The sequence below is a fragment of the Pteronotus mesoamericanus genome, unplaced genomic scaffold (genome assembly GCF_021234165.1).
Source record: "Pteronotus mesoamericanus isolate MK-2021 breed Mesoamerican mustached bat unplaced genomic scaffold, CSHL_Meso_final scaffold_83, whole genome shotgun sequence".
NCBI classification, from domain to species: Eukaryota; Metazoa; Chordata; class Mammalia; order Chiroptera; family Mormoopidae; genus Pteronotus; species Pteronotus mesoamericanus.
In genome coordinates this window covers 1,808,814-1,869,529 of record NW_026555328.1, presented here as the reverse complement: position 1 = coordinate 1,869,529, position 60,716 = coordinate 1,808,814, and the positions used below count along the sequence as shown (strand labels likewise).

General features: G+C 47.1%; 2 protein-coding genes across 2 annotated transcripts; both read left to right on the top strand.

The window, feature by feature from the left end:
- The first annotated feature begins 2,522 nt into the window (after window positions 1-2,522).
- Window positions 2,523-6,652, top strand: LOC129062682 (serine protease FAM111B-like). The gene is given in 3 exon segments (XM_054563708.1): window positions 2,523-2,603; window positions 4,515-6,570; window positions 6,573-6,652. Coding segments are annotated over 3 exon segments (2,217 nt in total).
- A 24,164-nt stretch (window positions 6,653-30,816) lies between these two features.
- DTX4 (deltex E3 ubiquitin ligase 4) lies at window positions 30,817-57,356 on the top strand. The gene is made up of 9 exons (XM_054563745.1): window positions 30,817-31,027; window positions 39,030-39,753; window positions 45,897-45,958; window positions 46,307-46,468; window positions 48,341-48,402; window positions 49,298-49,450; window positions 51,701-51,862; window positions 55,680-55,769; window positions 56,959-57,356. Exons 1-9 carry the CDS (start codon window positions 30,817-30,819, stop codon window positions 57,190-57,192), a joined length of 1,860 nt encoding a protein of 619 aa, XP_054419720.1. The 3' UTR covers window positions 57,193-57,356.
- Window positions 57,357-60,716: the final 3,360 nt, after the last annotated feature.

Genomic DNA, 60,716 nt, shown 5'->3' with positions numbered 1-60,716 from the left:
GAAGCTCATGAAGCCAGGGCTCCTGCTGCGTAGCAGAGGGTGAAGAAGGCAAGCATCGTCTCCACTGATTTATTTTTGCCTCACAATTTTACAATGGTATTTATTAGCATAGTTAATAAATAGCTAAGCTAGAGGCTAGTTATTCATGCTTTTTAGGTTTCTTTAATTAACTTGTTACTTTCAACATCATTTTGTATTATTTTCATGTGTACAGCATAGTGGATAAACAACCATATACTTTACAAAGTGATCCTCCAATAAGTCTAGCACTCACCTGGCACCATACATAGTTATTACCATGTTACTGGCTATATTCCCTAGTCTTTACCTTATATCACCGTAACTCTTGTGTAACTGCACCTCTTAATCCCTTCACCTTTTCACCCAGCACCACTCCCAGCCTGGCAACCGTCAGTCAGTTGGTTCTCTGTACCTATGATTCTGTTTCTGTTTTGTTCATTCATTTATTTTGTTCTTTAGATTCCACACATAAGTGAAACCCTATGGTATTTGTCTTTCTCTGACGTTCTTATTTCACTTAGCATAATGCCATGTAGGTCCATCCATATTGTCACAAGTGGTAAGATTTCATTCTTTTTGTGGCTGAGAAATAGCTCATTGTATGTATGTACCAAATCTTCTTTAAAACACAGTCTTTAGATAAGTTTTACTTGACAAAAACTACAGGGACTAAGCATAAATTAAGCAACAACATGAAGCAGCCGACCAGGAGATGAACTTTCCGCCAACAACTTTTCTGTTCTTTTCAACTAATCAATTCGTGTCCTAGAATAAAAAAACTTAAGAGACATGATAATTAAAGACACCTTATGGACTCAACGGTAAACGACCAGGGACTTCTGTTTTAGTTTTACACCTACTTCAAATAAAGCCACAACCTTTGCACACTAAAAAAAGAGAGAGAGAGAGAGAGAGAGAGAGAGAGAGAGATCTGCAAGCCAGGAAGAGAGAGGCCTTTCCAGAAACCAAATTTTAACCTTCTGAGAAAACACATTTCTATTTTTAACTCACCCAGTGTTTCTTTTTGAGGAAATAAGCAAATAGTTATTTTTTCTTACAAAAAATAGCACACTACGAGGTCTGTTGGTGGGGGCGGGGGGAGTCCAGCCATTGTTAACATAACAAGAATGGTTTGCATGACATTGATGTAACCTGGCTGTCAAAGAGAGTGAACTGGGATGCTCATGCATGAACAATGATGACTTTGCTAAAAATAAAATAAAATAAAATAAAGACAACTTATGTACCTCAATTGGATCTTGGTCTGAATAAATTCATATTGTGATTACGTAAGAAAAAGTCCTAAATTTTTAGAGCTGGGAAGTGATAATTAGGGTTAAAATGTCATGATATCTCTAACTGTAAAATAAAAATATGATGCCAATTTACCAAAAAAAAAATGGGCAATTATTGGTCCTATGTGATATATGTAGGCTCATTATATTAGTCTCTCTTCTTTCATACTAAAAAGTGATTCAAAGTATACTCTCTGGGCTTTGTGACCTTGAGTAAATAGCTTAATGTCTCAGGGTGTTCAAGTTCTTTACCAGTAAAATGTAACTAATCATACCTACCTCACAGGGTTGTAAGAATTAAACAATGCAGTTTATGAAAAGCACATGGGATAGGGCATAGTGTAACATGTGCATACTCCATTCATTCATTGAATGTGTCTTTATAAATGTATCTTTATTGAGATCTTGCCACGTGACAGGCATTGTACTAGATGTTGAGATTCCGAAGACAGCCTCTTGCTGCCCCTCCATGGCTTCCATTCTAGTGTATTTATCACTATTGAAGACTCCACCCTTTTGTTTCATTGTTCATGCTCCTCTGGGGAGACATCAGAGGAAATACGGAGCAGGAAAATACCTCTTTAAACCAAACAAAACAAAAAATCCCAAGCAGCAACTAACATTCTTATCTTCCCAGTCAAACTCTCATAAGTTTATTTTGTCTTTATGGTTTTTTCCCTGTTCATTTTCTTGTAATAATACCAACTCCATGCCACCTCCAACTTAAGTAGAAGCCAGATTTATCATTAATGTAACTAGAACACACTTCTGAATTATCGAGCTGCAAACCCTCCTGAAGGGTATTTATACCTGCCTTTGAATTCCATCTCTGCCATGAAGCCCTGGCTCTGGGGAGTTCACCTACTTTCTCTGAGTTACACTTTCTCCATCTGCAAATGCAGATATACCTATTCTGCATGGTATCTGTGGGCATTGGCAATTAGAGATAATTTTTGTAAAGTATCTGGGATAGTTCTCTAACAAGGGGAGCTTTTATTATTGGGGTGATTATACTTTGTGGATAAACTGTCTACCTGCTAAGTTAATGTCTCGGAGAAGGGCAAGGCTGGAGCTGAAGGGAAAGGTGTGACAAGGGGTCCCCATTAATCTTGTCCTCTGTACAGTTAATGGTACCTATAAAAATACTGCTCTAACTTGAACCTTTTTAGTGTTTCAGCTGAACTGCCTATTCATCTTCAAGCCACCATGGGCCCTAAGAAACACAGGTCACAGAATGGCTCTTTTGATGCAAAGAGAAATATGAAAATTGAAGACTATTTTTCTCAGGTACAATATATTCGTAAGTATTCCTTACAGAATGCTTCAATGTTAGACTTAGTGATCCTTGACACTGGGCCTCATAGTCTTCCTGCCCAGAAATTATCCCATTGAATGTAGGGAATGTTAAATAAATTATAATCTTTCTTATTCATTTTTATTCTTTTTGTTTTAATATGTGGTGCTGAGGAGGAGTTTCAATAAAAATCTTAGCCATAGCAATTCAGCCTGTAACAAAAAGCTATTGTAACACTTCCTGAACAACAACAACAAAATAATCAAATATAATGTATTACAGTAAAATATGGAATAAAAACAAAATTAAATTTATTTCATAGGTTGAAAAGTTATACAGTATCATGCAAATGTGGCTACTCTATTTGATAACAGCAAAACAATTGTGTAAGGCTTTACAATTTATAAAATAATTTTTTAAATATTTATTCTTATCATAAGCTTATTAGGCAGGCAAAAAGAATTTTCTTATCCTCATCGTGTTTATAAAGAGAAGAAAGAAGTGAGTTGTTTCTTAAGGGAGCAGTGGAAAGAAGACTTGGACTTACATTTGCTGACATTACATGGGGGCCCTTTCTACTAACTGTGCTCTGTTATGTCAAACCACCATATCAAATGCTCCTTGTGTTTATTAAGAAAAAGGCTGAGAGATGGTGAGCAATTGGGAATGCAACTTAAATTGAGACGCCTGTCTACCTGGAATTATGCCTATCACTTTCTATGGAGTCTCTGTACACTTAATACAACTCTCTGCAATAAATATCATTACCATCCCCCTTTGACAAATGAAGAAAGTGAATTCCAACTTTCTGAAAGTAACAAAAGTAACAGGCTTCAGACAAGGATTTTTGAACCCAGTCAATCAGGGCCCAATTTTTGACGAGCACACTCTTACTCAAAAATAGGCACACTGGCAATACTAAATCGAGATAGACACGAGTAGTTTTAGAGTGCAGAGTGAACACTGCTTGTTTGTTTCTCCATGAATATGCATGTCTGTTTGCATTTGAGTATGTTTACCTGTTTGTCTGTCTAGCCAATCTTGTGATTTATCGTGCATTTAATTCTACTCCCTCATTCCTATTGAAACTCTGTACACACAGAAATGAAACAGATACTTAGGGGAATTTTTGAAAGGGGATGGCTCAAATGTCCAGAAGATGTATTAAGTATATCCAGCTTTACTAGTAAGGGAACAAAATGTAGACAGATTTTTAAAACCGTCAAATTGGATGACATTCGATCCATCAGTTGGCCAACATTTATACTACTTGAGAAATGCTTGAGAGAGGCAGCCACACAGTTGATCTTATTTGACAGTGGGGCGAATTGATGTGGCTCATCTGGAAAGCAACTGGGCAGTGGTTTTGTTGTGAAATATGTTTATAATCTTTGTCTCAGTATTCCCACTGCTGGGAATCTGGCTGAAGGAAATAATCAGATGGACAGGCAGAAATGTTTTCAGCATAGAAGTGTTTGTCATAGCTACAGTAGTTCAACATTGGATGTAGTCTAAATACCCAGCAATGGAAGAATAGATTAAAAATTATTGTACACTTAAATAAAATATGGCCTGTCGAATTCTGCTCTCAAAGTTTCTCTAATGACATGTGAAAGCACTGGAGGCTTGCTTAGCAAAGGGAAAAAAAACCCACTTAGAAAGCATAGTATAATTTAAGTACCTTAAGGTTTATATCTGCATATCAAACCTTAGAAGTAAAAAGAAAAATGCAGAATGATTATTTCTGCTGATGGATGAATGATTAATACTTTTGTCCAATATTCATTATCCATCATATTATCTAACTTTTATCCAGAACATCTATTAGTTTTCCAATTATAGAAACACGAAACATCATTATGAAGGGGGATTCTTACTGAAAGCTTCATCTTTTCTTTCTTAAGGATGCTGTTGTGAGGCAGACGTGCTCCGGCACAACTGTGGGTCACTCTCCATCTGACACAAGCGAGTGTAGTGGCACTGTGGCACTTAAACGTGAAGTCAGTGGGTGTGAAGCATCCCTAGGAAGTCGGCAACCAAATCTGAGAAGTAGTGACAAATGTTACTTCAAGTTTACTTTCAAAGAAGTCTCCAGGAGATCAGACCGTAGTGTGTTTACAGCACGTGGTGAACTCAATGAGAGTGTCTTCTCAGCTCTGAAATCTCATGACAGTTTCCGCAAAAGAATGGAGAATCATTTCAATAATAAGGACATTTTCGTCCGTGGACAGAAAGCAATAGAAGGATATATCAATTTAGGAATGCCTCTCAAGTGCCTACCAAAAGGTTCTCACCTTGAAATATCAGTTCATCAGAGAAAGGGGAACCAGAACGTAGATGACCAGATATTACGCCCCTATGAAAATCCTAGCATCGAATGCATTCTTTTTCATGTTGTGGCTGTTGGGAGGACGATAAAGAAGATTGTTAAGAACATGGCCCTTCATGAAAAGGGAAGTACGCTCTGTATCTATGCCTTGAAGGGTGAGACTGTCAAGGAAGCCCTGTGCAAAGACGGCCGGTTTCGATCTGACCTGGATGAAATTGACTGGGAACTCCGAGAAACTCATACAAACATTCATGTAAAACAGTCCACGGTGGAGGAAGTAGCTGGAAAAGTCTTAGAGGTGGACATTTCTGTGAAGCCATCAGCCAGGAAACATAACCTTAAGAAAATTGAACAGAGGACTGAAAATGCCACTGGTGACATCAGTCCCTACGATGTGATGCCATCTCAGAGCCAGGCCCACGAACCAGAGAAAGACGAAGAGTCTGAAGATGTACAACATGACCGAGAAAAAGTTCTACCACCTCAACATCCAAGGCATGATATTCAAGGTAAGATACACCGTACAATTTCCAGAATTAAAAGTTATTACAGGAACAGTCTCAACAGAAAGTACAGGACACAAAGATCATGCAATCAGCAAAGGCCGCGTCTGGGTATGGAATGTGCTCTGATTCAGCACATCCAGGGATCGGCAACTAACCCCTGGCCTAAAAACTGCAAAATGTTGGACAGTGGTATAATGCAGCACTATCCAAATTTCAGTGAAGACGCACGTTGGATGAGAAATTATTTTTGGAAAGAACGGAGGAAAACCAAACTGTCACTGTGTCAACAATTCAGAATATATGAAAAGTGCTTTGCAAAAGTAACTAAAGATTCTACTTCAGTTGCAACCTATGAACATCGTGTTCACCTTAGTAAGTCAGTTGGGTTCCTGAGATGGGACAATAATGGAAACAAAGGCAATGCTACTTGCTTTGTCTTCAGTGATGGTTATATTTTCACCTGTCGACATGTTGTGCACTTGATGGTGGGAGAAGACACAGATACAAGTTTGTGGCCAGATATAATAAGCAAATGTGCAAAAGTGACCTTCACTTATAAAGAGTTCTACCCCTTAGATGAGGAATGGTTTTCCCTTGAGCCAGGCTTTGTAGTGTCTTATGAAGGTCTAGATTATGCCATTTTGAAACTAAGAGAAAATGGAAATGGATTTCCTCCAGGCCTAGTTGGACAAATTTCCTTTTTGCCTTCCAGTGGTTTGATTTATTTAATCGGTCACCCAGAAGGCCGGACGAAGGAAATAGATGAGTGTGCTGTGATTACTCAAATAGAACGCTTAAAGAGGTACTCGGAGCACTATCAACAGGAGGTGGGAGGGCTGCACGCTGCCACTTACGGTGTTTGCTCTATGTTTACCCCAAGAACTTTCCCCCCAGAGGCTTACAGCACTAACACACTTAGTTACGATACCTGCTTTACGAGTGGGTCCTCTGGGTCCCCAGTGTTTAACGCAGAGGGCAAAGTGGTGGCTCTGCACGCCTTCGGGAAGTTTTATAAACGTGGAGGTAAGGAGTATGCCTTAATTGAATTTGGCTATTCTATGGTTTCAATCCTTTGTGATCTTGAGCAGAGGAATGAGTCCTTTTATAAACTGTTAACCGGAGAGAATGCGAGAACCTCAATCAAGAGAAAAATAACGAACAAGAGTCGTTACTTCAAGCGGCCCACGTGGAGCCTATGGAACACTAGGGAAAAAAATGAGCCTCGGTGAGGTGCCTTAGTGGGTTGAAGTGCCGTCCTGCACATCAAAACTCTGTGTTTGATCCCTGGTCAGGCCACATACTTAAGTTGTGTGTTCAGTTCCCGGTTGGGGAACGTATGGAACAGAACCAATCGATGTTTCTCAAATCAGTGTCTCCTCCATCCCTGCCCCGCCCCACCCCCCTCTCTCACCCTCCCTCTCTCAAATTCATAAACATAACCTTGGGTGGGGATTTGTAAAAGAAGGAAAATAGGTAATAATTTAGAGCACTAAGAGCTGCTTCTTTAACGTATAATGGATGTGCCTTCTTGTTTAGGACACCTTTAGAGCATTGTGTCGATGTGCAGAATATGTATTACAGCTAAAATAAACATTATTTTCCTCATTGGTTCATTTTTTATTTTGAACAATCTCACATCTCACTCTAAAGACTTAGCTTCCTTCTTTGCATACACCGAATTTGGTATTTGCCATCCTAAACGCTTGGGATGGTACCTCCTCCATCCCGTCTGTGACTGGTGAAGCGATTCTTGTTCTCTGACAAGATAATGGCAAAAACAGACCTTTAGAGTTAAGGAGAAAGATGTATAGTTCTTCTCAACAGCCAAATTCTCTGGTAATCTCCATCATTTCCCTCCCATGCCACCTGTGGCATCAGCTTCTCTCATAAGTGCCAATAGAAAATCCCATCATTTCGGTTCTGGCTTCTAATTCTGCCCTCCTCCGGCAGACCTAAAGAGTGGCTTCCTTTGTCCCAGCCCAACCCTTCCATGTTCAGTCTAGAAAACCAAAAGCTAAATGAGTAATTCTGGATGTAAATCGGATTCCTCCCAAGGATACGTTTGCGTGCCATTTGCACGCTGTCTTTCTTCTGCTGCCCCAGCTGCTTGCAAACTAAGTCACAGAAAAGCAAGTGTGTAGAAATTAGAGGGTCGGCCACATTTGGCGTCAGGTCTAGTTGCCAGCTTCACCTTGGGCATCCAGTCTCCGCACTATGGCCACAAGGAGCTTACCGCCAGTGGCACATGCAAGCACTTCTTAGAGTACGTTTCATTTCCAGGGCACGCTTGCTGTTCCCAGAGAGGCCAGGCAACCTCCATGGCCCCTTCTCTACAACCTCTGGCCCCTCCTTACTTTTTACCACCTGTGAACTCTACAAGGACAGATAGCAAGTCCCGTTGTATAAGAATTTTTTCACCACCTCTGTAGGTGTGTGTGTTGGTACCATTCAGCTCTACCACTTGAGGATGGTTTAAGGAATAGCTGGGCCTTGATAAAACTATGAGTTTTTCCTTTTTTTCTAACTTTTTCCCACTCTTTTTACAATTGACCTTCTTAAGGTGTGCTCTCTGCAAACCCTAACCAGCACCTGGAATGGAGCAGTGATTTTTGTTCTCAGGGTCTAATTTCCATGAGGTCAAGTTAGGAAACGCTTTGCGTTTGATGCCACCTACACCATCCACATTCACGTAAACACCTATTTGTCTGAGAGTTACCAAAAAAAAAAAAAAAAGTTGTCACCATCACCACCTGGCAATTATATTCTCCGCTTTTGACCAACTTTTCAAGCGTAGCACCCAATGCTTGGCGGGATCTGCCCCTGTGCAGGTTCTTAAACCCCAAGATGCTTTCTCAAGCCCCTTCAGAGCACGCCTGTGATCATCCGATGAGAGGCGCCTGACTCTGGATCCTGCCTCCCCGGACCTTGAAGTTTTAAACGCGCCTCCTGGACACCAGGCGCAGGAGAGCTGGCCTCCTCCTCCAGCTGCCAGAGTCTGAAGTGCATCAGCCTCCAGGACAAGCTGGCTCATTTGCCTGCGGGGATGTGGGGCAGTGAAGTGGGGGTCCCCAAGTCCCAGTAGATCCCACCTGCTTTCTGCCTGCTGTGAGGCCATTTGGTCCCCTGACAACTGGTGAAGGGCTCCGAGCAGACAGCACCCCAGGATCCTGGCCACAGGCTCTGAGAGGTCTCTGTAGACAGAGCTCCTAAGCGGACGCCAGGTCCCGTCCGAGATGCTCGTCCCATCGCCATCGCCCACCCCGCAGGGGCTGAAAGGCAGCGACGGCCCCCCACGAAGCACCCGGAGCGCGGGCGCCGGGCTGTCAGCTCAGCCTCCCCGGACGCCCGACGCGCTGTTTCGGCTCCGCGCAGCCGCCGCGCCCTCAGTCCTGGAAAAGTGCGAATCCTCCGGCTCCTCCCACACCCGCCCGGGATCGCGCGGCTCCCCCCGACGACCACCGCGGATCCGGGGAGCGGGGAGGGGGTGGCGGGTCCCGATTGGTCAGCCTCCGTCCCGGAAGGCGGAAGGCGGCTGAGGATCCAGCGTGGGAGCCAGTGGCTGGGTGGGACGCAGGGAGATCGTCGGGACTTCGGGGCCGCTCGGCGGGCTCGTGCTCGGACCCCGCCTCCCCACTCGCCAACCATCCAGTCCTTTCTCGCTACGTCTCTCGGTGGCTGCAACCTCGCGAACTGCTGGCCAGAAGCGGTGCCCCGTCTGAAGCGCGGGGATTTTCCACTTCGTCTCTCGGTGCTAAACTCAGCAGACAGCCCTCCGGGCGCCGTGTCCGAAGCTCCCACCGCTGCCGGAGCGGCGGCCACGGGCCCGGTTGGGGCAGAACCTCAGCTTCTGGGGTGGTTCTTCTGCTTTTGGGTCGGACCTGGAGTTCTGAGAAGGTGATTGGCATGGAGGTTTGGGGAGTTGGTGGGGGGGGGTGGGGAGAGAGAGGCAGTTTCCCATTGTGTGAACCCCTTTCTGGCTTCCCGCCTCTAAAGATCAAGATAGCTGCGGGCAGCCGGGGCAGCTGCTAAGCCTAGAAGGTCTTGGTAAATAGGAAAGCGAAAATAGCCCTGCTGCCGGCAGAGAGGAAGCTCCCACAGGCGGGCAAGCTTCTAGAACCTCAGCCCCGCCCGCTGCCTGCCCCGCTGGTCCGATCTAACGTGGGCGCGCTCCCCTTCGCAGCTCCTACAAGAACCGACCTCGGTTTGGCTCTGGGCTCGAGCCCACGGTGCTGGCGGCCGGCGAGGCGCGCCGTGGGCTGGGTGAGCGCGGGGTTGCTGGGATTCGAGTTCACGGTTCTGTGCCGGGCGGGTGCTCGGGAGTCGACGTGAGCAAGGAGCTGGGCCTCGCTCCTACGGACTGTGTTGGACAGCGCTGCCCACCTGCCGGTCCAAGGCTGCACAGGTTTTATTTCAGTGGCTACTTGACAGGCGCTGTGTACAGGGGCGGGGGCGGGGATCCGAGGGCGCGGTGGAGGGCTCGGGGAGGCCTACGGTCGGCAAGGATGGGATCCCTGCCTTCTACAGCCCGGCTCAGCTCTAGCCGGCCCGGCCAGAGCAGAGAGGAGTGAGGAGAGGCCCTGGGGAGGTGCGGGAGCCGGAGAGAATGGGGCAGGAAGGGAGAGAGAGGCTGGGGTGCGCGTGGGTGGGAAGAAGGGAGAAGAGTGCACACTGAGGAAGAGCCAGAGGGAGGAGGCAGTGGGGGCGGGAAGAGAGAAGGCAGAGGGAGGGAACAGATGACGGGGATGATGAAGTCCAAGGGGAAGCCCTTGGGTGGGGTGGAAATGGACCCCGGACAGGCTGGTGTTTCTCTTTCCCGGAGGACACAGGGCCAGCCCTGTAGGTCAGCAGAGCCTTGCCTTCTCCAAGGATAACGCTGGGCTTGGAGTAGGATAGCTTAGGACACCGCACATTTTGTTATAATGTGGTTCAGTCTGGCTACCAGAAACCATGTTGAGGAAGGGATGTGGGGGGTTTTCCTAACCTTTTCCCTTCTTCACTGTGATTGCTCAAGTTCATTCCAGGGGAGTGCAAACTCACGTTTGTCTCCGCCCACTTGATAGTTCTTTTTTGGTCCATGTGTAGTAATCACTCCTAAAGCACCTAGGTCTTCTCTCAAATTCCATGAGATGAGTCAGCAGCAGCAGACCCAGCAAAACCCCTGATCCTCTTCGTTTTAGGGCAATAAACTCCTGCCTTTAAGGGCCTTATACAACATAGCCCATCTCTTCCATTATAGGCATCTTGTTTTTGTGTTCCCAGGGTCTCTGCTGTTTACGAAGTCTCCCTGTGGTAAGTTTGCTGATGATCATAATAATACTAACTGTAGTGCTATTTACTGGGCAGCCTATTATGTGCCAGGCACTGTCGTAATGACTTTACATTCATTATATTCTTTAATCTTCACCACAATGTTGGAGGCTGATCTCGCTACAGCTTCAGTCTTAGCGGAGTGGAGAGTAAGGTGCAGGATTAATGCAAATGCCCAAGGTCAAGCAGCTAGTAAATGGTAACCTGAAATGTGAAGCCAGGTGGAGTTACAAAAACTAACATTGACATAGCGCTTTCATATTCACTATCTCATGCAGAATCATTGCCTCAGTTTACCAACAGAAAACTGAGGCTGAGAGAAGCTGAAGGGAGCTTCCTGAGAAGCTCATGAAGCCAGGGCTCCTGCTGCGTAGCAGAGGGTGAAGAAGGCAAGCATCGTCTCCACTGATTTATTTTTGCCTCACAATTTTACAATGGTATTTATTAGCATAGTTAATAAATAGCTAAGCTAGAGGCTAGTTATTCATGCTTTTTAGGTTTCTTTAATTAACTTGTTACTTTCAACATCATTTTGTATTATTTTCATGTGTACAGCATAGTGGATAAACAACCATATACTTTACAAAGTGATCCTCCAATAAGTCTAGCACTCACCTGGCACCATACATAGTTATTACCATGTTACTGGCTATATTCCCTAGTCTTTACCTTATATCACCGTAACTCTTGTGTAACTGCACCTCTTAATCCCTTCACCTTTTCACCCAGCACCACTCCCAGCCTGGCAACCGTCAGTCAGTTGGTTCTCTGTACCTATGATTCTGTTTCTGTTTTGTTCATTCATTTATTTTGTTCTTTAGATTCCACACATAAGTGAAACCCTATGGTATTTGTCTTTCTCTGACGTTCTTATTTCACTTAGCATAATGCCATGTAGGTCCATCCATATTGTCACAAGTGGTAAGATTTCATTCTTTTTGTGGCTGAGAAATAGCTCATTGTATGTATGTACCAAATCTTCTTTAAAACACAGTCTTTAGATAAGTTTTACTTGACAAAAACTACAGGGACTAAGCATAAATTAAGCAACAACGTGAAGCAGCCGACCAGGAGATGAACTTTCTGCCAACAACTTTTCTGTTCTTTTCAACTAATCAATTCGTGTCCTAGAATAAAAAAACTTAAGACATGATAATTAAAGACACCTTATGGACTCAACGGTAAACGACCAGGGACTTCTGTTTTAGTTTTACACCTACTTCAAATAAAGCCACAACCTTTGCACACTAAAAAGAGAGAGAGAGAGAGAGAGAGAGAGAGATCTGCAAGCCAGGAAGAGAGAGGCCTTTCCAGAAACCAAATTTTAACCTTCTGAGAAAACACATTTCTATTTTTAACTCACCCAGTGTTTCTTTTTGAGGAAATAAGCAAATAGTTATTTTTTCTTACAAAAAATAGCACACTACGAGGTCTGTTGGTGGGGGCGGGGGGAGTCCAGCCATTGTTAACATAACAAGAATGGTTTGCATGACATTGATGTAACCTGGCTGTCAAAGAGAGTGAACTGGGATGCTCATGCATGAACAATGATGACTTTGCTAAAAATAAAATAAAATAAAATAAAATAAAATAAAATAAAATAAAGACAACTTATGTACCTCAATTGGATCTTGGTCTGAATAAATTCATATTGTGATTACGTAAGAAAAAGTCCTAAATTTTTAGAGCTGGGAAGTGATAATTAGGGTTAAAATGTCATGATATCTCTAACTGTAAAATAAAAATATGATGCCAATTTACCAAAAAAAAAAAAATGGGCAATTATTGGTCCTATGTGATATATGTAGGCTCATTATATTAGTCTCTCTTCTTTCATACTAAAAAGTGATTCAAAGTATACTCTCTGGGCTTTGTGACCTTGAGTAAATAGCTTAATGTCTCAGGGTGTTCAAGTTCTTTACCAGTAAAATGTAACTAATCATACCTACCTCACAGGGTTGTAAGAATTAAACAATGTAGTTTATGAAAAGCACATGGGATAGGGCATAGTGTAACATGTGCATACTCCATTCATTCATTGAATGTGTCTTTATAAATGTATCTTTATTGAGATCTTGCCACGTGACAGGCATTGTACTAGATGTTGAGATTCCGAAGACAGCCTCTTGCTGCCCCTCCATGGCTTCCATTCTAGTGTATTTATCACTATTGAAGACTCCACCCTTTTGTTTCATTGTTCATGCTCCTCTGGGGAGACATCAGAGGAAATACGGAGCAGGAAAATACCTCTTTAAACCAAACAAAACAAAAAATCCCAAGCAGCAACTAACATTCTTATCTTCCCAGTCAAACTCTCATAAGTTTATTTTGTCTTTATGGTTTTTTCCCTGTTCATTTTCTTGTAATAATACCAACTCCATGCCACCTCCAACTTAAGTAGAAACCAGATTTATCATTAATGTAACTAGAACACACTTCTGAATTATCGAGCTGCAAACCCTCCTGAAGGGTATTTATACCTGCCTTTGAATTCCATCTCTGCCATGAAGCCCTGGCTCTGGGGAGTTCACCTACTTTCTCTGAGTTACACTTTCTCCATCTGCAAATGCAGATATACCTATTCTGCATGGTATCTGTGGGCATTGGCAATTAGAGATAATTTTTGTAAAGTATCTGGGATAGTTCTCTAACAAGGGGAGCTTTTATTATTGGGGTGATTATACTTTGTGGATAAACTGTCTACCTGCTAAGTTAATGTCTCGGAGAAGGGCAAGGCTGGAGCTGAAGGGAAAGGTGTGACAAGGGGTCCCCATTAATCTTGTCCTCTGTACAGTTAATGGTACCTATAAAAATACTGCTCTAACTTGAACCTTTTTAGTGTTTCAGCTGAACTGCCTATTCATCTTCAAGCCACCATGGGCCCTAAGAAACACAGGTCACAGAATGGCTCTTTTGATGCAAAGAGAAATATGAAAATTGAAGACTATTTTTCTCAGGTACAATATATTCGTAAGTATTCCTTACAGAATGCTTCAATGTTAGACTTAGTGATCCTTGACACTGGGCCTCATAGTCTTCCTGCCCAGAAATTATCCCATTGAATGTAGGGAATGTTAAATAAATTATAATCTTTCTTATTCATTTTTATTCTTTTTGTTTTAATATGTGGTGCTGAGGAGGAGTTTCAATAAAAATCTTAGCCATAGCAATTCAGCCTGTAACAAAAAGCTATTGTAACACTTCCTGAACAACAACAACAAAATAATCAAATATAATGTATTACAGTAAAATATGGAATAAAAACAAAATTAAATTTATTTCATAGGTTGAAAAGTTATACAGTATCATGCAAATGTGGCTACTCTATTTGATAACAGCAAAACAATTGTGTAAGGCTTTACAACTTATAAAATAATTTTTTAAATATTTATTCTTATTATAAGCTTATTAGGCAGGCAAACAGAATTTTCTTATCCTCATCTTGTTTATAAAGAGAAGAAAGAAGTGAGTTGTTTCTTAAGGGAGCAGTGGAAAGAAGACTTGGACTTACGTTTGCTGACATTACATGGGGGCCCTTTCTACTAACTGTGCTCTGTTATGTCAAACCACCATATCAAATGCTCCTTGTGTTTATTAAGAAAAAGGCTGAGAGATGATGAGCAATTGAGAATGCAACTTAAAAGCCTTTAACTTTTGTTCTGATTCTAACCAGAACATCCAAGTAGGTAGAAAAGCCAAGCCCAGCCTCACTTCGTTTTTCTGTCCCACTGTGTGACAGTGCAAGGCAATAGCTATGTTAGGAGCAACCCCAGGTCCCCTTCCTGGAAGTGTCTGTATCTGCCACGAGGCTTTTGAATAGATGAAAATCCATCAGAGTGTTCCAATGGGCCAATGACAAGGATGTTTCTGATGTCATTAGACTGGAGGGATGCTCTTTGAGAGTTTGGATGTGTGTCCAGAATAAACTTATGTACCTTATACCTCTTGTCCTTTATCTAGAATATTAGTACCATTACAAAGAAGGAAAATAAAAGTTAACCTGCTAATGTGCCAACCATTGAACTAGGCATTGTCACACATGATGTGACTCTTAATCTTTACAACAGTCCTGGTGTTGTTATTTCCATTACCAGCAAGTGGCGTCTGCTACCACCCAAGCCGTCATGACTACGACTTAGCAAAACTGTATCTTTCAGACATAGGGATCAGGTGCTCTTAATTGTCTATTGAATCTTTGCCATTTTTATTAATCTTCCTTATGTAGTTCTCTCATCCCCCATCCTTGGTTTTTAAGATAATGCTCTATAAAAACGGGAATTTGCATAAAAAGTGTATGTAGTCTAATGGAAAAAATATTGGACTAAGTATTAGAGTTCTGATGCTCACTTCATTAATTTCTTATTATGTAACCCTAAGAAAGGCACTTACAGGAGAAACTCTGTGCCTCAGTTTCTCCTTCAAAAGTCCAGAAAGGCCATATTTGTTGCTCCTCATTTCATAGGAGTTTGGAATTACTTGATATAATAGGGGAAATAATTAGGTTCTTTGCATGATAGATGCTGGGTGAATCAGGGTTTATTATTCCAAATAACAATATTATTATGACCAAATAATTAGTTAATTGATGATGGTTTTGTTTAACATTTAATTCTCAATTATAAAATGAACCATGGTACTTTATTCCTGCTGGTTTTGGTGCTTTAAGAACAGCTTTTGGTACCATTCATCACTGTGGTCAGAAAAAGTAAAAACTGTGCAGCTAAGAATAGTAAACAAGACCTGAGAGAACACTGTGCGAGCTGGCAGACTTTTAAGCATCTATGTTTTTGATGCACCTACAAAACAGTTGTGCTTTTCCCTCCTGTTTCTCATAAAAATGCACAAGTCTACCAGTATTAAAAGTGTATCAAACTGATGGAAATTCACCTTCTATTTTGGCTCCCGACTCAAACTCTGATTTAATCCTATTCACTGGGGTTTTGGAGATTTATTCTGAGTTTTCTGTCGAAATTTTGTGAATTGCATACTAAAAAATGAAACAAAGGTGAGTTGCATTAACAGTTTTACAGTCTTTAACATTTCCTTTTAGGTCGAAAAAGGACAACAGGGTGATTCTAGTGTTCCTCAAATGAAGAATGGTTCCAGAAAAAGCCCACGTTTTATAACTAGTACCCAGGCTCAGGGACCCAAAGACCAGGCTATGCCCCAAAGTAAGGTACTTGACATCACTTTAGATGTACCCTACAAGAGAAACCAAAAAAAAAAATGAAATACCGGCTCACCTGTAATGAGAGCTATGCCTTATCAACAGCACTGGACACTCTTCAGGCTATCCAAAAAGAGAGAAATCCAGCAAGGCAAAGACATGCTGGTGCGGGGCACGGAAGGAGTCCGAGGCTACCTAAACCTTGGGATGCCCCTCGGCTGTTTGCCTGAAAATTGCCACCTGGTAATTACATTTGCCCACAGTAAAAGTGAGCAGAATGGAGACACCCAGATGCTGGGTCCGCGTGACAAGGCGTCTGCTGGCTGTGTCACATTTTTTATCCACGTAATTGGAAAGAAGAGAAGAAGGACTGTCAAATGTGGGGGGCTTCACAAAGAAGGGGTCAAACTCTGCGTCTATGCTTTCAACGGAGAAACCCTCAAGGGAGCTGTGTGCAAGGACAGCAGGTTTCTTCCCTTTCGGGAGAATGATGATTGGAAACTCATTTTAAACCTGGACTCCATTGTAGAAAACACACAGCAAGTTGATGACTTGATCTCTCCTGGCTTCCGTAATAACTACCTAAACGGGTATTCCAGTATCATAGAGTTGGGTGCTACTATGGAATCCATCCTCCATGATATTAAACAAAACCATAGAGTCTGGTATGAAAAAGTATGCATGACTCCGCAGGAGGTAGAAATGGTGAGTGATGAGGATTGAGGACTGAGAATTTGGTCTATCTCCAAGCTTTAAGAGAATTACCTACAGGGTTTTATTCCACAGGAAGTGATGGTAGTTTTCTAAATTCCAAGGTGGTTAATTTCATCAATAATAATAATTAATATTACTGACAACTTCCTATGCACCAAGCATTTTCCTAAGCACATAAACTAGTTTTAACACCTCTATGAGGTAGACTATTATCTTTATTTTATTTTTTAAAGACTTATTTTTAGACAGAGGGGAAGGGAGGGAGAAAGAGAACAAGAAAAATATCAATGTGAGAGAAACATTGATTGGTTGCCTCTTGTATGCGGCTCCCCCACCAACCCACTCCAGGGACTGAATCTGCAACCCAGGCATGTGCCCTGACCAGGCGTCAAACCAGAGACCTTTCCCTTCGCAGAAAGATGCCCGACCAACTGAGCCACACCCACCAGGGCTATTAACTGTATTTTAAAGTCAAAGGATGTGAGAATGATAAGATTAAGTGATAACTGAGTTTAGGACACTGGAAGTAGTGTCAGCGCTGATTTTTCCCCCACTTTCCATACCTTCCTCTAAGTTCAGTTTCTCGAAGGCAGGATCCGAGATTTCACCTTGTGATCCCCAATGTCTGGCACAGAGACAGTACCTGCTTAGAAAATGTGTAGGTCCTTCAGCAGCAAAACTTAGGGCTTCAGTTAATCTTTTTCTTTTCTTTTTTGTATATATTTTATTGATTATGGTATTACAGGTGTCCCATTCTTTTTCTCCCCTTCGTGCCTCTCCACACTGCACCCCACCTCCCTCCAGCATTCCTCCCGTTTAGATCATGTCCATGGGTCATATATGTAAGTTCTTTGGCTTCTCCATTTGCTATACTATTCTTAACCTCCCCCTGTCTATTTTATGCCTACCATTTATGCTTATTCTCTGTACCTTTCCCCCATTCTCTCCCCTCCCTCTCCCCACTGATAACCCTCCATGTGATCTCCATTTCTGTGATTCTCTTCTAGTTGTTGGCTTACTTTTTGTTTGTTTTTTTTAAGGTTCAGTTGTTGACAGTTGTGAGATTGTTGTCATTTTACTGTTCACAGTTTTGATCTTTTTCTTAGATAAATCCCTTTAACATTTCACCCAAGAAGGGCCTGGTGATGGTCAACTCTTTTAACTTGACTTTATCTGGGAAGCACTTTATCTGCCCTTCCATTCTAAATGATCAATTTGCTGGATAGAGTCATCTTGGATATAGGTCCTTGCCTTTCATGACTTTGAATACTTCTTTCCAGCCCATTCTTTCCTCTAAGGTTTCTTTTGAGAAGTCAGCTGATATTCTTATGGAAATTCCTTTGTAGGTCACTGTCTCCTTTTCTCTTGTTGTGTTTAAGATTCTCTCCTTATCTTTAATCTTGGATAATTTTTTGTTATTTATTTATTTTTAGACAGAGGGGAAAGGAGGGAAAAAGAGAGAGAGAAAAACATCAATGTATAGTTGCCTCTCACATGTCCCCAACTGGTGACCTGGCCTGTAACCCAGTCATGTGCCCTGACTGGGAAATCTTAACTAAGGAGCTAAATGCTTGCTTAGAAACGACCTCAAATAAAATCTTTTAGAATTTCCAAAGTCCTCATAGTACTAAAACTATCAGGGTATAGGTATCCACTCTTCATGTATTTATAATGCTATCAGGACAAGGGATCTTATTCAGATTTCTTTATTTTTTTTAATAAATGTCCTGCTTGGGATCACATCCAGTATAACACATTATATTTGGCTGTTAATGTCTGTTGAGGCACCTCTTGGTTATGACAGTTTGTCAGAATTTTCTTGTTCTTTAATGGGAAGAAGTATTTTGTAGGATGCTCTTCTCTTGGAATTTGATAGTTTTTGTAATTTCTAGACTAAGTTTGTGGTTTTTAACAAGAAGGTCACAGGCGAAGTACCATTTTCTCAAGGCTGCAGACTATCAATGTGATTTATGACTTCTTGTTGGCCTTGATCACCTGGCTGAAGTGGTGTTTATCAGGCTTCTCTACTTACAGTTACTCTCTTTTCCCCTCCTTTCTGTTATATAGTCTTTGAAAGGAAGTCTATGCACATGAACTTAAGAAGTGGGGAGTTATGCTCCCCTTCCCTTGTGAAGGTACTACTGGACTATCTCCATAATTTATTTGGGGTCAATTAGCATGGGAGATTTATCTCTTCTCTCCCATCTCCCATTTATTTATATCAGTATAGTCTCATGGATACTCTTATACTTCCAATCTAATTCCACTGTATTGTATTGATTCAAGTGTTTCAGTGTGCTTTCACTTGGCTCTTATGCCCCTTTTGCATAACCTTCATTAATACGTTATGTTTCTTTCTTTCTTTTTTTATTTTTTTAAAGAACTTTCTTAAGTCCAGGCTCTTCAAGACACTTTTGGGCTTTTCCACTATATTTCCTGCCCTTGTCCTAGAGTCAACATTTCTACAAGGAACCCTAGTTACTCTTAATGGAGACTTGTATTAGAAACAAAGATGGGCACTCGGTGTTATTTCTTTTTATTTTTTTAAGAAATTTTTTAAATTTATTTTTAGATGGAGGGGAAAGGAGGGAGAAAGCGAGGGAGAGAAACATCAATGTGTGGTTGCCTCTAGCAGGTGTCCTACTGAGGACCTGACCCACAACCCAGGCATATGCCCTGACTGGGAATTGAACCAGTGAACCTTTGGTTCACAGGCCAGCACTCAATCCACTGAGCCACACCAGCCAGCACATTAGACGTTATTTCTTTTGGGTCCTCTCAGTTGACAAAGCAAAGTATGTGTGTACTATATTAACTCATGTATATATACATATTTACAAATACTTCTATATGGAAACATATGTATGTATAAAAGTTGTTACTGATGTTTCCAACTCCAGTCCATTACCAGGCAGATGGTTTCCACCTGCTCCCTTGCTCATCTGTGAACTCTCCCCAAGAGTGTGAAACGTGGCTCTTAGCATCCCCCACCTATTTGCTTTATTGTTAAATTCCAGTATGCACATATAGCAGTACCATCATTGTTCATATGTACCAGAACAGGAAATAATTTTATCAACCAGAGTAGTGTTTATGTCCAGTTTCTTCTGCCTTCAGTCTTAGACTCCTTCCTGTAGTTATCGAGATCAACACCTTTCCCACATCCCCTTCAGTGAGTTTGTTCCATACATTTGTAACATAGTTAGGTTGGCTTGTCACTGCCTGTGTTCTCTTTGATGCTTTGACTTGTTATGGAATTTCTTAATATTGCAGCATACATTCAGGTTCACTCTTTGTGCTGTAAATTCTGTGGTTTTTCTGTGCATAATGTGATGTATCTACCACTAGAGCATTATACAGAATTGTTTCACCACCTGAAAATTTGCCTGGGCTTCACCTGCTTATCCCTCCTCCCTCCCCTGAACCCCTGGTGACCTGGTCTTTTCACTGTCTTTATGGTTTTGCTTTTCCCTGAATGTCATGTAAATGGAATCATCTAGTAAGTAGCATATGCAATGGAAGTTCTTTATTACTCATGATTTGGTATTTCATTTATTTTTTATCACTAAATAATATTCTAGTATAGGAATATACCACCATTTGCTGGTTCATTCACCTTTGCAAAGATCTCTTAGTTGCTTCCAATTTTTGGTGATTATAAATAAAGCTGTTACAAGTATTTGTGTACAAATTTTTGAGTGAACTTATGTTTTCAATTCAACTGGGTAAATACTAAGGAGGGTAATTACTGGACTGTATGGTAAAATCATGGTTTAACTTCCTACATATCGTATCTGCCAAACTTTTTTCTAATGGGGCTATACCATTTTGCATTCCTAGAAGCACTGAGCGAGAATTAATATTGATTCCCATCCTCACCAACATTTGGTGGTGTCACTTTTTTTGGATTGTGGACATAGTAATCCTGTTGAAATGAATGCTATCCTTCAGGGGACTATGAGAGTTATTCATGAAATTGGGGCTGCCTTGGATGATTTCGCATAGGTGTAGAGTTACGGTGTCAGTCCGTATTCTGTCAGGAGAGTAAAGACATTCTAAGGATCGCAAGAATAAGGTATTTAGTTAGGAATTAGGGGTTAGGTGAGTGGGAGGAGCAGAGGAAGAGATCTGTAAGGCTGCAGCCAGGGGAGAGAAGTGACTGACTGATGTGGGGAGGTCTGAGGTGGTCCCACCCCTTGTCATCATGGTGGCAAAGCAGTGACTTACAGAGAGGTTGCAAAAGTGCCACATCAGACAATCTGCAAGTGGGAGCTTGTGTGGTTATTACACAGTCCTGTCTGAGTGCCACGATCATCGTCCAAAACATGATGCCCAACACTTCGTTTTCACCTTCCAAGTTTTTTCATTGACAGATGCTGACCTATAACACACAGGCATTCTGGGAAAATACAGTTCTCAGCCTTAATAAGGAATGGTGTTGCTAGGTAACCAGCATGCACACAAGTGACGCACAAGTGTACAATCATTGCTAGTGAGGTTATAATGCAGTTTTTATAATGAAGTGTATGCCACAACTTGGATTGCTAACTGAAAATCATCGGCACACTCACTATGTCCTGATAATGAATTATGCTATAAACAAATCCTATCACCAGGTGTTTTTTGTTCAGGTGACATAATCTGACAGGGAGAAGTTTCAAGTTAAGAAATTAGGCTAAAACTTGACACAGGAGAGAAAAAACATTTTCTTCTTGTTTCTTTTTGATCTTTCACACTGTCCACCTTTTTTCTGTTTTTGCTTATTTTCTACATGGGAATTCGAGATGAGCTTACAAAAGCTTTAGGTGTGGCCTTTTCTTCCACATTGAAACTTTGTTTCTTTTCCAAAACATTCATTTCCTTATTTGTGTATCCCAAAAATATATATCCAAATCCTAGCTGCCTGTTATCTGTGAATGTAAATTTGACTTTTTTGGAGGTAGATGACATCGTTTGGATTTTGGGTGGGCCCTCAATCCAATGACTGGTGTCCTCATAAGAAGGCAGAGGTTTGACTCACACCAAGAAGAAGGCCTTGTGGAGGAAAGAAAAGAAGACATAAATATGTCTTGGGGAGGTGGGCCAAAGGGAGAGGAATATGAGAACCAAGAAGCCCACCACCCTCCCTCCAGACCGGAACCCATTTTAAAGCCGGTTCCTCATTTAGATCCACCTCTGCTTCCTTTCTTACACAGCAGGAGACAACTTGGTCACTTGTGTGCCAGCCCCCAGGTTTCCCCAGTCCCTTCATTTCCTCTACTAAACTTCTACCTCTGTCCAGAGCTCTCACTGCAAAGATGCGGGAATCTGTGAACAGGGAATGGGACCCTGCCTCCCTTGCACAGCGCAGGCATTTGGGAGTCTAAGACCAGAGGTGTCACCGGAGCAAAGTACACGGGAAGGGACGTCACTCTCCTAGCACCTCCCTATGTTCACCAGCTGATCTTGCTATCTGATGGCAATTACTATTGATTGGCTTTGGGTGAACTAAAACTTGAAAGTTCATTTGATTGAACCCAAAGCACCACGGCCACTCAAAACCAATAAAAAAAAAACATGTAGTCACTCTTGTCTCCCTCCTCACCCATCCCCTGATTCCTCTTTTCCCCTTCAGCTGCTTTTGGAGAAAGATAATTAGAGATGCCCCTGTCCACAAGAGATCCAAAGGCTATCCACGCTTGAGTGAACGCTGGAGGGAGGAGATCAAACTTGGCCCAGTGGAATCCATGCGCCCAAATTACCATCCTACTCTGTTCCATAACAGGAAAAGATTGTGGGTACAGGAGTGGTCAAAGACACCAAGAACTGAGGGATGGAGCTGAGGCATTGAGTGGAGGGTGCAGAAAGGGGTCCCTGGGTCTGCGTGTTCACCAGACACTGAGAGGTACGTGGGAGAGGAACTAACACTGTGCCTAGATGCTGACCCTGGAACAATAGGACATGGTCAGGAAAAAGACTGGAATGACCTTGTGGATGGACTCAGTGTACGGTTGTGGACTTGATGTGCTCCATGCCTGCACCTCTCATCTCCTAAGTGCCAGAGGGGATTCTCCTGTTCAGGAACTGCTTCGTGTGGAAGATATAGATTGTACTCAAACCATTTCACTGTCCCCTGGGCGTATTCCAGCAAAAATAATATAGAATCACAAAAGAAGGAAGGGAAACCCCAGCTTGGGTTAAACTCTGAAAGACCACCAGGCACTCAGAGGTCGCTTCCTGGTACACACTGCCACCTGCTGGACGCAGCCACCAGTGCGCCCCCTTGCAAACAAAGGCAGCCATTATTAACCTGTTGCTAAACTGTGTCGAAACTGATGGCTCCACTCAAGGTGGTGTCTTCCATCTGGCGTTCCGTTTTGGGGGTGGTTCAACGGAGACTCATGGGCTTAAAAAGGAAGGATACAAAAGGCGTTGGTAGTGACATACAAATGGTATGTGTGTATATGTGGCGCTCAGCCAGCCTGGCCTTGGCATTCTCTTGGATTTTACATGAAAAAAAAATGACTGTTGCCTTTCTGGGGGAAACTTTATCCCCTACTTCATCATCTGGATTTTGTTCTTCTCCTCCGAATAGGGGCCACCCTGTCGTCTGATAGACAGAGTGAAATAAGATCATCCCCATTCAGTCAGGTACGAAAGGGACTTGAGACTGAGTTGCAGAATGTTAAGGCTCTCTCTACCTCTGGTCCCTCCACTTCCTGAGTTTAGCCTTCCAGGGCTCCCAACGAAGAGCTTGGGAGGTTTACTAGTATCCCTTCCCTTAACCAACCCTGAACTCCAATTTTTATGGTATCAGCACTATGATGCTTTAGAGAATTCTGCTCCACTTCTCATCGACTCACCTCACCAAGGTGGAGCGAACAGGTAGCAGGGCATGAAAAATAGTGAAATCCTTAACGATCGAAAGAATATAGGAATAATGATATCTGTTATATACGCGTTTCACTTAACAGTCTGGCCCCTGTGGAAACCGAGTAAGTCAGGGAGAATGACAGCTGATGAGCACAGAGTCAAACCATGTGGTAGGTCCAGCTGCAGCCACCGTGCCAGATGTGGCACCAAACTAACAATGCCTCGGGTGCATTGTGTGTGGCCATTGATTGAATGAATGTGTTCTTCTCTGTCACAATCAGGAAAGGGGGTCATAACAAGTTCAACTCAGATGAATGAGGTAGACAATAGAATCTATTTTTTAGTTTAGCCCCAAGACTATATTAATACTCTCTTCTCTTGTTATAATATAGATAGGAATAGTCTGGACTTTTAGGACTTCCTGTGAACCACTCCATTAATCCACTCGATCAATGATATCATGACAATCAGGCCAGAGGAGCAAGAAGTAGCCAACACAGGAGAGGTCATGGTCCACACACATTTCGGATGATGGCAGATGAAACCTAGGAAGAGTCAGGAGCCCACTAAATCCAGGAGATGGCCAGGACATCTCATCCAAAATAAAGATAAATTACTGAGTTGTGCATACCCCACTAGGAAGCAGGAAGTGCATTGCCTCGTTGGTTTCTGAAGGCGGCATATACCACACCTGGATACACTGCTTCAGCCTATTTATAGGGTGACACAATAGGCTGCCAGCTTCAAACGAGACTTGAGTTAGGAAAGGGTCTGAAGGAGATCCTGGCTGTGGTGGAAACAGAGCTGCTGCTTGGACAGTGCAGCCTAGGTGACCCTATGGTTTTAGAAATATCAGGTGTGGGAAAACACACCAGGTGGAATTTATGGCAAGCCCACATGGGAGAATCACAGTGCAAAATCCTGGGGTTCTAGAGCAAGGCCACCCCCTCCGCAGTGGAAATATACACCTTTTGAGTGACAGCTCCTGGTGTGTTATTGGCCCAATAAAGATGCAGCACCTGACCTTGAGAGATCGAGTGACCGCGCATCCAGAACTGCCCATTAATGTGGTGCATTCTATTAGATCTACCAAGTCATAATGTCAGGTGGGGCCAAAAGCTGTCTCTTGCAATACAAAGGTGGTGCACCCAGGACCGAGTATGAGCAGGACAAAAGATCACAAGTGAGTCATATGAGCAATGTACGGAGCATTCTGGCAAAGGCATCCACATTCTAATTCCTGGAACCTGGGACTATGCTAGGTTACATGGCAAAGGGAAAATGCGGGGCATCTCTGACTGGCCATTTTAACTCCTAAGCTCCCTGTTGGCCAACACGGTTACAGCACACAATTCAGAAGGTCCCAGAGACTGCCTTCAGGTTCAATAATTTGGTAAAAAGGTTCATAGAACTCAGAAAACTGTTATAGTCATGGTTATGGTTTATTACAGTGAAAGGATACAGATGAAAATCAGCAAAGAAGTGGGATTTATTCCAAAAATACAAGGTTGATTCAACATTTAAAAATGTATTGATGCAACCCATTGTATCAACAGGCTAAGGAAGAAAAGCAATGTGATCATATCAATGGTGCAGGGAAAACATTTGACAACATCCAACACCCATTTATAAAAACTTCCAGCAAACTAGGAGGGAATTTCCTCAAGTAGACAAAGAACATCTGGCAAAAAACCTACAGCTAATATCATACTTCATGATGAGAAACTAGGTGCTCTGCTGCTAAGATCAGAGACAAGGCGAGGGTGTCTGCCTTGGTCATTCCTGTTAAATGTCATACTGGAGGTTCTAGAGAATACAATAAGATAAAAAAGAGAAATAAAGATTTAGTAATTGGGAAGAAAGAAAGGAAACTATCTTTGTTCACAGATGACATGATTGTCTCTGTACTATGTAGAAAATCCCAAAGAATCAACAAAAAAATTCCTAAAACTAATAAGCAATTATAACAAAGTTGCACAAAACACCATTAACATACAAAAGTCATTTGCATTTTATATACCAGCAATGAAAAACTGGAGTCTGAAATTTAAAATATAATACCATTTACTTTACCACTGCCCAAAATAAAAATAGTTCAGCACAAATCTAACAAATAAATATAAGATCTATATGAGGAAAGTTCTTGATGATGAAAGAAATGAAAGAAAATGTAAATAAATGGAGAGATATTCCACGTACAAGTAAAGGAAAACTCAATCTACTATAATCAACCATGTATTTGTATATAATCAACCATGTATTTGGTATAATGTAATACCAACCAAAATCTCAGCAAGATATCTTGTGGATATTGACAAACTATTACTAAAGTTTCTAAGGAAAGGCGAAAGACCCAGAATTGCCAATACAATATTGAAGAAGAAAAAGGTTAGAGAACTGTCATTATTGAATTTCAAGACATACTATAAAGCTTCAGTAATCAAGACAGTATAGTATTAGTGAAAGACTAGACAAGTAGATCAATGGAATAGAAGAGAGAGCCCAGAAATAGACCCCCATAAAAGTAGTCAACTGATTTTTGACAAAGGAATAAAACAATACAATCGAGCAAACATAGTCTTCACCACAAATGTCGCTAGAACAACTGGACATCTCAAAAATGAATCTAGACACAGACTTGACATCTTTCACAAAAATTAACTCAGAATGAATTACAGATGTAAGTATAAAACACGGAAACTATAAAATTCGTAGAAGTTAACAAAGAAAAATGTAGAGGACCTTGGATTTGGTGACTCTTCTCTTAGATACAACACAAAAGCATATTCCACGAAAGAAAAAATTGTTATGTTGTGCTTAAGATTAAAAATGCCTGCCCTCTGAGAGACACAGAGGGGAGCGCACGCCCAGAGCGGCGGCGCAGTGATGCGGGCGAGGACGGAGGGAGGCCTGCGAGCCTGCGCGCCCGGCCTCTAAGGCACCTCTTCCCACTGCGGGCCTTGCGACGCCTGCAGCAAGCCAGACGTCACGAGCACCAACTCTTGAAAGGGAGAGACACACACAGAGAGACAGAGAAATAATAAGGGAAAAGATAAGCCGCAGGCTGAGATAAAATATTTGTGAAAGACACATCTTATAAAGGACTGCTATGTAAAACATACGAAGAACTTTTAAAATTCAACAATAAGAAAACAGACACCCCAATTAAAAAAAGCTGGGCCAATGAACCTTAACAAGCATTTTATCAAAGACATACAGCAAATAAGCAGGTAAAAAGATTCTCAATGTCATATGTCCTTCAAAAATTGCAACTTAAAACAACAACGAGACACCACTACATGTGTTCTATGGAGTCCATGTCAAAACCCATAGAATATACAACACCAAGAGTCAACCTTAATGTAAAATATGGACTTTAGTTAATAATAATGTACTAATATTGGCTCATCAATTGCAGTAAATGTGCCACATTAACACAAGAGGTGACAAACTGTATGATTCCATTTATATAACATTCTTGAATTGACAAATTTACAGACCTGAAGAACATGTTAGTAATTGCCAAGGTGGTAGTGGGGAGGATTGGATGTGGCTCTAATAGGGCAGTATTATGGATGCTTGTGGTGATAGAAACTATACTGCATACATTTGTATGTAAAATGTATATTGTATAATATATATTTAATATTATGTATAATTAATATAATACCATGTATTGTATACTATATGATATGACTGTATTGTTTCAATACAATAGCAGAATTGTAACTATTTATCTTCACTGTGTCACTATCAGTAGTGCCTACAGTTTTGTAAGTATAGTTTTGTAAGTTGTTACCATTGAATAACATGGGGAAAGAAGATACATGGCATCTCTCTGTCTTATTTCTTACAACTCAGTGTGGATCTATGATTATTTCAAAATTTTTTTAAAAACACTTAACTTTAGAAAAAGACAATGCAGCTTCTGTCCAGCTCTTTCTCTTGGGCCACGCTCATTTGGAACCCCACCACCTCTATGCTGTGAAGAAGCCAGTCAGCACCACAGACAGGCCGTGTGTAGGGGCTTGCATGGCAGGCCTAGCTGAGCTGGCAGGGGACAGCCCGCATCAAGCACTAGACCTGTGAATGAGCAAGCCCACAAATGGCTCCAGCTCCCAGCCACCTCTGAGCTGCCTTGAGCTCCATGTGGAGCAGAGACTGGCTGTCCTCACTAAGCCCTTCCCAAGCTGCAGATTCGTGTGCAAAATAACTGCTTGTTGCTGTTTTCAGCAACTAATTTTAGGGCCATTTGTTATAGTACAATACGTAACCAGGGGGTGGAGGGTGCAAAGGATGACTTTTGTCCAAGAATGTTCCATGGAAAAAGAAGACAATTGGTTTTTTCATTAAAATTTGATGTTAAGCAGTGATGGAAATTTTTGAAATATCATCAACTTACAGCTTTGAACAATACAGACCAGCCATATCACAAATTACAAATTGGGCACATCATTTGGTTAAAGATTATCATACTACTTATGGGGTGGGAACAGAAGGCAATTTAGGAGATATAGTTTGGATACCAAAATGAAATGTCTGAATTTTTCAGGCATGGTACAGAATATTTGAAATTAAGATTGTCTTGGAAGATCTAAGAAACATAATACAAATATATTACTATCATTATTGACATAATTATAAATTATAATTGCCAAGTAGATTATTATGAATTACAGATTATCATAACATATCAAAAACACACATGCCTTACAACTGTCATTGATTACTAATGTGAAGCATCTAAACATTCGTTTCTGCTTGCAAATGAATCAAGCTATATACAAACCCTTTCATGTGGAATTAGGCATTGATTTTTGTTCATTTGTAATATTCCACCACATTTAACATGGAAGATACAAGAAGACAGAAACAAAACCAGACTGGACATAGGGAAGAGCCATTTTCTTCCTGCTTCCCATTCAGCTTCCAAACAGCCTGTCTAACAATTGTTAATAACCCCCTCATCTTTTTCCACCTGGGGATTTCTCATTTAGCTGGTCAGGTGCTGTTTTCTGCCTGTTCCTTCCAGCACCCCACTACATCGTTACTGATTGTTTCTGCATCGATACCTACCTGGATCACAAGAAAGTTTGCAGAGTTTCTTTATACTCTTGGTCTCATGATTAAAAGTAAACAACAATTAGCTCAATAACATTTAGATTACTTTTTCTCCCAGTCTATTCTTGTGTTTTCCAGGACACCCTGGCCTCATTTCTCCCTTTCCTTCATTTTCATCAAGAAACTTACAAAGCCACATACCTTCCCATGTAACGTGTGGGTTTTATTTATTTATATTTTTGGCGGGGGAAGGAGGGCAGGGTGGATCTCAACTAAGGTTCAAATACCAATTTCCCCTCTGGCTAAATGTGTAATCTGGGACGAATTGCATAAAAACCCAAAGTCTTGTCATTTTGAAATGGGATTAATAATGGCTCTTGATAGGATTCATTGAGGTATCCCTTACTCCTTTTCCTTTTGTCCTTCACACCCTAAAATTTGATGTTAGGTATTACATCAAATTGATGTTAGGTAATAAATGGCATCGATTGAGTTGGGTTGGGAGACTGGAGTTTCTGGAGGTCCCGGGCAGGAAGGGGGGGAAGGTGGAGATTTCTGGGCAAGGGCACCACCAGCGAGAACAAAGCTCAGGGGCATCTTCGAGCCTGCTGCTTTTGGTAGCTCAAAGAGGAGGATGTATGACATTTTTTCTTTTGCTTTGCACTTAGAACTCTGCAAGGAGCTAGGTAAAGGACAAAAGAGACAGGGAAAATGCCGATAATGATATTAACAGTGGCTGTAAACTTCAAGAGAGCACAAGAATGAGATATGCAAGCAAATCTTCCCCCCCAAAAATATCGTAAGGTATTATGAAAAATGATTACTTCAAAAAATTCATAGTCCCAATCCCTAATACGTCATAGATTTTAATTTTTTTCCATATCCTATCCTGGATCTTGATCATATAAATTTATTGTTTTGTGTGGTTGCAACCTCAGCAAAACAAAGTTTGTATTCTCAGGAAAGAATGTCTTACATTCCTGATGGCAATCTGCCCTTTTAGATTATTTTCCGCATTAATTACTTAAGACCAAAATAACCAAGTATACCTTGTGTGTGTTCTAGTGTCTCATTATTTTGGTCACAGAAACCCTGCAAAATAAATCAATTTAGCAAGAGTCTCCTTGATTCGAGTAACTCGAAACGGGCCAGAAAAAGCACATGCGCCCTGGGCATAGACAATATAAATCCATCGTTGACCAAATTGCAGCATCCCTTTGGACTGGGTCTCCCTAACCCTGGTTGGAGTTGAGCAGCAACTAGTGTGTGGCCATTGGCCGGCACGCGTCGCCTGGAACCGGCAGGGGGCGAGTGAGCTCCAAGGCTCGGCTCTGCATCCTTGACTGACAGCTAAGGATGCCCGCGAAGATGAGGTAATACCACCCGAACGGGCAGGGCGTGGGGGTGTGGGCGCGTGTGTGTGCGCGAGTGTGAGTGTGCGGGTGCGTGACCGAGCCGGAGACACTTCGTGTCTCAGAGCTCGCACTGCAGACTCTGATCACGCTGCATTTAAAAAAAGAAGAAGAAAATTCCATTTCTGGGAGGGAGGCTGCAAAGTTGTGGCCTGGAGGCAGCTGCGGTATCAGGACCGTGTCATGGCGGGTCGCTTTTCGGCCTCTAGGGACTGGGGTACCCTCAGCAGGCAAGGATTTGCCTTAGCGACCCGCTTGGGAGGAGCGATTCGTTCTGGAAGCAACTGAGCAGAGCCACAGGGAGGGGGAGCTCTCGCCGAGGCGGCGACAGCGTTTCGTGCGGCGCAAGGGTGGGAAGGGAGGGGAAAGAAGGGAGGGGACCACAGCGTGTCATTCCGAGCGCGAGCGCGAGGCGAGATCCCACCCGGGCGACTGCAGAGCCCGAGGCGCAACTGGTGCGAGGGCTCGCACCTCGCGTCGCCCTCAGCGCCAGCTCGCGGCTGCCGGGGCTCCGGCGCCGTGCCCGCCGGGTGGCTTTGCAAGGCGGGGGCCTGCTTGCAAAGAGCCGGACATTTGCATGAAGCCACCCGACTCCAAGGAGCAGCGGCAGCAGCGGCGGCAGCGGCGGACCCCGGCAGCGGCGCGCGGTCGGAGCCAGGCGGCCCCGGTCTCCGGGCCCCGGTGGATGCGCGGCTGGGGAGCGGCCCATGGGCCGGAGCTGAGGCTGCCCGGGGCGGCGGGGCGCGGGGCGGGGGGCGCGGTCGAGGCCCGGAGGCGGCGGCGCAGAAGGAAGCGGAGGAGGACGGGCGCGCCGAGCCCGGGAGAGGGGCAGCGCAGCGCCGCAGCCCCGGGCTCACCATGCTCCTGGCCTCGGCGGTGGTGGTCTGGGAATGGCTGAACGAGCACGGCCGCTGGCGTCCCTACAGCCCGGCCGTGAGCCACCACATCGAGGCGGTGGTCCGCGCCGGCCCCCGCGCCGGGGGCAGCGTCGTGCTGGGCCAGGTGGACAGCCGGCTCGCGCCCTACATCATAGACCTGCAGTCCATGAACCAGTTCCGCCAGGACACGGGTGAGCCGACCGCCCCTGCCCCGCCCGCGCGCGCCTCCCCTCCCTGCCCGGAGATCTTCCGCCGCGCGAGCCCACCGGGGCCCACCCAGTCCGAACCTCCTTGCTGTGGTGTCACCCAGAGGTGGTCGTGGAGAGGGCGCTTCCTCCCCATGACCCTCTTTATAAACGCTCGTATAGTGAGTGTCGGTGTTCTTGTTATGCAAACCCAGCGGCACTCTAGCCCCTGACAACTCCTCTTTTATGCCCCCTTTTAAGCACTTGGTGGGCCCAGGTCCTCCCCTAAGGAGATTCTGGGGCAGCCCCCTCCCAACCAGCAACCCCAGCCCCGAGCAAAGGCTTCCTGCTCCCCTCGCTCACACACCGGCTGACCCTGTTTTGCCCCAGGCACCCTTGGGCCAGCCGCTTGATAATCACCCTCACTCCTGCTTCTGCCCCTCCTGGGTGGGGCGCCTTCCCACAGCGGGGTGCTGGGTGTGGGGACTGGGCGCAGGGCAGGGATTCCCCGGAGGCTCTAGCGGTAGACTCGAATGGTAAAGGCCGGGCTGCCTGGGAGGGCAGACTGGAGTTGGGGGATTCCGGGGCATGAAGCCCCCTCCCTGGACGCTGTGGCGTTGGCGAGGGCGGCTGCTGGCGTACTCCAAGTGCTGAAGCAACAGGCCAGAGCAGATGGAGAGGAGAGGGGGAGGGACCCGGCTCCGGAATGCCTGGCAGGGAAGCCGCTCCGCTCCCTTTGTCCGCGGAGGAGGCGGCGGATTCCTAAGCAGAAACTGCCCCCGAGCTTCCTCCCGAAACTGTCGCCTCGGAGGGACGCTCTGGACTCCCCGACCACTGCACTCCTGTCTTCTCCTGAGAAGCAAGTTGCCACTGTGGCCCCCACAGTCCCACTTCCCAGCTGGCCAGCCTTCCCACGTCAGGGCAAGAAAGGGAGGCGTCGGGTCGAAGGCGAGAGGGGCAGAGCGGGGCTGTGCATCCCTTTGCTCGGCCCCGTGTGTCCCAGGCTTAGCTGATGACTTGGGACAAGTCTGTCTCCCGTAGTCTCCTCATGGGGGTGGAGGTTGTTTCAGGAATTCTGGCTGAGCTTTCCCAAGAGTGTGAAGAGGAGCCTGGAGAGGCAGGTGTTGGGGGGGGGGGGGGGGTTGGAGAGACTAGCGAGGACGACGGGGAGCGCCCCAGCAGGCGGGAGAACAGCTGCGGGAGCGGGGCATCTCAGCCCCCTTGGAAAGCCCCCACATCCTGTGTGCTAATTAGGATTGTCATGGGAAAAGGGTATCTTTAGTCATGACTCCCAACAATCTTTTGCCAACGACTTTGCAGACACTGGTGGAGTGAGCAAAGTTTTCTAGGGAAAGGCTTCCAGAAGCGTTATCATGAGGGTGGGGGAGTACTTAACCCCTGGTGGGAAAGGGAGGGAGTTGGAGCCCAGGGGGCTGAGAGGAAGAAGGAATGAAAAGTATATGGGAGATTGAGAAAAGAGGGTTAAGTGTGGCTGAGGGGAAGGGAGAGAATGGAATTGTGCTATTTGGATAGAGGTCCACTGTAGAGGTGATGGGGGGGGGGGAGTTGGGGGCAGAGATGTCAGACTGGCCGGGCACAGGTGTCTGGAGAGGGGGCAGCTGAGCCATGGAGGTGGGACCAGGAAGACCAGCAGTTAAGACACCTAACAGGGAATTCCAGTCCTGTGCAACATAAACAGGCAAGTGTGAGGCTTTTCTACTTGATACTAAATCTCTGCAGCGTAAGGAGACCCACCCTGGTGACCTAAAGGTCCCAGCCCTTGTCCCACAGTTGGGAAAGGAGACAGCTTAATCAGTGTTTAGAGACAGGGTCCCTAGGAAAGGTCATGGCCTGAAGCGCCCTTTCTGTTGAAGTGAAGTTCTGGAGGAAACTGGGTTGAAGGACAGAAGCTAACCTCTCCCAGGTCTGAGCGCTCTTCCCTGAGGACAGGCTGACCACCACCGGGTGGTCCCTTCAGCCCAGGCCTAGGCGGCAGGCAATGGCCAGCCTGTGCTCAGGGAAGAGCAGCTAGGATTCTGCAGATTTTAGGCAGAGAGCTGGCCCTGGATCATTTCAAAGCATGCCTCAGGGTGCGATTCACGTTCTTGTCTGTCTCAGCCCTGCACAGGGTTCTGGAGGCACTGGGCTGAATCCCAGGAATGCTGGGTTTGTCGGGGAGCTTGTCAAAGTAGAATAGGATCCCTGGGTTTCGGGACTTGGAACCCCCTCCCTCCATTCTCCACCAACAGACACAAGTCCCTCTCTATATAGCTCGTTGATGAGGCCGTGACAGGGTAGGAACTTTAAACCACTGTCTCCCAGGCAACCTTGGCCAAGCCCTGGCAATGTTTAATTAAATTACCCACCGTCCCCCCTAAGCCATAGTTTGAAGCTGGGAACCAGAAACATCCCCATAAACAAAGGAGAGCTGGAAGTCCCCTGTGTAGAGGCGATTCCTCTCTTTTTCCTTTGGTCTTTCTATGTGGGGACATTTCCTGCCATGGGAGCTTTGTTGCTGTTGGGTTTTGTTGTGCTTTTTTTCCAGAAGTAGCCTGCCCTGCCACCATGGGAGTCCTCAGACTCTCAGCTCTCCTGGGTTCCTACTCCATCCAGCCCGTCTCCAGGGAGATGGCTCGGAGGTTGCAGACACCCTCGCCGGCTTCGTTTGCCCTGGACCCTTCTTTCCCAGACAGCCTCCCAGTCTGAGCATACGTGCCTTCTAAGCTGGTCTCCCCTAAGCCTGTGGGGTTAGAGAACCTGGAAGAAAGGAAGAGATGGGGCGAGATAGAGGCAACTGGGGCTTGGCTGCCTCCAAAAGCTGTGGTTGGGTCCTCTCCACCTACAGCCATTGCTTTGCCTGGGCTGGCCCTCTCCTGCTGTAGGACAGTGGCCGGAGCTCTGCACTATAACCTCACTTTCCCCCGTGTCTTCTGATGCACCCAGGCAGCAGGATGGGGGAAGACCCCCACTGGGAGGGGGAGACGTGACTCAGGCTCCCATCCCAGATCCACTGGCTTACAAGGTGACCTTGAGCAAGTCCCTTAACTGCTCAGGCCTCATTGTCCTCTTTGCAAAACAAAGAACAGGCTTTAGGTTCCTCTGGCTCCTTTCTTCCCATCCTGCAGATCAGCATGTGAATGGGTTTGGCCACCACCACCAGTGCGGAATGTACTTAGAAGCAGTGTGGTGTGAGGGAGGGATCTTTCCAGCTCAGAGTTTTCTGTGCAACTGGGGCCTCTTTTGTGTCTTTTTTCAGGTGGTGAGAGAGTCGGGTGGAGAGAGAGTAAAGGGTTTGACAGAAGTTGATTTTAGCCACTCCCACTCCCCCGGCCACCATCCCTCCACCCTCTGTGAGCACAGGAACGGAGGAGGCAGAGGTCATGGTGACCACATGACAGTTACAGTATTAGAGGATGCCCCAAGCACATTGCTCACATTATCTGGTTTAATTCTCCCAGCCATCTTATGAAAGACTTATTGTTCCCATGTTATAGGAAAGGAAGTAAGTTGTGAGAGATTGAGTTGTTCAAATGTGTTTACAGCTAGTCAATAGCAAAGCTGAGGTGCCCCAGGCTCTACTCCTGTAAGTGGTGAACAAGTATGGAGGACCTGCTCCATGCAGCCACTGTTCCAGGCACATGGGGCACCACAATAACAAACACCTATGTTTCTGCCCCCGTGGAACATTCTAGCAAGGGTAAGGGATGTTGGGATTGCTTGGGCACAGCAGATGTTCAACCTAGTGTTGCATAGATGTGGTGAAATGCCCTAGAAACCCCAGGCCATTCTTAGAAAGCATTGTCTCCCATTTCCCAGAAGCTGAAATATTTTGGGTACTTTGGGTGCAGGTGTCTGAGTTGCCAAGAAAAACTGATTCTCTTTCTTCCTCCATAGTCTGGAAATGTCCTTTCTCACTATCCCATTAGAGGCCTTTTCCTTCAGTCCCTACACCTTAGGACCAAGTGGATTTCCTCACATCATCTAGTTCATGCTTCTGATTATAGAAAGGTCCAGGACTAGCCCATCCCGGATGGAATGGACTCCGAAAATAATCTGAGAATTAAATCCTACCATCTCTCCTTTCCCACAACTTTGCTTCTGAGGTCTGCTTTCTGCCTGTAATTAACCTGAACTGAATTCAACATTTCCTCCTTCCACACCCAGCTCTTCCTCTCCACGCCCCTCTCTCTGTTGCTGGCGCCGCCATTTTTGACCACTCGCCCGTGATCCGACCTCAGGATTCCCCGACACATTCTGTCACTGAGAGCCTTATGAGGGTGCCCGGCACCATGAGAATGCAGGGTGCTTTTTCACATGCAGATTCCCAGGCCAGGCCCCTGGACACGCTGACCCCCAGGGCTGGAGGGCACTATACCCCAGGAGATTCTGAGGCAGGCGATCCTGCACCCTTCCTTGGAAAGCATTCACTCCTTGTGGTCAAGTCCTGCCCTTTCCTCTCTGTAGGGCCCCTCTGCCAGTCCCCCCCCCCCCCCCCTTTCATTTTCACTGCCAACACCCTCATGAGCTCTCCCTTAGAACCAGTTAACAGAGCGGCTCTGGTCTTGTCACAAACATCACTGCCCCCGCAGGGCCTCCAAATAAAACCCATCTCAGCCGGGCCAACCAGACCCTCTACACCCTGGCTCTCACATATTTTTCCAGGTTCATCTTCCTCCATGCCTTATCTTTTCCTCTACACCGGACAAAGAGATGTCCCTTTTACCCTCATTAATTCTCTCAGAGTTCTCGGACCCCCCACAGACTATTTCCAAAGTCTCTTCTACTGAAATGCCTTCCTTTGCCATTTCTGCCTATTGAAATCACCTTATCATTCAGATCTTGTGCTATTTGTCATCCCTTTCTTGAAGTGTTCTCCAAACCATCCTTACCTTATTTAATGTTTAATTGATATTAATTGAGCTCCCTCAGACATTCCAGGCATAGGGGATACAGTCCTGAGCAAGCACCTGGAGGCCCACTCTTGTGGGGTTGGGAGTCCAGCGGAGGGAGACATTCATCAAATTAATCACACAATAAATGTGTAATTGCCCATCAATATAGATGCTATAAGAAAAACAGGAATGGAACCTTGACTTGGTCAGGGCAGCCCAGAGGAAGCTGAAGGATGGGCAGCGAGGGTTGCCAGAGCGTCTGGGGGAGGCACCGGCATTGCGAAAAGGCCCAGACATGCACGGCAGAGGGCAGAGACCGAAGGAGGCTGGTGGGCGGGGACAGAAATGTGGGCAGTGTCTTAGTGTGAGGTTGGTGGGTGGAGGGGATCTCAGTCCTGAACTCGGGGCGTCACGGAAAGGATTTAAGCCCAGTGAGAATGTGGTCAGATTTTCTGCCCACATGCATTTGGCTGGCTCCCTTCCTGTGGCTATTCTGCCTCATACACAGTTATTCACACACCTGTCCGGTTTTAGACGGCAAGCTACTTGGGGCGTGCCTAGGTCTTGGCATTCCTCACAGCAGCTAGTGAGCACTCAGCGATGTAAGATAAACGATGAAATGCCAAAGTAGCCAGAAGCTGTCAATGAATCACAGCACGCTGTGGAGCGCTCACTGCTGCCAGACACTGCAGAAGGCACGAGGGAGCAAAGACCTACACGGTGGCATCTGTGCCTCCAAGTAAGGCACCGGCGCGAAAGGAGCCGAGACGCTGGTGCACCGCACACTTCCTGAGGGCGCAGCCAGGGCTGGGAAAACCTTTCAAGAAATGGATGACAAATGGCATAGGGCCTGAATGATCAGGAGGATTTTGATCAATACAAAAAGGCAAAGGAGAGCGTTTCAGTGGAAGAGACCTGATGGGTAGTAGTGGCAGAGGTCCGGGCACTGTGAGGGGACTCATGAGGATAAAAAGGGTGTCTATGTGTCAGGAGTGGAGACAATAAAAGACCAGACGGAGATAAACCTGGAAAGGTGTGTGAGAGCCAGGGCACAGTCCGGGCGTTCTGGGGCAGTTCTTGGACGTCTCTGGGATTGTTAACACTGCTGCTAAAAAAGCCAAAACCAAACAAACAAAAAAACTGCCTTTTACGCACATCTGTGAAAATTGGCCAAACACAATACATTGTCCCTGCTACCCTGGAGAGAATATAAAATATTATCTTCTAAGCTCACTAAATGTAATTTTTCTCATCTCTTAAAGATGTTTCATAGGATTGCTACGAAGATCATATGTTCTGGGATAGGTGAAGGTGCTTTCTAAGTAACAAAGGTTGTACCAACAGGAGTTATACATACGCATTCTCTTCCTCCTCCTACTCCTCGCCCAACATACACCATCCCTTGAACTAAACTTTCCCCACAACTCCTCCATCCTGCTTAGTCATATAATAGAAAATAAATTACAATAATCATCACCAACTTTTATTGAGCTATTGCCGTGTGACAGGTGTTATTTCAGTGCTTTATAGTCATTCCTTCATATCATCCTCAAATGCACTCTTTGAAGTAGCTTCCCTGGGTCCCAAACTGATGAGGAAACTGGGGCTTCCTCACGCAGCTGGAAGGGGTGGGGCCTCTGCCGCTGGACACAGAGTCTGTGCTCTTTGTTCCCCGGCAAGCTGGCTGCATAGGAAGGAAGTAGAAGCAAACCAGGGGACTATTGCCTCCCCCCTTCCTCCTGTCCTGCTAGCCACCCCCATGTCCCCCAGCAGAGATCCTGCTGCTGAATAGGGGATTGTTCTGTCTCTCCCTCCTGCCTCTGAATGTTGATGTTTTGGGTCATTAAGGGGCTTGGAGATGGGGTGGGGGGGGGCAGGTTATGACCCTGGAAAAGGCCTGAATAGCCATTGTTCCTTTTCTTCCCCCCTTGAATGGGATTCTGTCCCCAGTCCTGGTATCTGCCTCTGGGTTGGAGGAGGGCTGGGTCAGAGGCCGGAGGAGGGGAGCCTTTTCCCACCACTGTGATGGATAGAGCTCAGGATGACAGATTTGGCATTTCTGCCCACCCTGGGCCCTCCCCAGCTTCCCACCCTGCCCTGGGCTGGGAGTCTACGGTCTTGATGATGATACCCATGAAACGAGCCCTGGCTGGGTCTGAATTCAGGTTTGGGGCGGGTAGGGGAGAAAGAGGCAACAGGTACAGGCTTAGCATTCCCTTCTGGCTCTGCAGGCTCAGTCCCGCTGTATGGTCCCCTGCGATGACCCCGGTCTGGACCCCCCCCCGCCCGCCGCCGCCCACAGCAAGACTGTAACAATTAAGAAGATCTCTTTAGGAGGGTTTGAGCTCCTTGAAAAAAAGACATTCAATAAATAGAAAATTATTCTTATGGCCATTAATATTGTCGTCGATGCAAGACAATGCTGGGAAGTTTAAGAGGGGGCTCTCCACCTGGCCTTCCTTTCTCTTCTCACAGGAACAGGCGAGCTCAGTGGCCACTGTTGCTGGGCAGCCTTCCTGGATGGGGGCAGAGTCTTCCTCTGCCCTCTGGTTTCCGCGGCCCTGTGTGTGGTTTTTTTTGTTTTTGTTTTTGTTTTTTTCCTTCATAGCCCTAGAGGCAGGGACATTTAGAAGGATAGGGAAGAAGGGATATAATATTTATGAATACCCACTGTGCGTCAAGGGGAGAGAAATCTAGGAACTGGTGTAAACATGCATATTCGTTGAGTTAATGACTCACAATTAATTTTCACAAAAACTCAGCAAAGGAATTATCCTGTTCCTGAGCCGAGACAAGGAGGCTGAAGGGTCTATATTTGCTGGTTAGAGAAAGAACTTGACTGCAGACCAAGGTGCCCCCACTCCAAGCCAGGGGGTGCTCCTCCTGGCAGCGGGCACTGCCTGCCACATCTCTTTCCTCGTCACTCATCTGTGTTCACCCTGGTGTCATGCAGACTCCTAGAAGGCAGGAATGAGTCTCATTCAAAGCTGATCCCTCAATAGGCAGCCTAGCGCCGGGCACTCAATAAGATGCACTTAACGTTTACCTGTTAATGAAGCACAATTCAGTTTCGTCCTTTGCTGACCCTGACCCTCCCCTCTGTCCCCCTGTGGCAGGGACCCTCCGCCCAGTTCGCCGGAACTACTACGACCCGTCCTCGGCCCCCGGGAAGGGCGTGGTGTGGGAGTGGGAGAACGACAATGGTTCTTGGACGCCCTACGACATGGAAGTGGGCATCACCATCCAGCATGCCTATGAGAAGCAGCACCCCTGGATCGACCTCACGTCCATCGGCTTTAGCTACGTGATTGACTTCAGCACCATGGGCCAGATCAACCGGCAGACCCAGCGCCAGCGCCGCGTCCGCCGGCGTCTGGATCTCGTCTACCCCATGGTCACTGGCACCTTGCCTAAGGCCCAGTCCTGGCCGTCTAGCCCGGGGTCGGCCGCCTCGCCCCCTGGCCCGCCCTGCTCCTGCCCGCAGTGCGTCCTGGTGATGAGCGTCAAGGCGGCCGTGGTGAGCGGAAGCGCCGGGCCCATGCAGCCCCCAGCGGCCCGCAAGAACATGCCCCCCTCCGCGGCGGTCAAGCTGCCCCCACCACCGGGACCTGGGGCCAAGCCACTGGACAGCACGGGCACCGTTCGGGGCCCCGTGAAGACCGCCCCTCCGCAGCCGATCCAGCGACAGGCCTCCAGCTCGCCGGCAGGGGCCGCTGCGGGGTCTCCCGCCAGCCCCCCAGGTGCCAATGGCAAGACGGGAAGGGTGGCCCTGGCGACCTTGAATCGGACCAACCTGCAGCGGCTGGCCATCGCCCAGTCCCGGGTGCTGATCGCCTCTGGGTAGGTCCTTGCATGGCTGCCTCTGAGCCTTTACTCACCAGGCATAGCATGTGGCTGATCATCAGGTCAGAAATGGAGGAGGGGCCGCCGGGACTTATGCTCCCTGTGTTTTGTCCTATCCCCCGGCTGCCGGTGGAAGGCAGCTTGGTGTGGTGGATGAGGAGGCTTCGGCCTTGGGGGTCGAGCTCCGGATTCTCTTTGAGCCTTTGCCTCTTACTGGCCCTGAGTGGGGGCAGTCCCTAACATCAGAGCCCTAACTTCCTCCTCCGGAAATGCTGGCCGTCAGGACGGTCATGCTCGGGGCAGGGTTGCAGTGAGCGCTAAAGGAGATGCCGCATCCTTAGGAACGGCAGCAACACGAATTGTGCTGCGGCCGCGTTCCAGTTTAGGGGCGCTATCTCCTCGTGTAATCCATCACAGCAACTCTGTGAAGGTTCCCTGATCCCATTTTACACATGAAGAAACTGCAAGTTCACTGGCTCAAGGCCGCAGAGCTGGTCACCAGCACAGACAAGGAGTCACGCTTTAGGAAGTCTGATGTCCGAGCCAGACTCTTTCTGACTCTGCGCGTCCCTCCCTGTCCAGCATACACCACAGTGCCTGGCATACAGTAGGTGCCAAATAAGAGTTTGTTCCTTTTCTCTGGTCTCTCTGGCACCTGGAGGGGTACCTTCAGATCGGATTAACAACCCAGATTAGTGAGCACTCACTGTGTGCTGGGCACATTCCCTGCACTGCCTCAGTTACTCCTGTAACGACATGATGTATGTTCTGTGAGTATCACTTTGTGTGTTCTTCTTGGTCCGCTCGGTCATAAAATGGGAGAGGCCCAGGTCCAGGCGGTGCCTGCAGCCTTTGCCTGCCAGCCCCTGGCTTCTCATGAGATTGCCCTCTCATGGCCACCCAAGCTTCCCTTTCCACAGAGGCGCCCGGCCCTGCCTGCAAGCCAGCAGCCCGGGCAGCAGGGATGGTTTAGAGTTAGGTTGGACTCATGAGTGTAAAATTCAGGCTGCCCAGAGGTGGGCTCTGCACATAGAGATTAGGTGCTGGGAAGAGAGGAGAAGGAGGGTACACCATAGCCTGAGAGGCCCGGCCTCTACTCCTGCCTCTGCCATTTAGGCACGCCGCAGAATCTTTGCAAGGTACGGTTTCCTCGTGTGTGTAATGAGGATCATCATGCTTGCCCTGTCTACCCCAGGGAGTCATCACAAAAACCTCCACGGAGCGAGTTCACGCCTTCACAGTTTACCAGGTGCCCCCGCCCCCGGCATTATCCCATACCCTTGTCCTATGATGCAAGTGTCAGGCATGGCACTTAGCTCCCAAGTAACTCTCTAAGGAGAGCCACATAGCTTGTGTGTTACAGGGTGGGGGTTGGAACCTGGTTTTAGTCTCCTAGTCCACTGCCTTTTTTTTTTTTTTTTTTTTTGCTTAGGCCCAGCTCCTCATTTTATGCAAAAGCAATTTGCACTTGGTTAGGTGCTGGTCAAATGCATGGGATTTTCATAGCAACTCTGCTTCTCTGAGTGGACAGAAGTATTTGGGAGAAGGACTGTGTACCTCAACAGTGCCTCCGCTCAGTCTCTGTAGACTCACACAGTAGCATCCTGGCGGCCTCTGGCACAGTTCAGCACGATTACTGGTGTGGATAAGAACCCTGCCTCCAGAACCTGACTGTCTAGACTGGACCCAAGGTCCTTGCTGTATAACTGGGGGCATGTTTTGCATCATCTGTCTTCAGTTTGCTCATCTGTAAAGTGGGAATAATGATAGCACCTTCCTCAGAGGGTTGTCAGGATGATTAAATGATATATTTGGTGTGTAGGTTTAGCACAATGCTTTATACATAGTAAGAGTTCCGTCAGAATGAGCTGCTATTGCTATTTATTTTTCTTAGTCACAGGTACTTATGAATATGCGCTACGTAGTGGTTGAAGTGAAGTCAAAGCTGAGCAGCCTTACCTCATTTCTGGCGCCCTTGACAAGTGCCAAGTGACCCCATGCCATCGCTGAGTGAAAGGAACCCCAGATCGCTTTAAATCCCAATGAGGGCGTCGGCAGCTCTTTATCTCTGCTTTATTCCCTCTGCCAGCCAGTAGAATTGGAGCAAGAGAATAGGCTGGAGGGCTGGCCAGTGCAGTTTCAAAAGGGCTATAGAAACAAGTTGATTTTTCTCCGCTCTGTTTTCCTGACAGGGGAGGCCCCTCCCTGTCTTCCAGCCCTCTTCTTTTCACCTCTTCCCACCTCTCTCACCCCCGCTCCCATCTTCTGCTCCAGGCTTTCTTGGCCATTTAATTAGCGTGTTTATTCTCTTTGTCTGGTATTGCCATCGGCCTTCTGTCACCCAGTGTCCCCCTCCCCTCGCTGCCCATGACCTCTTCGAGCAACTTTCCCACGGATAAAGGAAGACCAGGGAGGGTGGGAGAGGTGGGATGGAGAGAAGGGTTTGGGGGGAACAAAAGACCCCGTGAATTATTCAGAGACACAAACAGGGGGCTTCTAAAGAGAAGAGAGAGAGGGACTGTACAGGGGAGGGCAAGAGTCGCCCCTCTGGCCCTCTCCTCCAGGATGGAGGCTTCTCTATCTCCAGTGAGGCCTTGGTTGCTGGAGAGACAAGACCATTGTTCTGCCTGAGGATTCCTGGGTTGGCTCAAGACTCCAAGGAAAACACTGCTTCTCAGCATGGTTTCTGCCTTATACTGCCCTCCTCTGTCACTTTGCTTGCTTTCCTCTTTTCTTGGTTTTATATTTTAGGGACAGAAATGAAAACTTGCGCCCTCCATCCTGGGATCAGCGCAAGAGAATGAGGGCCGCAGAGGGGCCTCCTGGTTGGCCAGCAAGTGATTAAGCGGACAGCTTTGGCTGCGCCCAGTTGCCTGGAGGATGTGGAAGCACGCCTGCCATTGGGCTGCTGGCTTCTAGAAGGAGGACTCAGGCTTATGGAGCTGGGGCCCCAACAGGGGGTGACTGGTGTGGACTCCTTGGGCCAGTCGGTCTCCTGGTTCTCATTTTATCTGGTATCGGTGGGGGAGAGGTGACCAGTTATTGCTAACTCAACAATCCTAAGCACTGTCTAGCACAGGACTCGACACTTTACACTTGATATCCTCAAGAATCTGAGAAAATTGCAATATTACAGCAGGAGAAGACTGTATCAAGCCCAACTTCTCCTTACGGTTGGGAAACAAAAATGTAAATAATCACCCCAATTTGCATAGGGCTTGGCTATTTACAAAGTATTTTCTCAAGATCCTTTGTCCTTACAGGGGCCCCACAGGACAGAGATGTAGGGGGCCCTGTTTACTCAGATGTGGTTGACAAGAGCCGAGAGGCTGTGTGGCCGTCCCAAAGGCACATGCCACTGCACAGCTGGCCTGGAAGGCGGACTTCCTGGCCCCTTGGGGGGAGGGGCTCCTTCCTCTATACCCTTCTGTATTTCATAAATAAATATCCCCTTCCTCCCTAAGCCCCAGTGCCACCCAGAACCTGGTGACAAGTCCTTCTGCCATGCTGTCCCTTTCCTGGCATAGCAGGGACACTCACTTCTCCCACACTATTACAAGAGTCCCGGGCCCCAAGTGCAGACCCTCCCTCTCTTCAGACTTTGCCCCGTCTCCAGAGTTCTTGGGCTGCCTGGGGGGTGTGCTCTGCCGGTTGGAATATTTCCTGGTTAAGCAGATTGGGTGTGGAAACCTGCCAGTCCAGTTTGTGGGAACAAAGGTAGCTTTTGTCAACCAGATCACAGCTATTTATCAGCGGGAGTGGGGGCCTTGGAGTGATGAGGGGGTCAGGCAGGTGCGGGAGGGGGGGTGTCTGGGTGGCACTGCCCCCTGGTGGGGAGCAGGAGCCAGGCACAGGAGACCAGACCCCTCCCAGACTCTCCAGACGGAGCCCAGGGAAGGAGGCAACGCAGGTGTGGGTAGAGAACCCAGGACTCGGGCTGCCTCCTAGTTCTTAGGTACTGGGGTGGGAAATTGTCGAGAAGTCTCCCTGGCATCTTCTGACCCCAGACCCTCACAGGTTTACGGATAAGGAAATTGAGGCTCAGAAAAGTTAGCAGACCTTGTGAGGTATTACTGGCAGGATTTCCTGACTCCCCATCTAGCATACGATGGCTGGCCCCATGGGGCAGGTCACAGGGTCCAGACTCTAGTCTGTGCCTCTTTTTTTGGCCTACTTTCCTTGTTTTGAATTCCCCTCCCCCTCATCTGAGTTTGATTTATCCTGAGGACAGTTTCCGAGGAAAAGTGGCCTTTGGTGGCCTGCTGAGACACAAACACTTCCACATCTGTTATTTCCACATCCTTCTCACAGGCTTGGTGCACATGCCATGGTCCCTGGGAAGGCAGGTGACATGGGAGACTCAGCCTAGCAGGGGAATCGCCCCTGGGCATGCGGGGGACAGGCAGGCCCACGGCTCAGCTTTGAGGTCCATGCCAGCCCCGCTGCCTCTTGGGCGTGGGTTTGTTCCCTCCCTCTCCGGGCGTCATGCTCCCTCTGCAGCGTGGGGTGACGGGAGAACATAGGCATAAGAGCACGGCGTTGTGAGAGGCTAAAGCAGGGCTTTAGAGTGGGATTTCCTGCATTCTGATCCGTAGCTGTGTGATCTTTATCAGGTTTGCTAAACCTCTCTGTGTCTCAGCTTCGCTGCCTGTTAAAATAAGGTTCATAATAATAACACCTCTCGAATAGGTGGCTGGAAGGATTGGATGATGTATGTATTGTGGGCAGCGAGAATGCGTCTGGTAGGAGGTGGGCTCTGCCTGTGCACGTTAACCGTTATACTTGGATGAAGGCTCATGGGCTGACTTGTTCATGGCCGTGTCCCTGGCTCAATATGAATGGACAGATAAATAATAAATGAAATGAGTAAACACACCAGCACGCTCTTTCTCCCTCCTCCCGTTTTCCCAGCACCACCCTAACCACGTGGCAGAGCTGCCAGCTTCTCAGGCTGCCTGGCTCCTGGAGTCCTCTGTGACCCACTCCATCGGCCTCTCCAAGCCCACGTCGCCCTCTAAGCCCAGCTGTGGAAGCCTGAGTCATAAGGGGTGGCGGGAAGGTGGCGCAAGACCCAGCCCCACACGTCCCCTACTCTTCCAGGAGTTGGCGCCGTGGGAGGCCTCATCTTTCCCAAGCAGCTGCGCTGTCTCCTCTCCAGCTTGGCTTGAGCTGTGGGGAGAGGGACAGAGAGAGGAGGAGGCTTTGCCTGGTATTTGTGTTTCTCAGGGAAAAGGAGAAGTGACAGCTGTTAGAGCAATGGTTTCCAAATGTTGGACTGTGGATTGGCTGCATCTGCGTCCTCTCCGCAGAAGCAGCACAGAAATGCAAGTTCTTGGGCCCTGAACCAAGCCTCAGGCTCTAGCTCTCTTAAAACCTCTGAGGTGACTGTGACGTCCACCCAGGTTTGAATGTGTTTTTTTATATTTTCATTCCTTCAGCAAATAGCCATTGAATGCCTACTAGTGTCAGGCTTCTGAACAAAGTGAACAAAGAAATTTGCCCTCGTAGAGCTCAGCTTCTGGAAGGGGAGATAGTAAACAACAACTTATTTTAAAAGACCGTAAGTTCTATAGGGAGAAAAATACAGCTATGTAAGAGGGTTGGGGGTTCTCAGGGTAGAATGGATGAGTGGGTAGCAGTAGTAAATACAATGGCCTTAGGAGCCTCCCTGGGAAGGTAAGATGTGACCCAAGAGTGAAGGAGACATAGGAGGTAGCCATGCATATATCTGGTGGAAGAGCATTTCAGGCAGAGGGAACAGCATATGCAAAGGCTCCGAGGCAGGACGTGCCTGCCATGTAGGGGAGCAGCTAGAAGCGAGTGAGAGAAGGAAGAACAGAGATGGGAGGACTGGGGAGGATTGGGGAGGATGGGCAGAACGTGCAGGGCTGTGGACTTTGAGCGAACTGAGGAGTCATCTCAGTTTTGAGGTTCTGATTGCAGGAGCAACATGGTCTGACTTAGTTTTGAAGTTCTCGCCTCCCGCTGGGGTGCTTAACACTTGCTGCATCTTTAGTAGGGGTGATTATTTTTTGTAAGAAAAGGGAATGCTTCAGTGAACAAAATTTGGGGGTCCCAACACTGGCTCATTTTGTCCCACTTGTCAAAACCATAATGCGTTCTGCTCTCTCCTTCCACAGGGTCCCCACTGTCCCAGTGAAGAACCTAAATGGGTCCAGTCCTGTCAATCCTGCCCTGGCAGGTAAGAGAGACCCTGGACTAGTCTCCCTGAAGGTAGAAAAATGAAAGCAATGAAATAGGTAGTGAGCATTTGTAAAAGAGAGAGAATTCAGATAAACAAACGGGAATTTCATGAGTTGGGTCTGAGGAGCTGGAGGAGCTTGGGAAGATTTGATTGCTAAAAGCAAAGCGTGATGTTGAAGACGAACGAATGAATCAGTTTCTGGGAAAAGTAGAGGGTAAGCAGAGAATCCGTGAGTTATGAGAACTCTGGGGAGACGAGGAGAGGAGGTTACGGGGAGGGAGGAGTTGAGGGGGTGTAGGGGAGCTGACTCCCCAGTCCTTCCTGACTCATGCTCTGCCCTTCCAGGTATCACGGGGATCCTCATGAGTGCAGCAGGGCTGCCTGTGTGTCTCACCAGGCCACCAAAGCTGGTCCTCCACCCACCCCCCGTCAGCAAGAGTGAAATAAAATCCATCCCAGGGGTTTCCAACACAAGCCGCAAGACCACCAAAAAGCAAGCCAGGAAAGGTATCAGCCTCCTTATCTGATGGGGGACTGGCAGTCCCAGCCTTGGCTCCCGGCCCCGGCTCTGCCTCCACCACTGAGGGTCACCCCCATGGCTCCCCAACTCTGTGCCTTAATTTCTGCCTGGGCTACGCAGGCCGAGCTCATACCTGTTCTGATGATGATACCAAACTAGACTGTGTACGGGTCAGATGGAGAAACCTTAAGAAATAAAACAATGCAGGGCAGAGTTACAGAAACACAGAAGAATGTGAAGTGTGACACAGATAAAGTCTGTTAGAGAGAAAGGGCACCGTGGCTTTGGAAGCAAAACAGACTGGATTCAAATCCCAGCTTCGTCACTTGCAAGTCATGACCTCAGAGGACCTCTGTTTCCTCACCTTAACCTTGGGGTAAAAACAGTCACAACCAGTGTCCAGCAGGCATGCCCTGGAATGCACGCGTGACAGCTGGGAAGCAGCCACGGTTTTGTGTCCCACTCGAGCCTCCAGGCACTCTGGCCACTTGAACCCTCTTCAGGAGCTCCTTCCTTCCTGCCCACCACCCCACAGCTAAGGGGTCAGTACCTGCACCTGCCCTGGTACCAAAGGACCCTGCCTCAACCCTGTGGCTGGTCTTTCTGGTCCCTGGTATTGGTGGCCAAATGCTCTGATTGTCACCCTTAAGCCCCCACCTTGCAAACGTGGTTTGAAGTTTCCGTTTGATCGTAGGTACATTGCTCTTAGCCCAGGGCCTGGCAGATAATAAGATAATACGACGGCTGTTAATGGAAGTTTAATTCTTGTAAAAGAAGCAGGACAGTGGGAAGGAAGGGCCGGCATCCAGCTTTGGGCTGTTGCCTGGTCCACTTCCTCAAACCCTTGTCCTACTTTTCCAGTCTATTAGAATTTCTCTGCTTAAATGAACTCAATTGCCTTGCTCATTATCTGATAGGAAATGGCAGGATTTTCACTTTCCCACTCTTCCTGTTATTATTAATAGCCCATATGGGATCTTGAGCTGGCAATGCACTAAAAGGGCTGTATGTCCATTAGCTCATTTAATTATCAAAACTACTCTGGTTTGGTGCTACTGCTCTTCCTCCTCTTATAAGTGAGAAACAGGAGCTTAGGGAAGTTACAAGGGCCGCCCACGAAGGCACTGACCCTTCTTTCCTTCTAGGCCTCCTTGGGAGGCCACACGGTCTCATTTCCCTGCCTGTAGGCTGGGCTGCCTCTAAGCGGTCCAGTCCCCCAGAAGATTCCAGAATCATCCCACCTGTCAGGATGCTTCGCATCAGCCTTTCCTTGCTGAGGGGCCACAGCTGGAGGCAGTGAGCACACCGCTGACAACCAGGGAAGACCTTCCTGGAGCTGTGGCCGTGACTTCCTGGCTTCCCATGAAAATAATATCAGTTTGACGCCACATTTCAGATCGAGACAGTACTTGGCACGTTGTAAAATAAATACGATAAGCCTACTTAACTTTTTATTTTTTTATTTTTTTTATCTTGTAACAGTGTACAGAGTGCTTTTATTTCTGCTATCTTATCGCATTGTTTGGGCAGGCTCAGGCTCTTTGATTATGTGGAAGAGAAACCCACTCAGTCTTTCTCCTTAACAAGTGTCTTTGTTGCGAATAGCCAGGGGGCTGTCAGGGAGGTGATGCAGGAGGTAAAGGCAGGCGGAACCACCTCCCACCTCCTCAGGCCACCTCTCTGCCTCTCCTACCCCCTGAGTCCCTTCTAAATTCTTAAACCCCATTGCAGAATGGATTCCTCCCCTTTCTCGCTTTTAGCCTGGCTGATAACGCTCCTCTCTGCCATTCCCAGCTTGGCGCGGCAGTTTGATCCCTTGTCTCAGTCTCGGTGGCACTCTGATCACCCTGTCCCCACAGGTAAAACCCCAGAGGAAGTGCTGAAGAAGTATCTGCAGAAAGTGCGGCACCCGCCAGACGAGGTGAGTGCAGGGGGCACAAGGTCGGGCTCTCCTTCCCCACCACCCACCAGCTTTGCTGATGGGGCAAGAGCCACTTTCTAAGTCCTGACAGGTACAGAGCTGGTCGGAAAGGATGCTCACCTGGGCTCCAAGGTTGGTGGTCCTGAGGTGCAGCTTAAACTCTCTCACCTCCCGGTACAGCAAAGAGGGGATTGATTCTAAACTACCGTAACATGACAGTCTGAATTTAAGAAAAACAGAATGATAAGCAGTGGGAACTGACTTTAAAATGGGCTGAATGAAGATCAGTGGTTCTCAGCCAGAGGCAGTTTTGCACAATTGAGAGGGAGAGGAGAGGCTACTGGTATCTAGCAGGTGGGGGCCAGGGATGCTGTTAAACACCCTCCAATGCCCAGGACAGCCACTGCGGCAAAGAATTATCCAGCCCCTAATGCCAGGAGCGCCAAGGTTGGGACATCCTGTCATAGATTTATTTAAATAGCAGTCCCTCTGGTGTACTACAAGTATAATTCTTTTAAAAAGTCAGCTGAAATAAAGCTCATCCATGGGGCTGTCAGGAAGCATTTGTTTCCTCCACAAGCCATTGAAGGACACCCAGGAAGGATGCTGCATCGTCACAGCCCTCAAGGAGACTGTAATTTTGTTGACCAACCCAAGTTAACATACACTGACACCAGGAGTTATTTCAGGAATTTTCCTGTTGCGTGAAGCAAGACACAACTATATTTAGATTCCCGAAGGCACGGCTACCCTAGTTTGTGGGCTTCCTAGAAGAGGTGCAGCGACAGCTTGCCTGACGTCTTCTGACGGTTTGGGAACCGGCGTGGGGATGCTGCAGCCGCCCAGGCTGGGGGAGGCTTGACAGCCTCTCTGCTTTGTCCCCTGCCACCCCCAGGACTGCACCATCTGTATGGAGCGCCTCACAGCCCCCTCAGGCTACAAGGGCCCGCAGCCAACGGTCAAGCCTGACCTGGTGGGAAAGCTGTCCAGGTGCGGCCACATCTACCACATCTACTGCCTGGTTGCCATGTACAACAACGGCAACAAGGTGAGTGCCAGCACATGGGGCTGCCGCCACCGCCCGCCCTGGGCCCTGGAGGAGCAAGAGCCGGAAGGCCCTGTTGGAGTTGCACCTGGGGGATCTGGGGCCTGAAAGGCATCCTGGGGAAGCAGGAGTGGTAATCCTGGCTGTTCTCAGCAGGGCCCGTCCTCCACAAAATTATAATGCGGAGAAACCTGTCTTTACCTTTCCTTTGGGCTCTGCTACCCAACGCCGCCCCCACCTCCCCCAATCGCTACATGAGGCATGGTGGTCTGAGAGGTATAGACTTCTGTCCCTGAGGTTTTTGAGAGGAGAGGTCCATTGTCATGGCCCTTTGCTGGGTGAAGTGGGCCCACATCCGTGAGGGAGAAGGAAGTGCTCATCACAGCACTGGGCACATGGTGAGCGTTCATTCACACTGACAGAGATGGGTTTCCCAGTCATCTATCCTTCTTCCTGTTATAATTCATTTTCTCTGGATATTTTCAAAACACCCCTGATTGCCCCTACAAAGGCATTTGGGACTGTTGCCAAGGCGTACCTGGTAATCCCTTCAGATCCCCCTGCTGGAGGGGGAAGCTGAGATGCTCTTCTTGTCCATTACTGACCGCAGTGTGGTATTCCCGGGTTAGAGCTGGTTTCTGGGACTCTGGGAATGTCCTTGAATGAAAACTCTCTCCTTACAATGTCCCAGCTTTTTCTAAGTTGGGTTGGTTTTTCTAATATTCTTCCCTGTACCTTGAATAACCTCCCTCTCCTATCTCCATGAATTTGAACCTACACATTTCTCCAGGCCCAGCTTGGATTGCTTCAGAGTGTGAGATTTCCCTGATCTCCTCCGACCTCTTACTCATCCCAAATAAATGTCTGGCTTTCGGGGGGGCTGCTGTGTGGTTCCCTTGTTGTGGGAAAGAGTAGAGGCAAGAGAGGAAGCTGACCCAAAATTGAACCCAGGCTTAGTAGCCGAATGACCTCAGGCAAGATTTTCAACTCCGAGATTTCATTTTCTATCTGGAAGATGGAGATAAAACAATACCTACTTTATAGGGTGTTAATTACTATTGTAACTTAAATTGATATCTCCTTTGTATTAATCATGGCTATAATTTTTCCCTTCATCTTTACGCATCCCTATGATTGGATTTCCCGAAGCACTGGGGATGTTTCTCAGTGTCTCAGGAAAGTGCATGTTCAATCATTGATGGATGATGCATACGTGGACCCTGTGCTCTCCTTCCTGACCCTAAAGTAAAAGGTTTCATTGGGACTTTGCATTTCCAGAGGTTGTTTTGGGTTTAAAGGGGTTTGTTAACATACTCATTCCCTTTTTTGATGACTGTATTCAAGAATAATCTAGTACCTCTTTGCATTTATTTCCATGGAGCTTTTAAAATGTTTCTTTAGGCACTACCTTTTATTCTCTTTGACTCTAATACTTTGAAGTATGGTTGTTGTTTGTTTTTTTTTTTTTTTTCATTTTCTTTACACAAAAGAGGAGAGAAAAGGGCCCAGAGAGAAGTGGAGTGAGTCACCCAAGGTTATGAAGCACGTTAAGGCCAGAGCAGAGAGTGGGACCTGGCTTCCTGACCCTAAGCCGTGGCTTCCCTTTCCTTGATCACGTGGAGTAATTGCCCTGAATACAAGCGATGCCTTTAAATGAGCAGAGCGTGAACTGAAATGTCCCTAAATAGCTCCACAGAGGATCCCTGCCTTCCTTCCTGATGAGATGGCGGGTGTCCTGCCGAGCTTTGGCCCCAGCTGTGTGACAGCGTCTTTCACACACGTTGCTCACGGCCCACTCACGTCTTCCCTCCTCTCATTCCCTTTCTCCATGTGAGCCTGGGAATAGAATTTACTGTGTGGGCTCTTGTCCCTCGCCTCCAGGAGACACCTCACCAGGCTCTGCTGTGAACAGTGACCCCTTACATCACTGCCACCAGAGTCCCCCCATCACACCCCCAACTGAGCCCTGAGGTTCAGTGCAAAGCCATATCTCCTCTTCAAGGACAGGGTCTCTCTCACAAGTCCCCGAGTACAGAGTATGGGGCTGTGTGTGGAATTTACCTCCTATTCCTTTGGAGAAAACAGAAACGGCCTTGGTAGCCCACCAGGGGAGGGGAGCAACTAAGGTCTGTTACCCATTTGGGTACTTTTTGTCCCCTAGGCCCTTTATCTCTGGTACCTTTGGGGGTTGGGGTGGGGAGGTCATTGCTGAGGTCATTTCCCAATCTGGTTGTTCTGGCCTTATCTCCTCAGGATGGCAGTTTGCAGTGTCCCACCTGTAAGACCATTTATGGGGTGAAAACAGGCACCCAGCCTCCGGGGAAGATGGAGTACCACCTCATCCCCCACTCCCTGCCCGGCCACCCGGACTGCAAAACCATCCGGATCATCTACAGCATCCCCCCCGGCATTCAGGTGAGCCCACCTCGGCGCTGCACTGTTATTGTTTTCAATGTGTGTATGTAAATGTTTGTCTTAGTCTATTCAGGAAGCAGTGGCAAAATGCCACAGACTGCGTAACTTTCAAACAACATAAATTTATTTCTGGAAGAGCTGGGAAGTCCAAGATCATGGTGCTGGCAGATTTGGTGTCTGGTAAGGGCTCTCCTCCTGGTTTATAGATGGCTGTCTCCTTGCTGTGTCCTCCGAGGGTGGAAGGGGAGAAGGTCTCTCTTATCACGGCACTGGGAAGGCTTCACTCTCCTAACCTAATCACCTACCAAAGACCCCTACCTCCTAATACCATTATGCTGGGAATTAGGTTTCAACATACCAGTTTTGGGAGGACACAAACTTTCAGTCTATAGCATTCCACCCCTGCCTTTCCAAATCTCATGTCCTTCTTGAAAACATTTATCCCATCCCAACAAATCCAAAAGTCTTAACTCATTCCAGTATCAACTTCACAGTCTAAGTCCGAAGTCTCCACTAAATATCACCTAAACCAGATGTGGGTGAGACTCAAGGTACGATTCATCCTGAAGCATATTCTTCTCCAGCTGTGAGTTTGTGAAACCAAATGAGTTATGTGGTGGAGCCTCACCAGATACGGAATCTGCCAAGAACCTTAATCTTGGACTTCCCAGCCTCCAGAGCTGTGAGAAATGAACTTCTGTTGTTTAAAAGCCACCCAGTTTTGTGGTATTTTGTTACGGCAGTGTGAGCTGACTGCAACAATGACATGTTCTGAAAAGTCCCCTTCCCACTCTTGACCCCCATCTATGGGGTCGGACTCACCCCCACTCTCTACCATTGTTCTTGCTCTCTTTTGTCTCCGTCCCAGGTTCTTTGCAACAAAGACAGCATCCACTCCTCCCATTTTTACACAAAGTGGGACATATTAGACATATTGTTCTGCACTCTGCATTTTTCAATTAACAATATAGTCTGTATATCTTTTCATGTTCGCATAGAGAGAGCTTCCCCATTCTTTCTTAGCTCTGTGCAATAATCCATTGTGTAAAGCTACCGTAATTCATATTCAACAGTCTCCATTTGATGGGCATATGGATTGTGTCCAATCTTTTGCTACAACAAATAATGCGGTAATGAATAACCTTGTATGCATGTGAGTGTGTCTATAGAATAATTTTCTAGAAGTGGAATTTCTTTGTCAAATGGTATTAGCATTTGTAATTTGATAGCTATTCCTTGGCTCTGATTTTTGCAGGCATTTCTTTCCTCTTTTGAGTCTTTGAAAGATGGTCAAATAAACAAATTGAACAATTTTCCTGGCAGTAAATACAGATGTGTTCCTTCGTCACACATGGAAGTGTTTTCTAAATGCTTTAGGGTGCTCACTGGATTCATTTCTTCAGAAAATATTTATTAGTCCACCCTTTCCCTCGCCTCCTCAGCTTTTTAAATTTTTTTATTTTTTTCATTTTTCCTTTTGTTTAACAAATGTTTGAGTGTGGATTATGGGCCAGGCATGTTCTAGGCCCTAGAGAAACACTGGTGAGCAAAACAGACACAGTCCTTGCTCCCCTGAAATCCTCATTCCGGTGGGAGGAGGGATATAATAAAATAAACAGAAGTAAATGAGGCATTTCCAAATAGTGATAAGTCATGTGGAAGAAGTAAAACAGGGAGATGTGATAGCTTGTAAAGAAATTGAATAAAAAGTAAAGGTACTTCTTCAGGGGACTTACCAACCAGTCAGGGAAAAACTTACCATGCATCACCAGGGCCAAAAAAAGGATGTGCACCTTTGATAAAAGCTGTGGGAGGCTTCCAACTCCTGACCGATCCTCACTAGCGGGGGACTTTGGACAGCCACCTGACCCTCCTGATTCAGTTTCCTTATCTGTGCAGCCAGGAAGCTAATATGAGGGGTTTTGTGTGCACAGTTGTGGTACCGGGCACAGCACTAGGGTGCTCAGTCCCTGGTCACTATCATCGTTGGTGTCTTCTTTGTCCAGGTCAGGCGGAGGGCCGCGGTCGCCTCATGGGAGGCCTGGAGGAGACTTTCTCGTGCAGGGTGGTTACTAGTAGAGCCTTGAACAATAGGAAGAAATGGAGAAGAGAGGCTTTAGGAGGAGGAGACCAAAAAGCCTCAGAGGAGAGGAAGTGGGGGTGTTGAAGGGCCATAAGGAAATATTTATTCGGGGGCCTCTCCCGTTCAGCTCCTGATCTTATTGCCCTTTCTCAGCCTGTGGAAGCTTGGGCTTCTGTGAGGAGTTGAGACCTTTAAGCTCGGCCTTCACTGCAGGGAACGGTTCCCTGGGGTAGGAACTCTGAGGCCAAGTCGTGACTGCGTGACTGCTTCGCTTAACAATGCGCCAGGAGCATGCAGCCTGGCTGGGTCAGCGCCAGCCGATCTGCGGCCCTGCCAGGTGCACCCTGGCGCGTCCTAGGCAGCAGAGGGGCAGGCAGCGCCATGGTGGGAGCTAGCCCTTCAGGGCAGCAACCTGGCTTAGAAACAGCCGTGGCCACAGGGATATGTGTTGCACATGTGGAGAGATTTCATACGAATAGGAAATTCAGGACACTTCAGTCCTGCATCTCCAAGGAGTCACTGTTGCTCTGTCAGCTGGCAGTGACCTTTCCCCTCTCTGAGTCCCCATTGCACTTACAGTGCCGTCCAGTTTGCAGTCATAGGTGATCCTGAACCATGCTATTAAAAACAAACAAACAAACAAACAAACAAACAAAACCCACTAAACCCCAGAATTTTAAAATCATTTTGGAATCATTGCATATAATAAAGAAAATGAAAAATCTGTGCATTCTTACAGTTTTGTCATTCATTCATACATTCATTTGCTCATTCATTTCTTCAGCCAGGACACATTTACTGATCTTCGGTGCCCAGACAAGCGTGCCCTATAAATATTATATTGGTTTTATCTAGAGAGGGCTTAAAAAAAGATTTCACAGACTCCAAGGCATTGGGGATACTCAGAAATTATAGACAAATATTTGTGTGTAGGTAAAAAATATGTTACTGAGAGAAAAATCTGTTACTTTTCATGAATTCCTCAAAGGGGTCTGTGGACCCATTCTGGACCCTGACTGGGAAGCCTGGTTTCTGGTTAAATTCTGCTTCGGTTTCTTTCCTGTCCGGGGGCCTGAACCTGCTTAACAGGACTGAGCACAACAGTTGAAATGTTGTGATATTTTTAGTCATGAATTTCCCAATCCATATTGTTAAACAAGAAAACAAATCAAAAAGCCATGAGGACAGGGGAGAAGATCCACAAGAATCATTCAGATAATTCTGCTTGCACAGCTCAGAGCTCCGAGCCTCTGAGCAGTTTGGACGTAAAAAGTCCAGGGTGTGCCTCAGAAATCCGAGGCTTAAGTTTGAGCAAAGCCATTAATTCCGGAAGTCATTTGCCTCCGAGGGCTGTAGTCTTCTTTTGTAAAACAAAACAGTCAGAATAGACGATGGTGGTGATGCTAAACATTTACTGAGCTCTTAGTAAGCAAGCAGGCACCATGCTCACTTAACATTCTTAATAGTCGCCAAAGATGAGAATCCCACATCCGTCCTGTTTAATGGATGGGAAACCGAGGCCCCAAGAGAAGGCTTCAGCTAACACGGCTGGGAGGCTGCAGCCTGGGGCCAAGCCCGGGTCTGAGGGCTCCACTCCTGCTGCTTTTTGGGGTCTGTTCTCCGCCTAGACTCTACGGCCATTACTATTGTCCTCATTATTTGCATTGGTCACAGCGCGCATCCCCTCCTCAGAAATATGTGGAAAAATGCCCTTTTTTTTTTCTTTGCTTTCAGGGGCCAGAGCACCCAAATCCTGGGAAAAGCTTCAGCGCCCGTGGCTTCCCGCGACACTGTTACCTTCCAGACAGCGAGAAAGGGAGAAAAGTAAGAGCCAGGCTGTCGGGCTATGTACTTCTATGTTAGGGACTCAAGTTTTGCTCCCAAAACAATACACAGGGTAAAAAGAACTGGGTCTCTCTTAACTCTTGATGCCTGTGGGAGTAAGGTCATAGTTGAGTCAACCAAAGGTAAGGGTGGACATGATTAAAAATTTTTTTGTAGGATGATAGGGGCAGGACTTTGTTTTGTTTTTTTCCTCACCTGGATATTACTGCAATAATTCATTTGTTTTAGAATCCTTCCTTTAGAACGTTGCTGCTTAACAGCTGGTCCTGGGACCAATGTCAATGGCAACATCTGTAAGCTTGGTGCTCTGAAGCAGGGAATGGTAGCTCATCATTTTATTGTCTGCTATTATTATTATGACTACTCTTATTATTCCCCACCTCCAGCCCGCGCCGTGTTTACATCCATTCAGTGTTGAACCCAATGCATTTTTGTCAGGAATTTTCTCCATGCCGGACAGGGGGTTAGATATTTGTCTTGGTCAAAAAAGAAATATATAGTTTTAATTTTAGCTGAATTAGAACACTCTGCAAGCCCTAACACCTCTCTGGTCCTCCCTTGTAAAATAGAGACAATAATAACACCTGCCAGGCCTCACTCAAATGTGGTCGCAAGGGCCAGATGAGCAAATAAGTATGAAATGGCCTCGAAGGGGTCAGAGCACTTCAGCTTTGCCATTGCAGAAATATTCCACAACGTTAGCTGTGAGTCAATTAATGCCACTTGCAGTTGGGGGTGGGTGGCAGGCACAGCTTCAGAAGGTCTCGGGTCAGAAGTGCACTCCTAGGTCCTTTTAAAATGCAGCTGTGACGTTGGCAGCTAACGTTTGTTGACTAGTGCGTACCACACACCACTCTTCAAGTCTTGTTCATGTAGCACCTGCTAAACTACTCACAGCTTTTAGAGGCAGACCGTACCAGTTCCGCTTTCTAAATAAGGAAATGAAGTCTCCAAGAGGTGGTGTAACTTTTCCAAGGTCACACCGTCAGGCAGTGACAGAGCCAAGACTGACCTGCGGGTCCCTGACTCCACACCCAAATGGTCCCCTCACCGAGGGCTTCGCTCTGCAGGAAGGCGTGGGGCCCGTGGCAGGACTGCCTCCCCTGCAACGGAGAGTCTCAGGCCAACAGCCCGTGTCTCACTTTGATCTCTGCCTTGTGTCCCGTAGGTCCTGAAGCTGCTGCTGGTGGCCTGGGATCGCCGCCTCATTTTTGCCATTGGTACCTCCAGCACGACGGGCGAGTCAGACACCGTCATCTGGAACGAGGTCCACCACAAGACCGAGTTTGGCTCTAATCTCACTGGCCATGGCTACCCAGATGCCAATTACCTGGATAATGTGCTGGCTGAACTGGCCGCCCAGGGTATCTCCGAGGACAGCACTGCCCAGGAGAAGGACTGAGCTGGAAGGGCTTTGGGGAAGAGGGGTTGTGGGGACCACAGGGCAGGAAATGGGGAGACTCAAGGTAGAAGTTGGTTCCCTGCCCTCCCAACTCCCTCATCTCCCCTCCTGTCCTGTCTCCATCCCCGAACCCTCCCAGCAGCAACGGGGAGCCAGACTGAACAAGGGGACATCATTCCTAATCTCATCCATCACAAAAGGGACATGGGATGAAGGCCATCCCTGGTCTGTTCCTATGGAGTTTTCGGTGCTGGGTAGGCGAGAACACCGCCCCTCACCCCCTAAAGCGGGGGCATGGTCAGCACACTTAGGGTATGGAGAGTGCACGGGCACTCTGTACCCTGGCCTTGTGAAGCCTGAGGCTCACTGCCTCCGCTGGCTTCTTGCTGCTTCCACGTCCAAAAGTGGAGTTTCTGTTTTTCTCTCCTCCCTTGGAGGTGAGGAGCTCTCACTGTGCAAGGTTGGGGAGCAAAGGGGTGAACCGCTAAACTGCTGTGACATCAGAAATCAATGCCTTGGTGCAGAGCGAGGAAGCACTTCTTGCCAAGAGGGTCTGGGAAGCAAAGGCCTCTGGGAGCACACTCGGCTCTCACAAGAGTCCTTAGCTTCTCTGGGCCCTCCTTCCTCCTCACACCATTGACTGGCCCACAGAGGCATTTGCTTCTCTCATGCAGATGGATGGGCTCTGGGATCCCTCTCCGGGTGACATCCCGTGATGCTTCCAGCCACTCTCGGATCGGACCAGAGCCGGCATCCCACCGAGCACCTGCACTGTCCTCAGGGAGAGGAGCCCGCAGCCTTCTTCCCCACGCGTCCCATACCAGCTCAAAGACTCCATGAGTTTCATCAAGTCACTGTGAACAGAGCCTGAGCCAGGCTCTGTGCCTCCTGTGCGTGTGCATGTGTGTGGTGTGGGTGCGCATGTGTGTGCACGTTCGTGTGTGTGCACATGCGCACGGCTGGTCCAGGTTGGTGGAGAGTCCCATCGCGTTCTCACAGTCTGTTTTGCGAGATGTCAAACCCCAGTTCCGATGGGGATCAGACAGCCAGGCTGTGTCCCCTTGCCTTCTCTCACCCTTTGCCAACCCATCCCATGGTAACCTCGGACCCTGATAGAGTCGGGACTGCATCTGGGGAGATGTGTAAGGTGAGGGCTGGACGGACCCATTTTTCTGTGTCTTTCAAGATTGGATCTGAGCCAGTCTTCATCCAGCTTTGTTTTTCTGAGAGCTTCAATCTGGGCCAATGCACATTTGTTAATTAGAGCCCAGGGGTGGTGCTGGGCTCCTCCTCTCCCTCGTCTATTACAGATTGGCCGAGCATGGAGGGAGCCTCTTTGGCTCATCCAACAGGGTTAGGACCACTTTGTGGTCTAGTCCAACCTACATCTGGGTTGTGTCCCAAGACCCTGCCTATCTCTTCCCCATCGTTCCTCTTGCCTCTGGCTCCTGCTAAGGAATGAATCGAGGGTCAGGGAGGAGAGAAGGGGGATCAAGAAGGGAAACCCAATTCCTGCTTTGAAAGTGGGTTCTTTGAACTATATGTTTGGGGGAAGTTCCTCTGGATACTAATTTGAATTATATACCTCATGTTTTGGGGGTCTGACGTATATATATGCATATATATTTCATAATATTTGGAAGGTTTTTGATGCTAGAGAAATGGAAACAAAAGAACCTTCAAAAATGGTACTTAAATGAGACCCAGAAACCAAGGTTTCCTGAGAGCTTTGGAGCTGCCTGCTTTTCAGCATGCAGCCGCTTTGCCGTTCATGTGACCAGTGGATTTACCTGAGTATCACCCAGTTCTTGGGGGCATGCTGGTGCTGAGCCTTTCCTCCTTTTCCAAATGGCTATAGGGACGTTACAGGCTCCAGGAGAGGGACCTCTGATAGGAACAATTATGTCTGCCATTTTGGTTCCCGTCTCTCCCATCGGTCGGCAGCCGTTTATCTCACCAGCAAACCGGAGGTCAGTCCTGAGCTCGCTGCACCGCAGAGTAATTTCCTGCCACAGCTGGGAAAGAGACGTTCAAACTTATTGGGAAAGACACCCTTGCAGTGTTTGATGTCATGCCCTGTGCCCTTGCCAGGCCACCGCGTCCCAGGGATGATCAGAGAGCCTCACTGTAGGTCACTACCATCTCCGCCTTTACCCTTGTCAAGCGTCTGCTGGGCATGTGACCCACAGTGATGAGGAATGAGATGGAGGGTCAGTGGGTAGAAACACAACTGTGCCGTAGGAGGTGGGGAAGAAAGAAGACATGCTTTGGCAACTGGCAACGGGCAAAGGGGAGAAGCTGATTTTCTGCATCAGGCACATGAAGGTATGCGTGCGAAAGGGGACCCAGAGAGTGCACAAGGCAGGCTGTATGCCAGGGCAATACCACTTTGAGAATGAGTCTTCATGCCTTCAAGCCTTTCCCCCCGAGATGCTGATTGTGTCTGTGCCCCGTTTCTCTTCCTCTCTGAGGATGCTCAGCAGGGGCTACCTCATCCTCATCTGCTTGTGGGACGTCTGGGCAGAAAGAATCTTGAGCTTCCTTTCTGACACTGCCAACCAGGCAAGGCGGGAGGCATTCCTTTGCCCTTTCTCTTGAGCCAACTTGGAAAGGTACAGTCTTGGGTTCAGTGGCGACCGTGCCAGCAGAGGCCCTGTGCCTCTGCCACTTTGACACAGGAGTGTCCCCACCGGAAGCCCTGCTGAGCTCCCTGGCCCATGCAGGGACTTCCCTGCCTTTCCTTTAATCGTCTTAGCACCAGCAGCCCAGTTCCTCCCTCCCTGAGTCTCCAGGGATGACAGACTCCGTCAGATGCTCATCCCTTAAAGATGAATTGTGTATATGTGGTTGTGTGTGCTTTTATGTTTTATCCCTTTCCTCTGTGGTTTTGGACTTGGTCAAAAGTATTCGTCCTGGTATTGCACTGTTTGTGTGCATGAGAAGATTGCGGGAAAGCCCCATGTGGTACAAGAAAGGGTCCTGTCCCCTTTCCTTGTCTATGGTCACTGGCATTTGAGTGGGGGTGGGTTTCTGGGAGAGGGCAGGTGAATGTCCTAATGTAAATCTTTGTAACTGGTGTGTTTTGAAGTCCTTGGTGTTGCTCTGTGAGAGGCCATCGCCACCTGGTGCTCATGAGGTGTATGTGCAGAACAATAAATGGCAAATGAACAACCACAACTTGTCAACCTTCTGCTTTCTGTAGGTCAGGGCACCTACCATGAGACATTGGGGCACCTCCCTGAGCCTGTGAGCAACCTCAGTCCCCTCTACTGGGTGAGGTTGGGGGAGTCCCTTTCCCATATGTTTTTCACATCTTCACCCACACATTTGACCAAGGGACCTGGCTTGACTTCTTGTTCCTCTAAAGAAAACAGACCACATGACAGGGGAAATAAGTACATGAGCCTGTGGAGAGAAAACCTTCTTAAAAACCCTGAATGTTCACTTAAAGTTCCCTCCACCTGACCACCCTAGAAAGTATGTTTCAATAGTTGACAAGCCGTTGTTTTTCAAATGTGTAGTAT

Coding starts and splice junctions, on each gene's coding strand:
- DTX4 (XM_054563745.1), top strand. CDS start 30,817: ATGCTCCTGGCCTCGGCGGTGGTGGTCTGGGAATGGCTGAACGAGCAC. Junction 45,959..46,306: donor TGTCAATCCTGCCCTGGCAG/GTAAGAGAGACC, acceptor CTGCCCTTCCAG/GTATCACGGGGATCCTCATG. Junction 46,469..48,340: donor CAAAAAGCAAGCCAGGAAAG/GTATCAGCCTCC, acceptor CTGTCCCCACAG/GTAAAACCCCAGAGGAAGTG.